Below are 72,089 nucleotides of genomic sequence, written 5' to 3'. Positions count from 1 at the left end.
GGTACAGAGACTTTGTTCAAGTAGGAGCACAGCTTGTTAAGCACATTGTCTTCAGGATAGATCAGGAATACACTTTTTTCCCCACATTTCCATGGGATTGCAATCACACACGTTAGTACCTGTCCACCTGCAGCACAGAGAAGCATTGGCAGATGGTGATGGCTATAGTCAGACTCACTTGCCCCCAGTTCCAAACCTTGCAGAAGGAAGCTCCAGGTCTGGCCCAGCAGACCTGAGGTACCCTGATACAGCTGCTCCTGATGCACCCATGTGCTTTTTGTGGCACCTGAAAAAAGAAGCAAGAAGAGGTTTGCAGGAAAGTGGCCAAAGCAGAACTTCTCCTCCTGGAGCTCCCACTCCAGTTCCTGTGCCTGGCAAAAGGTGTACAGCATGTTCTGCACTCCCCTGTGAGATGGTGTGACCATGGAGCAGCCTGCCTTTGCTGAAGTATTCCTTTCAGCAGTGCCCCAAACATGTTGAGTTCACTGTCAAGCTAAGGAGTGATTGCTTTGTCTATTCCAACTGGTTTTATTTTGAACTTTTTACTTTTGGGAATTTCAAGGAAAATTAAAACCAACTGGGAGCCTACCTTGGCTATGACAGTAGTATTTCCAGAATCTGGAAACTCCCTACAGACTAAGCTGACCACCCACGAGGTCAGGGCTGAGGCAGAGAGGTTTCGCATTGTGGGAAAGCTGAATGAAGCTGCTTTTTCTTGTGGCTTCATTCTGCAGCTGGGAAGAAGGCTTCTGGTCTTCAAGAGTTGTCAGCTGAGAATTATTCACTACGAGTAGAATTTCCTCCAAAGAAAAATAAACAGCAGACATTTCAAGTGGCTTCAGCAATGCAAGACATTAAAAAGTGAGAAAAATCTACAGGCATTTCTCACCACCCTTGCGTTTAAAGCATTCCAATTCCTTCTTAACTTTTTATTTGTTGAAAGAAAAACATTGTTTCAAGATAATGAAATTTATGAACTATAGAAGAAAAGGAGCCAGCCATGTGACCTCCTGACATTTCCTAACCAAAATCCTTGCAAGTTATATGGAGACATACCATATCACAAGCCCCAAGCTTTCACCAGTAACACTGTCTGGCTGGAGTCAACTTTGACACTACCAGAAAAAATGATACTCTTTTTAGAACCCTTTTTGCCTGGAGCTTTTCAAATCTGAGGAATTTGCTGAGACCGGGCAAAGGTTTTCAAACTGAAAGATGCTAAATTTAGGCACGACTTCATAGTCATGGATGACCTGGAGAGCTGAAGAGGCACTTTCTGTGTTTCCTCCTGTGAACAGCAGCTGAGTAGCACGAAACCACAGAGCAGTGAGGAACTCTCTCCCTCTGGTGAAACATCTCAGATAAGTGGAAGAGGTCAATTCAATAACCTAGATTGCCCTCAACTGTTAAGTCAGATTAAAATGTCAAGCCCCTCCAATGCTAGAATTTAGGGCACTTGGTATTCCTGGCCAGGCCTTTTCCAAAGGCGGGGGCCATCTGCACATCCTGGGCCCCGTCCAGGTTCGCGCTCCCAGCGCCTCAGTGCAGAGATGTTCAGTTTTGGTGGCTTGTCCCCCCATTTAATTTCAAAAGAAGTAAAAATGAAATGATCTTTTTTTTTTTTTTCTTTCCATTTGGCCTAATAAGATCTCCACATTTTTAAATTACCATCTCTTTGCATGTGTTCTCTGTAGAGCTGCCAGTCAACGTCAAATGAGGTGTATAAATCAAAACTCTGGTTATGTTCTGATAGCATTATATAGACTGGCAGAAAAACACAGGTGAACAAGTGTCACATCTACATGAGATTTTTTTTCTCCCTTTTTAAATTGAGACATCTGTCTAATCTCAGTACTTCCCAGTAAATGAATATAGGCACCTCAGAAGCTTATCTAAGCTTGATGTTAAAGAAAAACATTTCTATGGGCACATTTGTACCTGTCAGCACTTACTGTAGAGATCTCTCTCTATATATTAACGTGAGTGACATCAGAATAATTAAAATTATTGTTAATGTTAACACTGCTTTAGCACCCATTTTACCCTATTTTGAAAGAGAGACTTTCCATGAACCCAAATGCAAGTGGGTATTGGATCATTTTTCTAAAACTTTGTGGAAACCAGGGAAGGACAAAGTCAGGGAGAAGGAAAGTCAGCAATGCACGTCGCAGGGGATTATGGATGTATACATCTGTCTATATGCTGGACTGATAAGCCTTGTCTGAGCTGTTTTTGCAAGGCAGTCATTTAATGCTGAACAAAAGTACAGCTGAGACTTTCTTTTCCCCACATCTAGCCACATCTGCACTCGAGTGAAATGCCTTATGTGTAAACCAAGCCCACTCAAAGACACCTCAACCTTGACATTGTGTTTTCTTTTGCCAAACTCTGTTTCTTTACAGCACCGCTTGCCTGACACGCTCCCATGTGAAGCAGAGTTATCAGAATAATAATTAACAGGCTCTCATTAATTTAGGATCAAACAATACCCCCTAATGAAGCAGGGACCGGCCAATGTGATCCCTTAAAGTGAGGCGTATGCTTTTCTTACACCTCGTGGCATCTAATCTGCCGTAACCATTAGGCACCGAGCTGACCGTAAAGGCCCGTGTAACATTGAGTCAAGGACAGTTAATGGATGCCGGAGCACAAACAAGAGTGCTCCAAGCATGTCAGTCAAGACTAACCTGAGGCAAAAACATCAAAATGCAGGTTGGAGTTTTGACATTCCTGCAGGCTCTGTACGCCTCGCCAGTGAATTTTTAAAGTCAATATCCCCCTCCTGCTCGCAAACACTTTCTATCTGATGAGTAGCAGTAATGTGGATCTGATTGAACTTTGACTAAAGTATTACTTAAAAGGCAGCTTTGAATGCGTATGCGTGTGTGTGTGTGTTGTTTTTTTTTTTAATAAATGTCTGTGATAACAATAAAGACAGTTTACACAGATTATCACAGGCTGTGTCTTTAGACTTCAAGGTTATATGATTAGGAAATTAGAAAAGAGATGAGATTAGAAAAACCACAGAACATTTTGAAAAAGAAAGCTTTTTACAAATTATCTGTGTACTGAATTTGCACAGAATCTGATAGATAAATCTTCTCATATTTGGAAATGGATAAATGCTACCATGTAAATAGAAGGAGCCGGCTTGGGAGCACACGTCTGGCAAAAGTTCAAAAAGCATATTAAGTATTCTAATTTGTTTAAAGCTTACTTATAAAAAAATGCATATTGTGATATAAAATGTAATGATTTCTGCATGGAAATGTAATGAGCAATAATAATTGCTCTGGATGAGCATAGCACACAGTGTTAGAAAGTGCAGTCCCTTTGCTTTCAGATTTCACATTAAACCTTTATTTTCTCTTTCCCCTTTGCGTAGTGGAGTGAAATCATTAAGGCAAATGGACACAGAATTTAAGCCAAGACCATTCCTAGTATTGGGCACTACACAGGAGCACATAGGGTGCCATAAATTTGGGGTGGTGGCAGCAACAAGCACACTTCCTATTACTGGAAAAGGAGGTGTGCTTTTAAGGGGAAATTGTATTAGTTGAGGTGGTACATTATTATTTAGAAATCCTGACCAAAATTTCCAAGCAAGCTATAAAACTTGATTAATTTAGGAAGCCAACATTTTCATGCATTCTTTGAAGAGCTTCTGATACTGCACTTATGGTGAACATTTTGATGGGGGTCATTTTGCTATTAGAGCACATCAGTGGGTGAGCCATTTGATGTGTTTTTCATTTGTCTTGTGACCTTTCACTTGGCACTGTCCTGTTGTTTCTTTGGTTGTAACTTTTTGAACCTTTTAATTTTTTCCTGTGCTTGAGATCATGAGAATTCCAGGGACACAGCAGTACAAATATTTTGCATTAACTGCACACACCTTGGGCATTTTTTTTTTCCCTTTGGCTCTCAGCTTCATGTAGCATTGCTATGTCCTATTAAACTGTTGTATTTCAGCCTGGGGATGGCTGCATTAATCAGTGCAGAAACTCTTACCTCCAAAGCAGGGCTTGTTAAGAGCTCAGATTTATCAGGGTCTTTTAGAAATGCACTGTGTTGTGCAAGTAAGTGGGTAGTAAATCTCCAAATATTTTTTTATATTACAAATAAATAAATAAATAAATAAATAAAAGATAGAAAGTTTTTAGCTAAAGCCTTATGTACTGTGATTTCTTCTCTGTGTGCGGATTCTTTTTTTTGTTTTAATGTTTTATTTCAGCGGGTTTACACCCAACTTTTATCAGATCCCTGTCCCAGAGCAAAACGCACATTTTTTACTTTCTTTTTTTTGTAAAAAGGACTCTGATAACAATAAAGACATTTTTTGTCTTAACAAAAATGTTCTAACATTTTGTGATAACAATAAAGAGTATTTTCACAGATTATCACAGCCCACTAGGTTTCCACTGAAGTTTTTTTCCTGACCAAAGACCTCTAGCGCAATGAAGAAATAGAAATCAAATTTTCAATTCCCAACAGCAGTTTTCTATAACATAATGTTTTTCTCTCTTGTATGTGACTTAGCATAGTCTAATGATCTCATGATAATGTCATGGCAACTCTGTGGAGCAGAGACCATATTAAGATGTCATTCTGATGGCAAAATGATGGCAATTCAAGCCTGCAGAGACTTTATGACAAGCAATGGCAAAACAAACTCAATACAAGTCTATACAGAGCACATTATCGTGTCAAGAGAACAGTATAATCTAATAGATCTTTTCTGCCTCTAACTTCTGTGAAAGCAGTGTTGATACCTGCCTAAGAGAAGAGCAGCACTGAGCCAGCAGCAAAATGAAATCAGTATCTGCTCTTTACCTCCTCTCCCAAGTATTGCTTATGAGCTGCAACACTGCCTGAGCATATTAAACTGCACTAAGCCTTTTTATCTAAGATTTGTTCACAATGAATATCTTTGTCTTTTATCAATTAATTAAAAGGGAAAAGAGAGTACCAGAAAAGTGTAATGACTGCGAAGCATGCAGTAGGGAAATACAATCCTAGCCTTGAGCCTGTTTTGCCATTGCTCTGGGGCAATGCCAGCCTCCAAGGTGCCAGCTGGTCCAGCAAGCAGCCTCCAAGCCCCAGGGGTGGGTGGGAGGTCGGGGCATCCCTCTTGGCTCCATTCATGGTGCCAGGGAAGGGCAGCACCCTCCCATGCCCCTGTTTCACAGACACCAGGATGATGCAAGGGGACTGGGATGGCAGCAGTCCCAGCATGAGCAGGTCCCCAGACCGTGACTGTGACAAGGGGACAGTGGCACCTGGGAGCATTGGTGACCTGACTACACAGCTCTGCTCTGGCCAGAGGAGATGCCAGCTTGAATCCCTGCCGTGCGATCCAGTGCAGCACAAGACTCAGCCATATGGGTCACCATGATCTGATTAAATTAAGGATGCCAGAGAAGCCTTAAACCTGAATTTCCTATTTTAATTTGAATGTTACTTTTTTATGCTCAGTTAATAGTCATAATCATGTAGAGTGTGCTAGTCCATTACCACTATGTTAATGGCCAGCTAATACTCAGAAGCCCTTGGCATTGCCTTGGGGCTTGAATTCCCAGATGGTCATTAACTACCTAATAAAAGACCACCACATCATCCATAATTACTTAACATCTTGTACTTGAAAACATATTAAACAAAGTGAGCTTTTAAATATTTAGAACTAAATTACATTAAATAAATGTTATACTTGGTAAATAAATTCAGAGGTGGGGATGTACTATATGGAATTAAAATCTTGCTGCTGCTTCCTCATGACTCAATTGGTTCAGCATGCAAAATGAAAACATTCAGCCCATTTGCAGAGGGTCACTGTGATTCATTTCTAGCTAATGCTGCTCTTTGATACTGAGGGATGCCTGACAGCAAGGAGTTGCTTTTGCTTTTCATATTGGGTACATTAATTAAAGTTATAAGGAAAATTTCTTTGTGTGTGCTGGTATCTGTTCAGCTTGAGCATTCAAATGGTGAAGTTTGTGCTGAGGTTCCGAGGATGTTTCTTGTTCTTTGGGGCAACAGTGAGCTGTCGATACCATCCTTTACACCTTCTTTGCCTACAATCAGCAGCTCTAATCATAGGGGGTTTTTTGTGTTAATTCCTACTTCTGGTTTAAACGGTTAAATTATAATTATTTTTTGATCAGACAAGAGCTGTATATACTAAAGAGTCAGATCTACAGACACATAACAAGTGTGAGTCTTCAATCAGTGAAACCAAGAGGCTCAGACATATGCCTCAACACTGCTTGTTTTCCCAAGTGTTAGCAAGAAGCACATCTGCATGCCTGAAGCTGGGCTGAGGTGAAAGACTCATTTGGTGCTGGCCTGGAGACAGACTGTGAGCTCAAGGGGATTTGGATCCAGGACCTTGAGGTGAAAGGCTCTGTGTTGCCTCACCTCTCCCTGAGCCATGGGGTTCCCCTTTGAGCACGCACATTTGCTCATTTTCTTTTGAAGTTAATGGCAGGGTGTGCCTCCCTGTCTGTATTTTTATTGGCTTCATAATTGCTCATTGAATATTTTGAGGCCTCAGAGAGAGAAACACAGGTAGAAGCTATTGCAGAAGCTTCTTTTCCAGCTTTGTGTGACATTTTGCACAGATCCTAGGCCTTGGATCTGTTAGGGGGAAAAAAATCAGAGTTTGGGGAATATCAGGTTTTTGTGTGTGTGTTATAGATATAGCTCTCCCAGGAGTGTAATCAGCTATCCCATGTTTTCTGACACAAGCTAAGAAGAGTTCAGCAGGCACAGAAAGTGAGACTTTTACAGCTCTTGAAGAAGATGGGCACTCCATGTCCCTTTGCTCTGGCAGCGCAGGGTAGAGCTTTCCTCTCAGTGTGCCAGCCCCTTACAGAATGCCAGAGAGAGCACATCAGGGATCAGTGACCTGCATGATCCAGACCTCAGAGAGTCTTTCTTTCTGCTTAAATGTGCTCAAACTCAGTGGTCAATCCACAAAACCATGCTCTGATTTCCGGGGTAACTCACTCAGCCAGTCCCAGAAGGGCCTGGGAAAACTGCTGGACTCCTGGCACCTCCCAGACCATGTTTCTTCCTCCAGTTGTCCAGATAAACACTTATATTCCAACTTCAGCCACCAGCTGACAGATTTCTGGAAACACTGACATCTCAAAGACAGTTATGTGTTGAAGCTGCTGGGGAGTTTTTTGAGAAACACATTAATTTCTCCCCTCTAGCAGCAGTGTTGAAGTAACTCCAGAAATCTGCTAATTCATTTTAAAGCTGTAGGCCTGTGCTTTTCCACAGGGAGGAGAATAACTTTATCAATCACAAGAGAAATAGAAATCTTTATAGTTGCTGCATCCATAGGATTTACCACTGAAGGGAAGCATGCTTTTGTCATCCAGGATACCTCCAACCCAGAGTATTCTGTTAATCTGCTCTCTATTGAAAGAATACTTCTACAGAAATCAAGGAGAAAAACTTTTTACCATTTATTTCCACCAAACATACTTTTTCATGCACTCCAAGAATTACACTGGACTGAAACATGCTGTTCATTTCCTGAAGTAAAGAAAATATTTAGGAGAGAAGACACAAGGACTTTGGCGTGTTATGTACACTAATTGTCTGTGCTTTCTCCTATTTTTTCAATGAGTCTTTCTTATGTGAATGCATAACCAAAAGTTCTTCTAGGAAGAAAGAAGGGAAGACAGAGGGCATTTAAGAACAAAGGGTACACAACAAGCAATTCCAAAGTAATTTCCAAGCTATGTCAAGAACCTTATGCAGAGGTATTATTGAAATCAAGGACATTTCTATGTAAAATTTGATGCAGTAGGAATCTCTGCTTTCTTCACATGTGGATTCATCAGCAGGAGGCAAAACAGTGCTGCAGAACACAGAAAGCCAAATTCCCCTACAGAAAAGAGGGTTTGTTAGTATTTTTTTAAAGGTGACTCAGATTTGCAGGTCAGGAAACTGAGGCATAGAGCTTGTCACAGGTAACCTCTGCAGTCTTGGATAACTTTGCTGTGCTTTCTCTGGCCTGAGAACACAGCACTGACTTATTCTCGACGATCTTAACAACTGCATTTCATGTTTCAGGGTGTGCTATGTCCTGGCCACTGTTATTTTTTTATAAAGCAGTGGGTGTTCATCTGGCTGTCCATCTTCCTTGATGAAATACCACCAGAAGAGCTCTTTCTACACTGGGATGATTATGAAGCCATGTGCTAATCCCTGCCAGTGGAGGGCACGACCCACACTGCTGATGGATGGCTTGGTGACTGCTTTAGACAATGACACCAGAGTCACCCAAAACTGTGAGCTGCGTGGGACAAGCCATGTGCCCCGACAGCCCTGACATCAGGGCTCTTTATGCTGGTGTTTCTCATCTTGGTGGGATTGCCCCACCAAGAAACTTTTCCTTTTCCCAGTAGAGTTTGGGGCATGAATTCAGGATTCCCCAAACTTTTCCTTGTTTCTGTCCATGTGCACACTGTATTTGCCTCTTATTTGTTGCCTTGGAGCATGTCTCTGATGCTGCTAATCTGCTGTTTGGAAAGGATGGATCCTGTTACTCGCAGGATACAGACTGTGGGTAGGACCAGTGGTGTGGTGTGGATTAGCACCAAAGCAGAGATGATTTTATTTATTTAGGTAGGTAAAATTTAATTTTTTAGATATGGAGTACAGATATCCAATTTCAGAAGACTGTCTCTATTTGCAATTGTTCCTCAAGCCATTGCTGCAGATTTTGCAGCCTTGTTCTTAGCTGTGGAGATCCCTGAACGAGTTAATTGCCCACCATCAGCACTCATCTTTCTCCTTTAGCAGACTGTAAGTATCAGAAAATCTCACTTATTGTGCTAGACTTTAACTTCACAAATTGAGATGGCTTGTCACTTGATTCCCCAAATGGCACTTCTGGGTATGAATAATACTATGCTGTATTTATTACAGCTATTCTAAAAGGGTTCTTCGTTGCCCCCAGTGAAGTGCAGGAAGCAGAGAACATCCACGGCATTTTTTTCATTTCTCAAAAAAGTCTTGGCTATTTCCAGGTTTTGATCACTATCATTTTAACTTTGGACTTTTATTAAAAGTGTTTTGAGTTTGACACAATTGTAGTGGCAGATAGAGTGGGTAGATAAATGTACCTTCTGAATAGGCTTAATACCAAAAGTGGCTAAAAGGAATGGCAAGGTATTTCACCTATGAAAATTTCCCATCCAGAAGATTTGCCACTTACCGCTGATAATCCTTTTAGCCTCAAAGGGTCAAAAGGTGAAAATGATTGAGGTACCTTTTGCTATGAATATTTCACGAGCTGCATATCCCTTTTTCACTGAGATCTATGTGCTGACTGAGGGCTTCTTCAGGATGAGTCCTTAGTTGACTGATGAATACAAAACACCTCTTGAACAAAAGGCATTCAAGATTAGCGGAAGACAAGACAGCCTACTTTGGTTTCTGTGAGCAGTACCTGGAGTATCAATGGAGATAAAACACTGAGTGACAGGTAACTGAAATACAGAATAACACCATATATTGTTCTCCTATTGATTGGGGAAATAATGAGAAAGTTAGCAAGTCACAGTAATGTCACAGACAGTGGTGAACTTTGGAGAACTCAAGGACCGAAAAGTAACATGAAACAAGGAGCAAAATGAAGATAATATTTGGTTACAGTACAGTTCTCAAATTGTAGTGAAACACATCCCTTTGCCTTTGAGTATGCTCGGTTTTTAAAGCGAAGACAAAGGGAAGAAATTGCTGGCTGAAACAATATAGCTATTTTATTTTACTCCAGCCAGTAATGTGAACTTCTTGGAAGACATCTTCTTTCACCACACTATTGCGGCTGGGAACATTTAGAGGCTATGAACCAAAATTATCCTCTCTATGCATAACCTTTCTAGTGTCATATCCTGCAAGGTATTGTGGTAATTGAAGACATTCAGTACCAAGAATTGAGTATTGTTTCGCTGTGGCATTGATATGAAAAAGCCAATCCCTTTGAAGAGGCTTCTCGTTCAAAAGAGAAGCAGCACCTTAGCAAAACATATCTGGAGAAAGTTATTCTTTCTTTCACACACAGACAATGTTTGGAAAGCTTTTAGCTCATTTATCTCTGCAAGGCAGAAGATTCTGCCCCTGCCAGGGGGTCCCCAGCTCAGCCCCAGATGTGGGAGCTCCCAACTTCTCCCATGGCACAGGGCAAGGATCCTGTGTGCCAGCACCCATTGCCTTTCCTGTATGCTGAGGCAAAGCTAGGCCAATGAAAATAACCACATTGGCAACAAAGAAAGCCTCTGCACCCACTGGGACTTCTTTACTTAGGTAATATTTTAAGTATATAAATAGGACTGTCTTTTCATCGTTTGAACAGAACAGAGCCTGTGTCAGTCACAAATCCTTTTCCATTTAAAACAAGGAAAAAATGCACATGAATGAAATTCCTTTACTTAAAATGAGGCAACCTAATTTTAAATAAAGATAAAATTGAATTGTGCTTCTCATCTACTTTTCAAACTGTTTCTTCTTATTGTTCTCAGGAGCTTGTCTTTTTCCTAGCTGAGAGTTCCTCTAAAAATATCCTTAAGGGTTATATTTTTAGGTGTAATCTTTAAGAGTCAGGAAGGACCATGTCACCCTAATGCAGGACACATTTCAACAGCTTCACCATCACAACCCCAAACATTTCAGATGGGCTTAAGACCTACAGGGATGCAGCATCTACTTTCAATGGGATTTCAGCACCCACTTTTTCAGTCTTCCACAAAAGCTCTAGGGCTCAAGCTGTGAAGCATTGTGAGCCAGAGCTTAGGTAAGGAAAGATCAGGGGAAGGTGCAGGCTGCATTTGCCAGGTCCTCCCCAGCTGTCCCCAGTGAGAGTCTGCCTGATCCCTGCAGCTTGCAGGTGCTTTCAGGTCCCTTAGTTTAGAGAAAACCTCATCTCTGAAGAGGATCAGGTCAAGACTATGACATCCATTTCTTGGTTTGCTTTTCTGATAAAAATAAATCAAATTATTTGTTATGTTTGCATTATGCTGGAACATAGAAATGTCATGGTAGCTGGCCTGGTAACACAGGATTAATTTAGACATTCAGACTGCAGTGCTCTTCACTCTGAAAATGTAATAAACATGTGGCAATTAAGCTTCATTAGGTCTACTCACCTATCTGGTTTCATTTGTGAAGCTGTTTCCATAAATTCCAGGCTGAAGCATGGGGTGGGTGGAATAGCAGAAGGTGTGAAATGGGGCACTTGTTCCTTTTCCAGGATCAGGATGCATTTGCTATTCCAAGCAAAGAGCTGGAAGAGCAGCCCTCAGACCTTTTCTGCAAATGGGCGCTGGAGGTGTATGAGCCATATAATCAAGGAAATAAATAAATGCTCCCAAGATTGCCCTTTACAGGCAGTTTTAGGCAGCTGTGATTGCCTCCAGACTCCTGGTCACCCTAAGGTTCCACAAAAGCTGGAATTTCTCTCCTAAACATATTGAGAAACACCAACTCATGCCCTATCTTCAGCATGCTTCACCTTCCATGCTATGACCAGCGATGCTCTTAAAGCATAATTCCTGGTCATGAAGGCAAGATCCCCAGTTCCTGCAAGATACACAATTCCTACAAGATACTATTTCCTGCAGGCAGTCATGAGAGAGCTCAGGAGGCAATTTGCAGCTTATCAGTTCTCCCTTGAGTAAGACCCAGCCAGAGTCTGCAGTTGTAGCAGAGAAGAAAAATCTGAGGATGGCCACAAGACAGAGCCCTTTGCTGCTTATGAGGAGCACAGAGCACAGAAGCAAAGGTCATTTTGCTTGGGTTTTACCACAGGCCGCACACAGTAAGCTGCCTTTTAAAAGGAAGAATTGTCTTGCCTTTAATGGGAAGTCTATTCAGCCATCAATTTGTTAATAAAAAGGTGAAATTAATGACAAATAATCCCCTGTAAAATAATGTCCTTGCATTCAGGTTCAGGTTTGCTGGCTACAAAACATTTGCTACTCATTTTCTGCCCCACTATTAACGGATAAGAGAAAAGAAGGGGAATTTGTTACTTAATGTAGGATATGCATCTCATGCCATCAGATTATATCAGGTTCATCAAGTCATGCTTATATAACTTGATTTTAATTTATGGGTTTTATTGTTGGCAGGTTTCTGAGATTATGATTTGATTGAACGTCTGTTGAATGTCTGTAAAATATCTGTTAGTTTGTAAATGGACTCTAATGGATTACGCTGCTTGAATCTTTTCTTACAGAGCTGTTCACCTTTGCATGGTATAGTAGACAAGTCACATTTTGCTTTAACTGCACGCAGCATCATCAGTAATAACTATATGTCAGACAGAGGCTGTAGCATTGAAGATACAATCTGCTTAAAATCACTGTACACATATCCAAGGAGAAATACTTTGTGTCCAGGAGAGCTCCAGCAGGACAACTCATTCCTATTTGTAGTTTCATAAATGCCTCAATTTTTCTACTTTATGACTTACATTATTTATCACAGGAGGTTTCTTTGACACCAAAACTTTTAAAAGATCTTTTAAGATTGTGGGGCCATATCTGTTGGTTTTATCAAGCTGGACTGCCTAGGAAAAAAGGTGGCATTAGGAAACCACTTTGGCTTCCTCTTACCTGGAGTGGCTACTGGAAGCCAGCCCCTGTAGTAAAACAGGTAAAAGATCTCCAAGGGTCCCTGGAAGCTCAAGGTGCCCTGCTTGCTCTGGTACAACCCTGGAAGAGCTGCTCCAAGGCAACCCAAGTTTCATGATGGTGTGAAGCCTTTGCTGTTTGGTTCTGCTGCTGCCAGTCCTTCAGGTTGTTCACTCAACTGCCCTGAACCTCCTTTTTTTTTCTTTTTCAGCAGAAATAGAAAGATGAGTGTGATAAAACAGCAGTAGAGAGCTCTTCTCACCACAAGAAAATCATTGGGCTAGCACAAGAGAAATTATTTAACACAGGAAAACAGTCACACAAATAAGGAAATTTAAACTATGCAGCATCACAGTTATTAAAGTAGACACTTTTTAAGGCTTTGACAGAGAGAAAAACACAGTAGGAGGTCAAACACTCAAATTATTTTTAATCTGTTGGGCTTTTTCTGATACACACAGAATAACTACAAAATAGCAATGGGTCTGAAATTTCTTGAACACAACTATAACATTTCTTAAGCCAAACTACATAGGCTATGATCTCCAGTTCAACAGAAACATTGCACAGCTTGTTTTTACACCCTATGGATTGTTCTTGGGTCCTGCTGGACATTGATGAATCTGTGAATCTTGAGCTGTGGTCCTGGGACTTGGCATGCCACTGGGACCATCAGCTTCTTGCTGGAGCAGAAGAGACTCTGACCCCGCAGAAAAATATTTCTAAGGGCATCAGTTCCCTCAGCTCTCCTTGCTGTAGAAAGTTAGCACAAGGCTGCAGAAAAAGGCTCTGTTTGGCCCTGAGGTGGAAAAGTTACCCATCCTGGAGGAAAGTACCAGATGTCAGGGAGATTCAGTAGAGGCAGCTTCTCAGAAAGCAACCCAAGATGGTTCATGGTTATGTTCCTAACTTGCTCCACATAAATTCCTACTGAAAAGGAGCTTAGCTCCTGCCCTCCATTTCCCTTCAAGCCCGTGTGACCTGGGTGTGTTTCATATCACACCTTGCAGCAGATGCTGCACACGAGATCGATCTGCATCCTCATCTCGTCCTCAGTGTGACATCATTCAGCATCATCTGGCCCAACAGGACTCATTTTTCCTGGGTGTGTTGATGCTGTGAGAGGCTACCTAGAACAGAGGCTAGACAGTGTTAAAGGAATAAAGTAGGTATTTATTAAAAGGCCTTCAAAGGACACACCTTGGGCAGTACAAGAGCCTGACCATGGCTACACCCAAGATGCACCATGGGTCACATATTTTCACACTTTTAGAATTTTTGGTCCATTTACATATGGGGGTTAATTGTCCAATTACAGCTTCAGGTTATGAAGTCCCATCCTCCCAGATTGCTCTCCTCAATTCTCCTCCGTTGTTTACACTTTTTGGGCCCAAAGCTGCAAAGATGTCCTTGGTTCTTGGGCTGGAAAATCATTGCTTTAACAAAACTGTGAAGAGAACTTGCTAACACTTTTTATGAAGTTCAGAGCTATATACTAATGCAGTACAGAATCTGGAAAATATGAAAGCTAAAATGTAAGGCATCATTGTGATATGGAGATCCAACAATATGGACTGAATTGGCATGACAGGTCCCAAATTCTGGCTATGGGCAAGCTGTGGTGCAGAACAAGTAGTTGGCAAGGAATTGACAATTTGCATGGAAGGCAGTTTTTGAATAAGAAGATGAGCAGGACACTGCAGTATCACTGGCTGAGAGAAGACACCTCAGTTCAAATGTGGGCTTTGGGAGAAGCCAACACCTCTCTCCAGCTGCAGAGACCTTTTCCCGTCTCATCTTGAGCACTGTTTGCTCTTCAGTGAAGAGTGGACCCTCCTAGGACGATATGCCATGACTCAGGGCAGAGCAGTGGCACCGTCAGAGCAGTGACACAAAGGCTCCCCATATGTTCTTGTGCTTGCCCTGACTTCTCAGTGCCACACCAGATGCCAGTGGGCCAGAGATGGCACCTGGGGCTCAGCACAGTGTGGGGTCATCATCTGCATGGCCCTTCTCCTTCTGCCACCCTTCTACACTAGCATCAGGAAGCTGGAAAGCAGCAGAGAAATCCCTGTGCTGGCTGGCAGGAGGTGGCTGTTTTATGACTCTGGGCAGGCAGTGAGAAGAGGGCATCACCTTGGACTGCCTAGAGGAGAAGGTAAAGGGGAGAGCGACACATTGCAGAATTTAAGCTAAACTGAGATCCTATCTGCAAAACTTTCCCTGTCCCCAGAGCCTCCTCAGCACACAACAGCCTGCAAAGGCCACAGCAACATCCAGTTATTTTCACACAGGCTGAACTGTCTCTTTTGCAAAGCATCAGTCTGTGTCCAGTCCCTCAAGTTTTATGCATTATAAGTGGTACAAACCAAACCACTTTTTCACTTACAATTTTACAAGCAATTTGCCTCCATTATTTTTGACCAAGTGTTTCTATTGCTGTTTGTAACATTATCCACTTACGTATGGACAAAAATAAAAATTTAGAAAAAATAGCTGGCACCTCTTTTTGTTGTCTATGACTGGCCTGTAGCAGGGACCTCCTGTCTTTCTCCCGGAGAAGTTGTGCTGGGTGGGGGGGCTTTGCAATGGAGCAGCAGAGCCCCAGAGCCCCAGGCAAACACTGAAACCCCTGTCCGAGAGGAATTATTATTTATACTGCTGGACAATTCTCTTCTGTGAAACAACTGGAAATGATTTACCCCACAAATGTCTGGCTGTTGGCTGGGTAAGTAGCCAGCAAACACAAGAGGAATCAGACCATGCCAGACTCAGCTAGCTGTACATGATCCATGGCTGATCCATCTGCAGCATATGATATTCGCTGGTTTCTCTGCTCCAGACTGGTTGGGAGAGAGGTACTTGAAGGAACGGGAAGCTGTGTCTCCACAGCTGAGCGGTTTCCTAGCTTTGTGTCAACATGGAGTGCCTTCTGGCTGCTCAAATGCTCCTAAAACAGAGCCCCACCACATTTATACCACTGTCATTTAATACACTTATTCACTGGGCTAGAAGCTTTGTAGAAAAATCAGCTTTTGCCCACTGCTATATACAATTATCTAAAATTACATGTCTTGGACAGCCTACTGAGCAGTGCCGTGGTGTAAGCAGAGATGTGTCCTGCTTCCTGACCATCCTCCCTCCCTCATGGGGGTTTGTGGGTATACACATCAAACTGTGGGCACAGAGGGCTATCCTGAGAGCTTGTTCTGCCTTAATGTATGTTTTGTTTTGAGGAAAATAAATGTCTGTCTCTGCCTAGAGGCCTGGATAGGGTGCATGTTGTCAGCTGAAACTCAGCCTAGGAGGTACCACCCCATTTAGCGATGCTCTAGGAGCAAAGTAGATCATTCAGATAAGACAGATCTCAGTGGAAATGAACTGTCCTGGGATAAAGCTGCCGTAACTCAGGGGGCTATCTATAGTTTAGGCTTAAGCATACTCCACGCTGGTTATGTGCTGCTCAAACTTGAAAGGTGTTGGGATTAGAGCTCTGCTGTACATCCACATCAGAAGGTGAGGATCATTAGAGTAACGCTCTCCTATACAACAGTGATGCAGGTCAAGGTGATCAAGGCTTTTACCCATTCTCTGAAAACCATATAGGTCAAAGTTGCTCTATAAAATTCATCAGCTTTGATTCTCTTCCCTTCTTATATGTTCTATAGGCAGGGGTTTCTAGGTTTTCCAATTTTTAACTTTTTTTTTTTTCCCACCACAGATACAAGTACTTTTTCATTCTGTTCCTGAGCTTCCCTTGATCTAAAATGAGACTAATGATCCTTATTTGCTTGGAGACCTACTGAAGAAAACACTTTTGCAGAGTGAGGGAGTATAGCAGGGCCATTTAACCCCAGGTTCCAGCAGGGACCATCTTGGCAGAGTTTGTTACTGTCTGCAGCCATCAGGGAAGTCCTGTTGTCTGTCACAGGGTCTGGCCACATAGCTCCCACTCAGGAGAACTCTCCTTGGACTTCATCAGGACTGCTGACATGTCAAAAATACACAAGATTGGAGTTTCTGTCTGGAAGGTGTGCCCTGGGCCTCATCTCTGATAATCTGCTCTCAGGTGCTATAGCCTGAAATGCACCCTGGAGGAATCAGAGCAGCAGAAAGCTGCTCTGTGACTGTCTTCATGCTGCTATTGTACCATTTGGGAATCTTTGGATGTTCTTGGAGTCAGTCGTGACTCAGGCTGGTGAATGCAGAGCCAGGCCCACAGTTCAATCGCACCATCTTCCCTCTCCGTATTTGTGCTGTGCTCATTACACAGAGCGAAATCAATTAATTCCAGCAGAGGAGTAGGTTCCTGGGCTGTCTATAAGTCACTGGGTACATAATTGTTCTGTTGCTTGCATTAACATCTTAGCACATGATTAGCACTCTGCGGTTCCGGAGCTCCGCCGGCTGCTCCGCTCCCGGCGCGGGCGGCTCTGCCGTGGGATCTCCCCTCGCAGCCCGCCGTGGCAGGCCTCCACATGGACTCAGAGACCTAAAAACATGCCTCTCCCTTGATTAGGCAGCTTTACACCAAATAGGATTAAGGAGAGGGATCCCACCACAGAGGGGAATATAATATGGGAACCTCACTGAAGTAGTGGGGAAGGAGGGGAGGACGACAACAACTGGATGAGAAATTCACCCACTATTTTTTAAAAGGGCTTAAAAATGTAGAAAAAAAAATCTCCTAAGATTATATTCGAACTATTGAAAACATACATCTTTAAATTTCAAGTTTGAAAAACCTATAATCCCCAAAACCAAAATCTTTGAGGCACTGGAAATCAAAGAAAAGTTAGTTATGGCTTGCGAGCTTTTGGTCTGCAGAAACAAAGAATTCATGGTCAACAAACAAGCAGCTCAGAATCCCCCCCTTTTTAACAAAGAAAAGTCTTTTCTTATGTCTATTCTTGCTGGATTAGGAAACTGAAAAAAAAAATCAAACAGGCAACAAATAATTTTACCATTACCAGGTAATATGTGTTAATTGCTCAGTTTATATACTCTGAATGACATACCATTAGAGACTGTGTATGCATTGTAACTAGAGCATTAATAAATTTAAAATGTGCCTATTAGGATGACAGCTTTGGAGGTGCAAAGGAATAACAGTTATCACTTGGCAGAAGCAGATCTCACCCCATCTGCCGAGACTTTGCATACATTTTCAGCTTCCTGAGCAATGATTAGGGCTGTCAGAACCTCTTTAACCTTCTAACTGCTGGTCCCAACTGGCCTTAATTAGAGACTAATGAATTCAGAAGATGCAGGCCGTGAGGAAAACTGCCTTGACAGTTTGTGTACAAATTAAGCACCAATTACTTCATGCATCTTTTGCATTGCTGATACAAGTCTCTGTTATTATTTTTGAATATGGTCATTTTAGCATAAACCGAGAACTTTGCTAATGTATTTTGTCATTTTTATGGCTCATCATAAAAAAAAAAAAAAAAAGAAGAAAAAAAAAAGAATACCAGGAGGGTCATGAATATGTGAAATAAAGTACTGTAGATGATAAAAAGAAATTCATTTTCCTGTAGGGAATATCTTCCAACATTTTCCCCCCTAATATATTATTATTATTATGATTAGTCACATAATGATTGCAATTTAAGAAACAGGCGTAACATGGTCCTCTGAATATTTTTATTAGGAATATAGCTGCTGTTATTAGCACAAGAAGGAAAACAAAGATACAGGTAAGAGCCTTTCAGTTCTGGGATCTCAGGAAAACTTCTACACCCACACATGCTATCAGAAGGTTGCTGACACTGTTGCGAGAAGAAACGGGAGCACAGGGAGCCACAACTGTATAGTGAAGTAGTTCTGGGAGTTTAAATCACCACAGCTTCTCCCTCTTATCCACATCTAGAAGATGTGAGAAGTTCAACACATTATTGTTTTGAAAATGACCCCTCAGCCTAGTGAAGTTGCACACCTGTCATTATGATCTGACAAGGCAGGGGAATGTTTACCACATTGTCCCATAAACGTTTAGGGAAAGTCTGAAAAACTCCCAACCCTGCTGCTCCTGAGTCAATGTGAATTTACTGAAAAGACTACAGGGCAGTGCAGAATGTGTGTGAGATAGGCAACCCTCCAAGCAGACATACAGTCATTCCTTCACTGGCTGGTTTCCTCTTTCAATTTGGACTGCTACGTCTTTTAATTTCTCCTAATTCCCATCATGTTCCCCACTGCATTTAGTGATATTCATCACTGCTGTGCAAACCAAGGGTACTTCTAACCCTTCCATAAAACTCTCTTGGCTGTGCTGCTGCAGAAATTGAGGTCAGATCAGCCTCCTCCCTGAGCATCTCCTGTCCCTGCTTTCCCTGTTGCTGGAAGGAGGGATCCTCCCCAGAGGCTCTGCGGGAGGAAAGCCAAAGAGAAGCAGAGGGATGGAAGAATTAACAGCATATAGTGAAATTTTGCCACTCACATACCAGGTTAGACTGTGGGATGTTTGCTTTGTAATCTGTGGCTGTACAGAACTGAGGAAGAGCACCAGCAGGACAAGCTTCTTCAAATGCAGAGATGCTCCATGTGAAGGAAAGAGGTACAGTTCTGTCCCCTTGATAAAACCTCTTCTCAGAGGAGATGGAGACCATTAGAGGAAACTTGAAAACACAAGGCCATGCTCTCAGTGGCAAGCCACAGAGCCAGCACCTGTGGGTCTTGAACTTCAGTTAAATAAAGCCCCAATTAATATTGCTCATGAAGTTTTGCCTTTGACCACACAAACCCACGGACACCATCTTGGTCCAATCTCTATACCGTGAAAGAGCTTCCTCCACACAACTTTCCCTTACATGTCATCAGCAATAATTTTCGATTTCTCTAATGAAGATGGCCTGATGATCTCATGTGACCTTCCCCTCACTGCCCCTATCATTAAGGGTTATTTTCTGTTGATAACCCAATGATTTCCTGATTGCATTTATACCAGTATAGCATGATTATGACATGTAAACCCAACATGCTTTGACATGTATGAGAGTCCTTCATTTTCCTTTTGTAAAATTTTTTAATCTGGTTTCTACCCTAGAGACCCAGGTCTATGCTCCAGCTTTGGAGCTTGTGAGGTTGTGATTCCCTACACCAAGACACACCATGACAGTAAGGTTTTTCATTGAAAACCATGCTCAGAGATGATAAACTGACCCCTACAAGTTTCTGAGATATGTCTAAGGTTTTGGCTTGGATTTGCCCTTAACCTGATACAGGTTTTTCATAAACTGTTTTTGTTACATTAGTGGTTTTTCTGTTTCCGCTGTGGTTTCCCTTGTTTTTTGCCATTTTTGGTCACTCTTTCCCAGTGTTTAATAACAACATCTTCTCCTTTAGTAACACCCATGGAATGAATGCAGATCTGACAGTGTCATCTGGGTTACCACTGTGCTGTGTATGGCTCCTTCTGTTTATCTTGGGATAGAGAGGGAACTCAGAAGTAAAAAGAGGAAAGGGGACATGGCCCTTTTGTCTGAGCCAGAGCCCTGGCAGGTGATGACGATGTGGTGGTTTTGACATAAATCCTGCAGAGGGGAGTTTCACTTTGGTGCAGAAGGTCAAAGTGTGCTGAGTAAGAAGGTGAAAAACACACATGGGCACACGTGCACTCATGCGTACACCACACCCACCTGTTGTGTTTGTGCCTACATGTGTTGGTGCAGGCATCCTACCCTCCAGTAGCTGGTCCATGATAACACCACAGGACTTTGCCACTCTCTGGGCTAGAGCTGCTTGCAGTGGAGCTCTTCAGCCAGCCTGTACCTGGAAAGCATAAAACCCCTGAGGCAGAATCACCTCTTCCCAAGGAGGTGTAGGATTTCTGTGGAGCAGTAATTCAGGTTGTGGGGTCTGGTGCATAGTCTTGTCACACTGTGATTTTTTGGTCACCTGTAACTCTGCCTTTGGAAATTGTTTTGTGATCACACCTGAGGTTCTCCATCCTTGGGTCTTCTCCTCCTCACTGTCACCATGCTGCTGCACCTCTCTGTGGCAATGGCACTGAGCACACACTGGCCTCTGAGGGACTCATCCAAACCAGGACACCTCTCCTTGAAATTTAGGAAAGCTGTCAAAAGTCCTGACTTTTCATTTATTTTTACTGAGTAAAGCTGTTGGCCTTTTCAGGTGAATATATGGGTCTCAGTTCTGCTTTCAAGCTTTATTCTTTCACCTGGGTAGTTGATTCAGTTAATCTACCCCACCAGAGAAGCTGGAAAGAAAAAAAAAGGAGGGGGGACGTGGAGACAGGGAGGGGAGAAGAATTAAATTAACAGCAAATTCAAAATCATGGAATAGTTAGCAGTCGCCTCATAGAAGACATTTATATTTAACTACTGTACATGGAACCAAAGCATCCCCTGCAAAAACAAGCACTCTACGTATAAAAATTTAAAACCACATTGATAACCCATCTGGCATCCTCCTAATTATGAATCTCTTAGTGGAGTAATATTCCCTTTAGAAGCAAAACAGTAAATACAACAAGGGAAACATGATTATGAATTTCTTTTTGCTCTGTCTTTCAAGACAAGCGTTCATTCACATGTGCACCCAAAATCTTTCTCAACTGGAATTTATTGAAGTAAAGGCATAACACAATGCCTGCTAATTAAACATTTAAGAAGAAAAAAATACCCTGTTCTCCATCAGGAGACGATATTAATAGGTGCTTCATAATACGGAGTGTGTTTGAACCCCAGCTGTTTTGCCCAATAAATGCAGAAGAACAGAAAGGCTCAGCTTCTCCCTTCATCTTTATGTGCCAGTCTAACCAGTCCAGCTTCATAAAACCCAGTCATCTTGTAGAAACAAAGCAAAAGGCTTGATTGTCTGGAGACAATTTATTTTCCTTTTGTGAGAGTGCTGTCTCTGAGGAGGTGCTACCCATACATGACATCTCTCAACACACACTAGCTCCCTTCCCTGTCTAAAAAGGCATCAGGAAAGGCAGGCAGTGAGTTTTGGGGCCATCTGGCTGAGGGTAGACTTGTTTTTATCATGGGCTATGGACAACAATGGCTTCAATAGCTGCTTCCTGTAAAGTCATTATGTCTTTGTAAAGAGTCAGACCATTTTATTTGTTTAAAAACAGATTTGCTCAAACAGAAGCTCAGGAAAGAACTCTCAGAATGGGGACATCTCCTTTAGGAAGTCCTTCAGGTTTGGCACTGCTTTTGAAACACAGGTTTCTCAGAAAATTTTAAGTAGTGGAACATCACAGACACTGAAGAGAGAAACCACTATGGAAACTCTCAGTGTCAGTTGTTGAGCAGAGATGCAGTTGTTGAGCCTGTGGCTCTGGAGGGGACAATATGCAGCACCCTTGAAAGTCTGACCTGTAGCAAAACTTCAAAGGCCTCAGATTAGTGGTACTCAGGTTCCTTACTCATCATCCCTTTGATTCTGGTTCCTCCTCCACAATAATCAAACCCTTCCCATGGCTTTTGTAGAGCCCCACGTCAGCTGAAGTCGCTGCCTGCAGCAGGTACCAGTAACCTACAGCACTGTGCCGGGCTGCAGCTCAGCTCAGCATCTCCCCATTCCACAAACACAGAGCTCCCCCCGACCCTGCACGCAGGGAGATCTCCAAACTCGATAGCTCAACAGACTGAGCTGCTCAATATCGATTACCAGCTTTAAGAAATCTTTTCAGTTCAGCCATAGGCTTATCTGCTTTGGTTGTCACATGGTCAGGGATGATGCCATCAATACAGATTACGAATCTGTCTCAGCACCCTATAAATCTGCAGGTTTCCCAGTTTCAGCCACCCCAAAGCACCTCAGTGAGTCCTGCCAGGCAGTGAGAGAGGCTGTGTGTTCTCCATGCCGAGCTGTGCTGGCTGTGCAAAGGGTGGGAAATGAAAAATCCAAGAGAGGCTAAACAACACTCTTACTCCGACATCTGCTCCCAGCAAGGGCATCTAGGGACCTGCCGCACAGGTTTTTTTTTTCCTTAAAGATGATCACCGTGAATGTTGCAACAAATAATAATGTAAAACATTTTGACAGCCAAGTAAGCCATGAAACATTAAATCTCCAAGGCCCATATGCTCCCCTCTGCTAACGCAAGCGGAGAGGAGCAAAAACCCTGTGGAGGCTGCCAGGGAGAAGCAGTTGAGCCACATCACAAGTGTCCCACTCACCTCCACACTCCCTGCAGCCTTCCTGCCCCAGGGATGGGGACAGAGAGGAATGGAAGGGGCAGAGGAGGGCCTTGCTGCTCTCTCAGCACTGTCATCCTTCACTTGGAGGGGTTTTCCTGTGCTTGCAGCTTTGATATCCAGCAGCCCTGCTGAAGCTGCTGGGAGCCCAGGGAAGCCTGACTGCATGGCCAGGGGTGAAGTGAATGCAAATCTTGTACTGCAAGGTGCAATATTTTTATGAGTGCTCACAAGCCTGTGGGATTCTCCTGTTGCTCTTAGCTGGTTTCATTGTGGAAGCTTTGTCACACAGAATTGTACCTTCAGAGAAATTCCACAGACAAGACTGGGAAAACCACCAGGGTTGTCCCTTAGCCTAAAGAGTGTCTCTCTATCACAGCAGCTTCTAAAGCTGCATCCCAGTGAATAACATGGCACTGGTACTAATGGGGCTCCTGGACAGACAGTGTTTCAGAATTAGGTATTTGTGACTCAGAGGGCAGCACTGAAGTCCTGGTAAAGACTGGCAAAGTTTGTAAGGCTGCATGTCTGTAAGGTTGTTAGGCAGTGTTAAGTTGGTGCCCTTTGGATTTGGTAGCTCTTTTTGGGCTAGAAGCAGCAATGTCTGACATGCACACAGATGCAGAAAGCTTTTCTGGGGCTTCCAAAGGGTAGTCAGAGGCACCTGGGGCTTCACGTGCCTGATATCTGGCAATAGGTGAACGTGCTCTCACATCAGATGCTACATATTCAGTGCCTCCCAGTTTCAATGAATGGTTATGACTGAAGAAATTGCAGGTCCCACGGGGAAGAGATGCACTGGAACATCAGACAAGGAAAACTTGGTGTGGGTGTTTTTTAAAGATAAAATGAATAGAATTATCTTCATTAATTCAATAACCACAGAAATATTTACAGTGTAATTACATCCATTCTTTTTCTGTTCAAATATTATTTTAAGGGCTTTTTGGCATCGAAGAGCCTCTTCCTTTGAAAATCCTGACCCAGTGTCAGGACAAGAACAGACCTAAGTCTCTTAATCTAATGGCTGTTAGCGGGGGTGACTACTTTAGCAATGCTCGGCTGAAAAATGAACTTTGCAATAAATGACCTTCAGAGAAGAAGACTATTCATGTTAATTAGTAGCTCTTTTCAAACAGGACTTATATATGCATTAGTCTATGTCATTTCAAACAATGCCATCATTGTAGTAAACATCAAGAAAAGGCTCAAGTACAGTTATGAAAATTTTAGAAAACTCTAGTTAGTTTTTTTCCCCTAAGATTATGAGTTACAATTACTGATGTGTTGCACAATAGGATCTCTCCTAATGGCTTTTAGCTTTTGCCACTGCCAACTTTTAGATTTAAAATCCATACAATTATGGACAATTTATAGGCATTATGAGGCTCTCTCACCCCGTTTTTTTGCACTGATTCTTACTGATTCAAAGCAGCTTTGAACCCAGCAAATCAAATGCATTTTGCTTAAAACATAACATTCATTCTTACAGAGCCCACTTTATTCTTATTAGTACTTATTACTTATTATGCATATTTAATTTAAGAATGCATGTTCTCCATTAAAAAATCAGAATATTTTGAAGTACTGGAAAGTGATTATTTTGGTTAGTTCCCCTTGATTAACCACTCAAATGTGGATGCATTCTTTCTAAAGCACATACATAACAAGAATAGAAAAATGGCAAAGGAGGCTACCAAGAGGAAAAACATGAACAGAATAAATGGATGCACAAAATAAGAGGCATGATTTTTTACACAGCTAATGTCAAAATTCATCTTAAAAGATAGTTACAGAATATAAAAAACTAGCTCTTTGTGGAGAAGATAAACTTAGTACAACAAATCTGATTCAAAAATGTTATTTGGAGTTACAATAGGTAGAAGGAAATGTGCAAGTAAATTGCATAATTCTGACTCTACATTAATTTTGGGTTACATTTATTAATTAATTTTTTAAAGTGCATTTTAGGAGTCTCTTCCTCACTGATGATCATTCAAATTCAAACACAAAGTTAATTTTAAAAGCTAACCTGTCAGACACTGTGCACAGTGGCTTCACAATCCAAAAAACATAAATTCCTAAGTAATTAGGGAATTAACAATAAATGTATTGTGGAATAGCATTTTAGCAAGATGTTTAATAAATAAAGTAATCTGTGTTGCAAAACAATTAGCTAACAAAGGGGAAATTAATAAATATTTATAAGACCAATGGATATGGTTTGTTTAGAGCCTTGCAAGATTCAGAAAAGGCAAACAATTAGTTGAGCAAACTGCAAGATTGGGCTCATTCTAAATATCTGGCAGATGGGAAAGTTCAGTATTCACACTTGGAGGGGCTGCCATTCACTGTACCTGCTCTCTGGCCTGAGCTGGGCATGTGAGCAGTTCTCAGAGGTGGGATGGTGGGCACATCTCTTGCTCCTGCAGGCTCCTACTCAGCACTCTGGTTTTTGGGAGTCATCTTCAGCAAGCAGGGACCAAACTTCCTCCACACCTTGTGTGGGGAGCCCAGCTGCTTACCTTCATTTCATGAATTCCATGAACCAAACAGCTTCCTGAGCCCTCCTCCCTCTGAGGACAACCCTTTCTGGCCACTGCACCCATCTTTTCCCCTCTCAGATCTGGATTTTGTAACACTGAGCACAGGCACTGCAATGGTTTAGATGTAGATGCTTTGTTTAAGCAAGGGGGAGGCATACAGATGTTTTTTGGATTTAATCTTTTACCATTTCAGAAAGAGACAAAAAGTAAAACCTGAGGCATCCTTGACTTGGTCTTCCCTGCGTGGTTTCTGTGTGTACTTATGGAGTTATTGTATCTGTTCTTTAAAGAAATGAAAACGAAGAATGGACCAGATATGGGATTCATTTTATTCATATTCAATTTGTGCAGAATTCAAAGAAGTGGTTCCTTTATTTGCCACTTCTGGGAAAACATCTTGAGTTCATTTTGTTCTGCTCATAGACTTGTAGAAATAGGTCTGTAAAGGTACTTCACAAGCTCATCTTGTCCATCTTCCTGCCTCAAGGCTGACTCATGCCCAGCGCTATCCAGCAGCATCATAAATTCAAGTATAACAATAGCCTTTTGTTTTTTACCAAAAAATACTGCCACAGAAAGTAAAAGGTTAAGAAATAAGACAGCAACATCATGAATCTACCATAGTATTTAACACTGCTGTTGTTTGGGCACCCATGTAAGCTGTTCCTGTGTCCCTGAGCACATCTAGGAGCAAGTTGTGGCCATACCTACCCTGAGTCCTGCAGATTTACTTGCCTCCAAATAGGGCAGCTCAGGTACCACAGCAGCAGCCCTGCATCTGCTGACTGGCTGCTCCAAGGGCACTCAGGCCTCCTCCAAAACCTGCCCCACTACAGTGGGACCGAGGGGTGATGGTATCATGTGCTCCTGGTGACACATCTTGAAAGTTGTCCAGCACAAGGCATTTTCAAAGGGCTGTCCTCCAGAGCAGAAATTCAGACCTACATAAGCTATTCCAAGTTGTATCCCAGAAAAATAAAATACAAATCACTTATGGCCATCTGACTCCACAGGTGCAGGGGGCCCTGAAGGAGAACATAGCATTTTACAAGGGGGGCAGGTGTACCAGAGAAGGTAAAGTTGTTTCTGGTTCCAAGTAAAATGGGTGTATCAGAGGATGCTGCAGGTTCTGTACCTGGTCATGGACCCACGTTTTACATCTATATATCTGTTATTTGCTAGCTCAGAGATCACATGGAGAATTAACTCCTAACTCTTTGGTTGAACAGCTCAACCAAATCTATCTTTTCCAACCATATTGTGATGTAATTTTCAATCCTGCTTCTGCCATCCCATCTCCTTTCCCTCCTCCTGCCCCTTCTGCATCCCCGCACACACTCAGCCTGACCTACTGCTTGGTCTGCACACAGTGGGCACTCAGAGCTTGTTTTCATGGAATTGGGAAGCACGGGGTGAGAACAGACATGTGAACCATGACCCAGATACTAAACCAATGTCTCCCAGTCCCAACCTACCAAGATCCACAGGACAATCCTGCAGTGCTGCTGCACTTTTGCTGCTTCTTGCCTTGACCCAGTGGGAGGTGTGGGGAGCAGAGGCACTGTCCTGACTTGGAAAAGAGCCATCTGTGACCAGGAGTACTGGGAGGAAAACATGCAGACAGCTTAATCCTTCTCATATCCCTGTTCCTCCTACCCCCAGCTCGTGATTTTGCAGCGTTGCTGTTTACAGGGAAGGCACCGCAAGGGGCTGCAGCCCAGCCACGCCTCCCCTTCCCCCAGTCAGCCCTTTTCAGCACAGGTCACTCACAAACCTCTCCCTGCTCCTCAGGGGCATTTACACTATGTCAGTGTCCCAAATAAAGTAGCACTTCATTTCAGGCTCAGGCACTGGCAAGCAATGCTGGGCAGCATTTGGCTGTTAGTGCTTTGCCTGGCATGGCAGTGCTCCGGGCCAGCTAGCGTAACTCCCAAAATAACCTGCTGGGCAGCAGCCAGGCAAGGAATGAGGAAGAAATGCTGACTCTGTAGTAAAGAATGTGGTACTTGTATTCAGCCTAATCCAGCACTGGCACCACCACACACAGCCCAGGGCAAGGCAGCCTGGAAATGGAAATGGAAGCTGGAGAAGGAGCAGTGCAGGGATACCTAGGGACCCAGGGAGCAAGGGCTTAGGGATGGAGCCATGGTGGGAGTGATAACAGCACTGACTGCGAGAAGGAAGTTGGTTCCTCATGGCAATTAGGAGGCTAAGAAGAGAGAACAAGAAAAGCCTAGAGGATAGCAGAAGGAAGATTGTGGTCCAGCAGCACAGAATAACAGGACGCAGGCTCCCCGTGGTGATGCATCAGACCTACTCACTCACTTAGCCATGGCTTTGTTCTCCTGCACTAAGGGTTAGATGAGCTTAGAGAATGCAATCATTTCTACAATGAACCCCCACGCTGGGTGACTGCTGCTTTGCCCTCTTCACGCTTCCAAGTCTCAGGCTAAGCTGTAATAGTTGCTCACCATAATTTTGGATGTTCCCTCTCTCTTCCCTGTATGACACAGTTGGAAAGAGACCCAAAAGCTGTCCCTGGCTCTGCTGGCCTGCCCGGGGAGCGGCGGTGTCTCACAGTTAGGACAGGCTGCTAGCTCACTTTCAGAAACTGCTTAGAGAGAGAAAGCAGCAAAAGAGCCTCACTCCAGGCATTGCTCAATGGCAGGTCAAGGCAACCACCCTGTGTGAAAAAAATGTAATCATGTACACAAGTCATGTTACTTCACCTCAGTGTGCGAGGATGGGCCCCTGTCTGGATTATTTCCCAATTAGAGACAATCATTTTTGCTGGCTTTGGAGCTATAGTGGTGGACATGAACCTTGCAGACTGAATTTCAAAGGGACTTCTCTATCCCTCTTCTGAGAGCACCAAAGACAGACAGAAGTGAGGTTTTCTTGGTGATGGTGAGGATGGAGGAGGCTACAGATGACAGCCAATGTCTGGTATTTATCCAATAAGTAAAGGGGTCTAGTACATTTTTGGATTAGAATATAGATGTCTATCAACTCAAGCAAATGTACTGACTCAGTTGGAAATCTGGATTGTGTATTTTGACTTCCTATGGCCAGGATTTAACTCATAGGGAAATGTCTGTGAGCAGTAGTGTTGGAGACAACCTCTGAAGCCAGAAGGAGGCAGGTGGGGCTTGATGGGCCACGAAGATGGTGCCAAAGTAACTCCTGCCTGTCATTGTCACAAAGTACATGAAGAGTGGGGACTTGCTCCCCTTATCTTGACCCAAGTGACAGGATCCTTGTGTACCACTGGGTCAGGTGTAGGTCTGGCAACTCAGTCCAGGAACATCCTAAATGGGAGTCTTCCTCCTCTTACTCTAAAATAGCTAAATCAGCGCTTGGTTCAAACGTGCACATCTGTGTAAATCCCTTCTCTCTCACACCTCACTTCTCACGTTGGGTGCACTATCCACTGGAGGCAAAGATGACTTAGTTTTTATTTTTAATGTTTCTTTGCAGTATTTCAAAGTCTTGTCATCCTGCCCAGTGCCTAAGAGACTACAATTTCTGATGCTCCATTGGATACAATGTGTTTTTTAGTTCCCATTTTTGAACAAAACATATTTGCCTTCTATTTCTAGAAGGCAGCAAGACAATAAAAATATCCTTCAATAATCTCTGACTTCTTTTTAGAAAACTGATTATGTTTGTGATGAACTGAAGCATCACATTAGGTATGAAACAAAGTAAAAGCAGATGGCCAGATACTCAGAGTGCAAACTGTTCTTTCAATAACATTGAGTAAGAATACAAGAATTTCTCAACTACACTTCTCTGCTTCATAGAAGATCTGAGTGAGATATTTGCTATTAAAATGCCTCTTCAGAAAAAAATAATATTTTCTAGTATTTATAAAATATATTTAGCTTCTGCAGTTGACAGGAAACAAAACTATCTTACCAACTGCTGGCTGTTTAGCGTGTAAATTAGCTGGTTTACTAGAATTGAATTTATATGCGAAACTTTATACAAAAATCCTCTTGTTTCTCTAACCCACTAATAAGATCAGGAGAACAACACAAAACATAGATTAAGTCTGTCTTTCAGATATAGAAACGATCTTGTTGGCATAGGGGACAATAATATTCCTTATAACAGAATCAAAAGTCATGCAAAAAAATTGAGAGCGCTTTTTATGGAGTGCCAGGGCTCTTCATGATTTCTCAGGGCATAATTTACCTTCAGACTTTTAAACAATTCTGTGCAAATCTGTGTTTTTATTGCGTCAATAATTTACATGGAAAGGTGAGCCCTTGCCTAACATAAATTCCTCTGGAAGCTGTATATAATTTCTATTACAAGCATGCTTGTGCACTGTACTTTGCTCATACTTAGCAGTAGAGGTATTTGTGAATCAAGGATTTCTTTAATGTTTTTATATTCAGTAAAAGAATGCACAGGGGTCAAAGCAGGATTGATTTGAAGGAGTTAGATTTTAAAATCCCTTTAAAAATCAGGACAAAGGATACCACACTATTAAAATAAAATGCTTAAAAATGAAAAGTATTATGCATGCTACACAGTAGAAGATCAGATTTTTATTAATGCAAGTTTTAAATGCTGATTAATCCTCTTGAGAATCAGTTTCCCAAAGCTTTGGCCTGCATTCAAGTCTTTTTCAAAGGGGCACATCACTTCCATTATTCTGAATATTAATTGAACAACATTATAACTAAGGATACAAAGCAAGATTTAAAACATGATTACAGCTGTCATTGCTTACATCTAAATAAGTCGTTGGGAATTGAAGCTCAGGGGGAGAAAATATAGTAATAAATTAAAAAAAAAAAAAAAAAAAGGCAGCAAGCCCCAGCCACATAAACCTCTCGCTTGTGAGGATGGTGAAGCTGCTGCCTCCCTCCCAGGGCCCCCCCGAGTCTGGGCAGGATGGATGTTCCGCAAGCTGCGCGGTGACGGCTCGGCTGGCGGCTCGCGCTTCATGTGCTCCCACCGCCTCCCCCACCTTGCACACCCTGGGTGTGTTTTGTCCTGCAAAATAACAAGCATCCCAGAAAAACACCCTCGTTTTCGGGTGCTAGCGGGAAGAGGGATGATAGTTGTTCAAAAGCCTGAGCTGCCCGTATCCTTGTTAACTTCCAGAAAGGGTTTGTTTTATTCGCTCAGCATAAAGCGTTTTGTGATCCAGCTTCAGGCCTCTACACAAGCATTCATGTGCTTAACGCTAAGCACGTGCTTAAGTGCATTCCTGAACTGGGCCAAAAGGTACCTCCTCTGACATTTTTGTCCATAGCTGCTGTTCTTGGAAAGGTGCCTTACTTGGTGAAAACTGATGTGGGGTAACAGTAGCCATCTAATTCTGATTAGACAAATGGCATTATGGAAGAAGTATTAAAAATTGATAGTCCTATTTACTAAGTTTATTTGTTGGCCATAAAAAGCTGCATCTTACATAACATCGAAAGCATCCAGTCCTAATGATGAAAAAGATATAAAAAGATAATGGTGCAATCATAACATGTCTCTGAGAGTTTGTACATCTCAGTTGCAGTTTGGCACATCGCATAATTGTGTTGTGCCAAACTGGCACCAAACCACAATATGTTAGTGAAAAGGGCCCGCGGTTTAAGAGGAAAATCTAGAAGTGTTAACTATACACTGTCTAATTATACAACCTTACTGTCCCAGAATGTGATTTCTGAAACCATTTCTGACATATGGGAAGAGGGTAGAACAGCTGGTCATTAAGGTTTTCTCAAGACTATTTAGTAACACACTTGAATGTAATTAAAGTGCTACATTAAATACTGCACTTGTGTACAATGTATTTTTAATCTTTATGGCATGCTGTAAAAGTAAATAAATGCAAAGTGTTAACATTTCTCCCCTTCATCTCCTAAATTGTTAAGATATAATGACAGTCCCAATCCATGCTGTGTGCAGTACCTGAAGAACACTCTGGTGCTCTGTGAGCATCCTGTGCTGCAGGTAGGAAACAAAACCAAGCTGGATTGTGCAAGACAGATATAAGTTTATTTGGTTTCATCAGCCTTAGTGGAGCCATGCTGACTTACCTGGATGTATTTCAACAGGCAATGTTGCAATGAACCTTTTATTGGAAGGTTTCCTTTGGAACCAGCCAAGGTGATGTAAAGTAACGTTGACCCATGCTGGATCTAACGCAAGAAGCAAAAGTCTGGATAAAAAATGTGCAAACATCTTTGCAGCAAACTTTACTCTCAGGTGCCCCAGTGGGGCTTCTGCCCTGAAATAGTCAGAATTGAACTCCATACGTTTGTAGATTAGAGTTAGGTTAAATTGCAGAACTGTGTTTATGCTCCTTAATCCTTATGGTGATAGAAGCATCTAGAAAATCAGGACAGTTAAACACCATGTGGGATCAGGGCCCAGTTATTTATGTTTTCCCTTCCTTTATTGTCTGTGCCTGCATATGACCTGTATTTCCATTTTTACAGACAACAATGGGGCTTATAGAAACCTTAGACCACCAAAAAGGAACTTTTTGAGTCAGTCAAAATCTGTGGCACAGTTCATATTCTGAAAAATTGCCTCGAGATTGGTGCCAGTACTCCATTAATGATAAACTGGGGATTCTGTGGTCCTAAAACCACAGGGATGCTGTAGCATTGTGAATAAGGATATTTACTGACCATATTTTTGATGTACTTTTTTGTTTTGATGCACAAATGGGTAAGAAAGAAAAAGTTCTAACATACTTGGTTTAGCACGAACTGTTTCTCTGCACTAGACTTGTGTTTTCGGATATCAGTGTTGGTTTTATATTCTCTGATAACTGTTCTGCTTTGAAAAGAGAGGCCAGAAGTTTATTGAAAAGTTGAAACTTTTCTTGACTTCTCATAAGATCCAGTAAATACATGGCTTAATTGGCTGTTTAAATATTATTAGAACTGTTGTCAGTTTCTTCAGCTCCTAGGAAAATTTTTTTCCAGTGAATTCAGCATTTTTTAAGAAATACTTTGTTCTGCATTATGATGCTTTCCTTTGAGCATGAAAGATAGCTTTGCACAACATTTTCCAACACCAAATCCAAAAGGGAGGACAGAGAAGAAGCTGGTAAGAAGACAGGTTTAACAAAGCACTCAGGCTGTAGCTTCCAAGGCAATGAAAACCATGGAACTGGAAACAAGTATGTACCATGGTCACATGAGCTATTGGGTGACAGTGATGAGTTCTGGCTGTGTATGCACATGTGGTGAATTCAAGCTTTGTGTCACTTTTCAGAGGTAGGCATAAGTTTTTATTTTCTCTGAAATGTAATATTGGGGTTTGATTTGTGAATGGTTTCTCTTTGCAAATGAGCAAAGGACGATGACATGCTGTGTTATATGTTTTGCTGGGCATTTTCAATATCAACCAGAATCCTTCTGTTCAAATAAATGACACTTTTTCTCTCTGTTAATGGGGCATCTGCAGTATTTTTTTCTAAAAAGGAGCAGTGGCACAAGCAGCTGATCATCCAGCCTTCCAGACACTCTGTTCATGGATGGATTTTGCATCACGTTACGCCCTGCAGCTGGTATGTGCTATCAAAACCAAGAAAGGCCAACCAATATAGAGAAACCCATGAAGGCAGGAGACACAATTTTCCTATGGCAAGTTGATTCATTTTCACAAGAGATGAGAATAACTATAGATCTCACCACATTCAGTGTTAATTGCAAAACTCATCTCTCTGACTTAACTTTGCCTCATTAATTTCTTCACACACAGTTGCCAGGTACGACCACATCTAAGCGCAAACACATGCACAAACAAAAACATGCTAATCAGGCTACTTTTCTTACAGGCTAAAAAGAAAAAAATAGGGAAAATAAAAGTAAAAAAAGATAAATTAAAGAAACATTAAAGACACTGGCATATTTTGGAGGTGGTACTGTGCTGGTAGAAGTTGAGTAAATGCTACAAGAAGTAAATATAACTTCTTCAGAAAAAACATCTGCCAGGCATTCTCACATCACTTCTCCAGGAGAGTAAATTCCATCAGGGTTAACCCCAGACTGGTCACTTTTTGTTTTCTACAATTAGAGGCCAATATTAAGAAATAAGACATCACTTCTTTCAAACCATACCAGACAACCTTAAATTCTTTCCTAAAGCACTCAAAGAGACCCATAGATACCATTGATCTGGAAAGCGCACAGATATTGCCAGAAAGAGTTCATTTCCCCTCAACTCAAATAATTTTTGTCCCAAAGAGGGTTGCAGGTCATGAACTGGTTATGCAAGGAAGCTGTGGGGAGAAATTTTGTTCCTGGTACTTGTATGTTGCTGAGCGTAAAGGGAACTGAAAGTCTGTGCAGAGGAGAACATTTCCTGGGTGATTCACTTGAGTCAATCCCCCCCTGAACCACAGGAAATATTGTGTGAAGCCACATGAGAAGATGCAAATTGGTGGTGACCAGAGTGCATGCACACAACCTGCTCATTTAAGCAAATGACACTGTTCTTTTTGTTGATTTAACCCTGTGTAGTCATATCACAAGCACTGAAATGTCCAAATGTTATCAATAATATCATTACAGAGCAGTTTGTGTGCATAACTGAGGCCTCTTCACTAATTTGTCTGAAAAACGTCTTCATCTGCTGTGCACAGACTTGAGCACTCGACAGTCAAACCTCCGGCTTGATTCCACTCAGATGAACTCAAAATTAGATCTGAGGAAAAAACCATCTCTAAGGCAATTAACCTCAATCCAGGCATTTCTGGTGAATGGGCATTAATTGTCCTTCCCCAGGATGAGTGGAACCCACCAGTGCAGTGATTTACTGTCTGGGCCTGACCAAGAGAACTGTGTGGAAGGCAAAGACCTGGTACCAGCCCACATCTGCCTCTCACTGCCTGGCTGGCCCAGCCTGCCCTTCCCCTCAGGCCCCAGGCTGGTGCTGATGTCAGCCACTTTCTTTTTTTGTGGGGTTTTAGTCCTAAAATTAGCCATAGCAGTGATTAGCATAAGATTCTTGCTCTAGGTTTAATGTTTCTTTTCTTGACCTGAACCACTTGTTGAATGACAAGCACCAACTTGAATAACCCTTCCACACCTGAATTAACTTGCTTATTTTTATTTTGTCTTACAGAAAGAACTCCATATCAAAGAATTTCTCTTCCACCACTGTGTCTTCTCCTGCCACCAAAGAAATAACAGGTTTTGTTTCTTTGATTTAATTTATCACACTCCATTTCCCTTTCTAGTCATAATTTCTAATTATTTCAGTCTACTGACTCAGATATTAAATTGAGTCAAGACAAATACTCATAATCTATTGATTTAAATAATATCCACTCATCAACTCTGCAGTTTCCACGTGAGAAGTTCTCCCCTTAGGAAAAAAATGCAGTGCTCCTACTAGTGAGAGTGGCAAACAGAATATGCAGCTCAGTCTGTGAATCTTCTCACAAGTATTTCCTTGGGCAGCAGTCTGGCACAGCCTGGTTTTTGTATCCACCATGCTGTGGTAAATGTAGCTAAATAAACTGAATACCCAGAATTTACCTACAGCTTCTGCATTTACTGCCCAGGGTTAGAAAGGAATGTATACCTGACACTGTGAAAATTAAATCACAAAGATGAATTTTACCCAGATGAAAAAGGTCTTTGACACCAATGGATGCATATGAAAACCACTCACCTAGATGGAGAGGATTTTTGTGATTCAGTGGGAAGGCTCCTTTTGAATTAATTTTTCTAAATTTATTTTTGCAGTAGTGCAACATTGAAGGAAGAACTGTCAACATGTGGTAAAGTAGGCAAAATAAATTTCATGAGGATTAAGAAGAAAAGAAGCCTTCAGCAATTTTCACTTCAAATGATGAGACCACTACTACCACAACTCAGGAGTGAGACACCAACACCTCCAGACCCTGCCCTGCTAATGTTGCCTGACACTTGGTGTCTGGCAGAGGGCTGGGACAACAGCTCAAACTCAAAAATGCTCAATGAGAATTTAAAAAAAAATTCAAAACTAAAAGAAACTGTGATGCACAAATTCTGAGAAACAACAGCCCTAATAATTATCCCTTCAGGAACCTAGAAGTTTTAAAAATTGAAATCTCTTTAACTTTGATTATCAGCCAAGTAATTTTTGAGGAAGTTTTTTTTTTTTTAACAAAAAAAGAGAGCTTTTGTGGGAAATGTGGACTTTTAACCAAGGATTTCCTGAATTACTTGAAAAACCCCAAGTGTAAGCCTCTGAGAAATTAAAGATTTTTTTTTTTTCTCCTCTTCAGATAAAAAAAAAATTCCTGACCACTTCCAACCGCTGCTGTAGGAGAAGAATGCAAAATTGGAAGCAGTGTGCAGGTGACAGTTCACAGCCAGCAGCTGTGTCTCCAGAAGAACATCCATGGCCCGTTGGGTGAAGTGCTGCCTGGGACTATTTACACCTGATCAGTCACAAGATAAGATAACACAGCCTGTGCTGGACAAAGTCTTGAGGTTATATGTTCCTGCCCTGCTTTCCACAGTTTGTCATTAACCAGCTATTGCAAGATGTTTAAGTACCTTCATCCTGTCTCCAGCTCAGCACTGTCTCTGTCCCTTAATAACCAGGCTAAATCAGCAGGAATAATTAGGGAATCAGACACTACTTAGTGTCAGTACAGGCAGCCAAATAACTTCTCTATCTCTTCCTATTCCATGAGGTCACCCCCCTTCTTGTGCAGCTCAGACTCTTCCTTAGAGGAAGGCACAATATGCTAACTCATACTGATAAGATTTTTAGATCGGGCGATTTCTTGTATTTTGCAATTGCTTTCAGGCAACACAAAGCACAAAATGTATTTTCTTTCTCCTCTTTCTAGCAAATTGTCACTCCTCCAGCACATACTGGCTCATTTTTCCTGAAAACCCAGGGGAATGGAACACCCATGCCAATTCTACATGATGTAAGTAGCAAGCCCCCCAAGGATCTCTTGAAAAGGCAAGCACTAGTATTGTTTTCTGAATACTTCCTTAGCTAAAATTACCACAGTTCAGGCTCGGGAATTCTCTAGAGACAGATGTACTGTCATGCTTGAATAGCAAAATAGAGATATCACACTTCACAGGAAATTTAAAAAAAAAAAAAAAGGAGTATTCAAAGTTTATCCCTGCCAAATAATTTTAAAAGCTGATTTTTTGCATCAAAGTGCTTCCTAGAAAGATGCAGTAAAGTGGCAAGAAGAACCCTGCGATGTGTGTGTACCCACAGAACGAGATTCTCACTCAAAGTCTTAGGTCCTTATAACAACACACACACTAGACTTGAAGTACACATCTCTTAATATACTCTATTACCTCATTGTCATTTACTTGTTGGTAATGAATGCGTGTGTTAACAGAACAGCATGCTGATGCATTTTTTCTGCCATTGTATGTAACATATTTTCTAATTCTTCTGCTCTATTCAGCATTTGACCCTAACGATAGGGGATTATGGTATTAACTCTCTACACAGCACACATTCTTTACAGACTTTCACTAAATACTGTAAGCCTGCTGCAGAGCGGAATAAAAGTGAAAGCATACCGTCTGGTCTTAAGCTGTGCACACAGAGGGTCGTGATCCAATTGGAAGGGAAGTAGAATTTTAAAAAGAAAGAGGTTTGACAAAATTTTAATCCTTGTCATTTTCATTTCTCTTACCCTGTGGATTTGGGTGATTTTATTTACACTGTCAGCTTGAGCCTAGGGATTGAAAATCAGGCTTTTATGGAGATTATTAAAAGTACATACAGTACACTAAAGGCTGGACCACTGCTATATGCTACTAAAAATATGAATGTGGATGCTCTATATTATACATTTAAGGAAATAAGTGCCATCCTCCCTGCAAGGCTGGACTTAGCAGTTAGGCTCATTGTCATTATGCCGAAATGCATGTTTTAACAAGGGTATTTATGGGTAGTTTCAGAGTGCTGAAGGTCCACTAGAATTGAGAGGTGCCTTCAGGAGCCTTTTAAAGGAACGAGGAGAGAGCATTTTAGGAGCAGCTGTGGAAGGTGTCCCTGTTGAAGCTGTACCTGGACATTGGAGAGCTGCTGCTCTCCCCACTCTGCAGCCAGGGAAGGGCTGACATCTAGTCCAGTCTAAGAGAAACAAATGTCTCACCAGAGTTGACTTTCTCCTGGAAGTCTTCTGCTGAGGCTGGCCTCAGTCCCACCCTGTTGGAGAGCTCCTAAGCCAATGTCCAGGCAGGTAGGAAATGGTCTGGGTCAGAGATGCAGTGTGCATCTCTGTGCTTCAAGGCAAGCTGAAGCCACATGACTGCCCACTGTGGGGATGCATCACCTTCCAGATTTGCCAAGGAGCACCCATGGTTAGACCTCTGTGCACAGCTGCCCATGCTGGGGCCAGGAAAGTATATAGGAGGAGGGAATGAGCCTTGCCACCTTCCCAGCAGCCCAGACTATTTTCTCATGCTGTGTAGGCACAGATAATGTGTTGTAGGAGCTGCTTCCATGCCCTTGGAGATTTTTGGCCCCTTGAGCAGGGCACATTTTACTCCCCTCATTCCAAATGTGTGATTTTGATGTAGCAGCTAACACAGAGCTCCAAACAGGCATGGAAATGCAAGTGAATACAATGAGGTTTTGAGGCCAGGCTACAGTAATCCATGAACCCCCAAAATGGCTAAATTTCTTGGTTTCCACCTGCCCTGTGGAAGTGCACACTGGGTCTGTCACTGGGGAAATGCAACAACACTTGGTAACCATGTGAGGATTTCACTGGGACAGGGACACAGCCCCAAGTCCTGCAAAAATGTCACACACACACACCCCCCTTTGCTCCTCAGTCATGGACAGTCGTGTTAAAATTGCAGGATTGAAGCCATAGTCACTCGTATTTCACAGAGACCTTGTTAATAAGGTTAAAACAATCCTGCTTGGACTCTGGGAAATGGGAAGATAGCTTTTCCAGGATTTTTCTGCCCAGGGAATCAAATATGTTGTTTTTCCATCCAAGGAAACTGTTTGCTTGAAATCAAGATACGTGACTCTCCCTGTCCTTACAGCTCTGTAACCTTGGCTATCTGAGGCATGTAAAATAGGGGTTTATTGTGCTAAGGAATGAAATGGGCAGAGGCGCTTGCACAACTTGGCCATCTCACAATTGAAAATGGAGTTAAGCTGGCTCCACCTAACCAGAGTGCCAGCACCACGGCATTTGTGAGATGTGCTGCTTCCATACCTCCCTCAGCCAATTTTCAGCACTCTTAGGGTGCCTCCTGATAACAGGGCCAGAATCAAAGCCCACAGAGGACAATGGGGATCTGTCCTTCAATGTAAGTGGCAGGTGGATCAGGCCCATTTGGAAAATTTTGGCTGTTGCTCTGAGTGGTTCTCAGTGTGCCAGGGTCCCACTAAGACATCCAAATTGGCATCTCATAAAAATCAAATTGGCATCTCATCAAAATCCAGGCTCAAAATGACAGCCTTAGTTTGGGAGTCTGACTGGGGCCTCATTCTGCAGAGGTGTTCAATGCCCTCAGCTCCCACTGAATTCACCGTGAGCTGAGCAGGCTCAGCACTTCTCAGGATTGCTTGTGCTCTGCAGGATTGGACTTATTGTCCTTAATACTATCTCATTCTGGTTATTCCCTATTGCCCAAGGATAATCCCAGGGCATTATTCCCATTATGCCACTTGCCATTCCCATTATAGTCTTTAACAATGTTTTAAACCTATCTTTCATTTTTAATTTCCTTAGCAAAATATCTGTATTTTAGTAGTATGCATTTATGTGGTCTTCGAAAAAATGCGGTTTTATTATACATATGGCATTATCATGTAGCTTCACTATTTTATGAGTCTGGTGGATGAAAACAACTCTGAATACAAGGGAAATCCATATGTCTAAATATTTTTAGCATGAGCACTGTTACCTGTTGCCAGCCATAACAGTATAATTAAACAGCATGAATTAAAACAGAGCACTGCAGGAATTCTTATTGCTTACCTGTCTGTTTCACACAAGGGGGGATTTTTTTACTACCTTTAGTCTGGGAAGGAAGGAAGAAGGCATCACAACCATTTTATGTCTTTAGCATGTGCAAGTTAGAAAGCAGAGTAACGGGATCTTGCAGGTCACTGTAATTTTGATTCATCTTTCTCCTTGATTAATTGCTAAGCTGCTGCCCAATGGTGGCTTCAAAATAATTCATCAGCAAGACATCTCCAGCAGCTCTGTGGTGCTTTCTTGTGTCAGAGCCACCTGGTGCAGCACGAGGCTCTGCATGTGAGAGTTGTGTCAGAAAAAGAAGCGCTGTCCCCACTCCTGCCTGCCCATCTCCCAAACCCCCATTTTGTCCCCTTTCAAAGCTCTGCCTCCTCAGGTGGTCAGGAGATCCACCAAGCATTGTTTTAGGGCCAATGGTGATTTACATCTGAGCCCTAAGCCAGCAGCAGTGTCACCCTCAGAAATGTTCCCCTGAAATGCAGCTGCTTCCCTTCCTCCCTGGCCCAGTTTAGGTCAGTACATTTCCAGTCTACAGCAGCCAAATTTTGGAAAGCCCAGGTTCCTGGCCCAGAGGAGGGCTAAGCCCAGTGTGAGGCAGTATAGAGGCAGTGCTCCAGCCTGTTTTCCAAGCTGTTTTCTGACTTCTGGCTCCAGAGGGATTGATTTGTGCGTGCTGCCCACAGGTCCTTACATCCAGCTTGAGGTCATGGAGGAACCCAGGGCGTGAGGAGCTCCTGTGCGACCAGGCTGCTTTTTTTCAGTGATGTCTTAGTCATTGGCCAATTTGACACATCATGCAAGACAAAACTTTTCAAATTGAACTAAAATTGACATTTGTAAGCTCTTAAAAAAAAAAAAAAAGAAAGAGTAAGGAATGTAGGAAATAAGGAAGGAAGGGGTCAGTTGGGCTAGCAAGTGCAGACTTTCACAGATTATTAGCCTGGAGAGTCCACAGGCATCCTGCCCAATGTGTCCCCACACACACTGGACCAGGGAGTCTGCAACAAACTTTACACTTCATCATAAGGCAGCTGCAAATTTAATGAGCCCCAGGAAGCAAAAAGGCAAGATGCAATGTGCTGTCAATAGCCCAAATCCTGCTAATAGAAGGGAAATGCTGGGTGAAATCTCCTGCAAATGCTAAGAAATTAAGGCAGGTGAAGACAACCCCCTCTTCTGCAGCAGTTCCTGACAATCTGATCAACAGGAAAATTCCTTCCTTACCTCAAATCTGCTGATCACTTTAAACTTGAGCTTATGGGTGAGATACGTGCAGAGCTTAGGGGCTCTAGCCTGCCTCCTGCCCTTTCATGGTGCAGAGGTGAAAGAGAGACCAGCCTAGAAGTCTAGCAATGCACAAACGAAAAGTAAAAATGACCCTTCCTGACCTCCGCAGGCTGCAAACAAAAGTCCTGAAGCATGTGATTAATAGAATAAAGCAATGGTGCAAATAAACAACCAAGTCTCTTTTCAAACTCAGCTGCTGACACCTAAACATCAGATAGCGACTGATCCACATCACAAGCCTCGTTTTCTGTCCCTAAGAATTCTGTGATACAATCGTTTTCATTAATGTACCCAACTGCAGCCTAAAACAATGAACTTCTCTGTCCCCAGTACCAGAATATCATTTCTTTGATGGATGGATGGAACGACCTCTCTAAAATTCCAGTTTGAATGTATTAAATAATCAGCTTGCATCCACTTGATCCCATGCCAGAATTATTCTTTTTGTCTCTAAAGTTTACCTCCCAAATTTCTTTGTGAAAACTCCTTTCCATCTCAGTTTTGCTACATTAAGCAATTAAATTTCAACATTTCCTCATAAAATAAAGTAAAGGTTTAGTACAGACTACCTTGAAAAGTTTCAACCATTTAACATTGTCTTATAATTATTTTTTGGTCTATTATGAAATAAACATATTAGTTGGAAGCATATACTGTTTTCTAATGGTTTTAAAATGCATTTTCCTCTCATAGCCACAAAGAAGACAGACTAGAAGCTTAAGAACTGATATTACTTTGCCCAGTTCCAAATAGGACCTATATCTTACTGAACAGGAATGGAATTAATGAGAAAAAGAAAACAAAACCTTGGTAAATAAGTAAAAAAATCTGAACCTGGATGCACTGGTAATTTTGAGTTTCAGAGTTCTGAATGAAGTATGTAGAAGATTACAGGAAAATTGAAGGAGGAATTTTTTTTTAAACAATTTGGAGTATTTCTAAACCTCACATAAATGTCATCCATTTCAATCTTCTTAGCCCTATTTTTAAGTTCATGTTCTTTGAGTGTTTTTCCATTTTCATTTCAGAATTCAGAGGCTCCAGCTGCTGTCAACAAATGGAGTTGATTCAGTTTTTAAGGGATGCAACTGCTCATATTTTCTTGGGTTTTAAGCTCATATTCTCTGACCCTTCCCTGTTCTTTCCATCTCAGCTCAGTTCAGGGTCAACATTCCCATAACCTACACTTCTTTCTATGGTCATTTCTGTGGATTAAACCATTTACAAAGTTTCCCAGTGCTTTTGCTTTTATTCAGGATCATCTTACTAGTAACAGGGAAACCGTCCTACTGCTCTTCCCTGTTCCCTGCTCCTTCCATCTGGTCACCACACGCCTCTTACGTCTCCAAGTACTGCAACTTGAGGAATGGACTAGAATGAAATAATGACTCCATTACATGACATATCTCCTGCTCATAAATTTCAAAGCCAGATGAGGCCATTATCACCTGCTCTGATCTCCAGCACAACACAGGACTTCCTGAGAGAGATTCCTCACTTTAGGATAGGAAACAGCAGCCCTGACTCATAGCTCTGGCCCAATGTAATGATGGCTGTCTCCCAAGAAATAAAAAGAGCAATCCTGTTTCATGTACTGTTGCATGAGACTTTTGATTGCTTTGCTGCAGAAAACAAATGGACAAAAATTCTAGGGTAAGAAAATTCCAAACATATTCTCATTATTCTCATTGCAGTTAAAAGTTTGTCTAATACCAACATTAAAAAAAACCCCAAAAAACCAAAAGGCATTATGGAGAAAATTATTATTGCTATTATTATTACCCAAATTGCATGCTTAAAATAGCCCAATTTGTCTTTAACTCTCAGATTTGATAACAACAGCATATATATTTTATATATATACCATATATATTTTATCTCAACCTCATAAAATCATAGCCACTGACATTTTTCCTCTCACAACAGCACAGCACTGGATGTTTCCTTGGAGGGGAGAAGTGACTGGTCTGTTGTTGAAAGGGTCACATTCAGGGTGCACTACAGCATTCAGTAGAAGGTTAAACCTAGCTCCTACTTCATCACTTCTCCCAGCGACTGCCTTTGGGAATTCTTCCACCAGCCTCAAATGGACAATATCAGAGGTAGCAATTACCACCTACTGTACACAGAAAACTGCACCCTGGTGTAAGCTCCTTGTCAGCAACTTCTCATTCACGTGCCAGCCTGCTGTGTCTCAGCCTTACCTACAGTGCTTTTTACCACTGTGCAGGCAGAGAACATGCTTTTCCCAGAGCAGGTGCTTTTCTCTTGCCTGCTCTGTGGTTCCCAAGGAGCTGCTGTGCCCCTGTGTGCCTGGGCAGGAGCATCCCTGCGTGTGTGTGCGGTGCAGCCGGGGGAAGGAGCAGCTGGATCCACCAGCAGCCGTGCAGGCGTGCAAATCGAGCGGGTGTTTGGTCCGGAGGCCATTCCCAGCCCCGTCCTCCCAGCAGCAGTTGGCTTGCTCCTGGTGGAGAGAGAGCATCTGCTCTGCTCCACACACCCTGTCCTGTGATTTCACTGCCCCAGTTCACTCTGCCTATCGTGGCAAGTGCAGGTCTTCAAATTTGCATTCCTTACCTCTTCGTTGTTGTCTAGGGTCCACAAAAATGTTCAGAAAAAGTGAGTATCTGTACTGCTTTAAATCTCTACCTAAGAGCATGAGATGTATTAGCCAGAAGGGAGAAGAGGTCTGAGTTAGCCAATGGATAAAATAGTGCAGGGACCATCCTAGAGAAATACTAGGTGCTCTCCAGGTGTTCATGGAGAAAGAGAGTATGCAAAATAGGGGAGAGCCTTGTACCAAAGGGACAGGGAACATGTAAATGAACAGCACTGTGGGGTTTCAGACAATATCCACGCGTCCATCCAGTACCTGCACGCACTGAGATTATTAATCTTGCCACAGTACAACGCACATCAGTGCTGATGGGATTAACTTTTGCCTTGCTTTGCCACCCAGAAAATCATTGGCCAAAGGCCTTTCTGCTTCAGACAGACTGACAGTCCCATGAGGTACAGGAGAAGAGCACCTGTCTATCCCTGGGCAGCAGTACTATTCTTCAGGAACCTGGTTTCAGAACTAGTGAATTATTTCTGATCACCAGGGTGGTTCCCATCCAACTGGACTAGAGCCCCTGCAGCTGCCCTGTCATGCTGAAGAGCTGTGCTCCTCCCAGTGCATGGCTGGATGAGGCTGGGATTTCGGGTCCATATTCCTATTTCCTCTCCTAGCAAGCCCAGCAGAAACAGCCCCAGTAGACTTTAGTGCCCTCCCTCTCTGGAGAGGGGCATTCTAACCTGGAAACGTGTGCTCACCATCAGTGGCAATTTATCTTTCTTTCTACCCAAGCTGAGTTTTCAGGATGAGTGTCCTGACTCAGCCCCACTCAACCACAGCCCCTATCTCCCTTCCATGCATGTATGTGCATAACCTGAGATTCTTTTGCAGATCTCCTTGTTCAGGTCCAATCTCTGCTCTGCAAGTTGGCATGGTGGCAGAATACCAAGTAGGAGGTTTTGGCTTGTGTGTAGAATTTGGAGAGCGATTTTGTAGTAAGTTGCTATACTTTTTGGCTTGCAAGCCCTGGGAGCATATGGCCCATTGCTTGCAAAATGCTGATATTTTAAAATTGGGGGAGGAATAGAGCATGGCACATTTATTTTACTTCTTCAGTGCCACTATTTTTGCCAAAACATTCCCTGCCACACCATCCTGGATCATGCTGTTCTATCCATCTTTAAAGCAAAACCTCCACTGGTTGAAAAGTTGATGCTGTAAGACAGACCCTAATGGGCCTGAGAAAAACAGTCTTCTTTGGTCAATGTCCAATATGAAATGCTGTCCAGCCATTGCTAGAGTGAGTGAGCAGACCATGCAGCACTAGTTCTACTCATGCTTGAGCTCTTTGCAGCTGGCCTTGCTCATACTTTCAGCAAACATCTTTTCCAAGCAATCAAAACTTTATGGACTGTTATTTCCTTCCTCTTGACTTCCCAAGAGCTAACACCAGCACACTCGAGATGCTGCAGCTTATCTTTTCCACCTTGAACTAGTCGTTGACCTGAAGAGAGGGATGCCAGAAAAGAAATAGAGTTCCTAAGTACAGACAGAAGAACAGTGCTAATCCAAGTAGAGCTCACTAAACTACTGCAGTAGCTGTCAAAATACATCTGAATTTTTTTGTTTGAATTTTTTTTTATGTCTTCCCCAGGCTAATTAATAATGTGTAAAAAGTTTTGGGAAAAGTTAGTAGATCATTAGATAAAGGTGATCTGCAAAATATTAATTTACTTTAATTTTAAAGATGTTTTTGGTAAGGTCCCTCATAAAATACTGTTAAGGGAAATACATAATCACAGGGCTATGTATGAAGTCTTTTTTAAGGGCCATAATAAAGAGCTTCCTCTGAGAACAGAGAGAGGTTAATTGTAGGGTACCATTATTGTCTCTGTTGGGTCCAATTTTATTGACTATCCATCCGAATGGCTCAAAGAAGATAATGTGGAGGGCTTGGGGATACTTGGGTGATGCCATCATAATTTTCTGGACCTGACTCCGCAATTTGGCTGTGTGTAAAAGTTATGTCAGTGCTTGCAGGGATTGACTTTGATTAATAATAATTATGAGGGGTTGTGAAGAACTCCAGGTGTATTTCTTGTTAATTGGGAAATGTGATGGCAAGTTAGCTGAGTTGAGAATTACTTGAACTGTGCCTGCTATCCAAACTCTCTAAATCTTTTCATAAACACACACAGTTGCTCACCTGTGGGGTCTTTTAGGAAGAGAAAATGAGGATTCACAGAAGGTAAATGGTGATGGGCCTAGTTCCACCTACCTTAATTACTTCAAACAATTGTTTAGCAGTGCAAAGATCTGTTTGTTTCAGTGGATTATGTGCAAGAATGAAAGAGTCATCACTTAATGTGTGTCACCTCCCAGAGCAGAAATTAAAAGCCAAGAAATAAGGTGAGTATACTGAAAAATCAAACATGGAAAACCAGAGCATGCTGTGATGACATTGTATATACATTTTAAAAATATTTCTTCCTCTATTTTCATTCCCTGAAATACAGTTAAGATACGTTTTATGCTGGAAATGCCCAGAAAAAACGGTTCAATGATCAGAGATAATAACGGCACATGATCTCACATCTTTGTGGAATAATCTGCCTGTCATAGTGGCAGAAGACTTATCCTTAGAGAAGAGCCAGCAAGGACTTGACTGAGGAATTCAACATGATGGACAGGGAAAACCATTCAATGAACAGTTAGCATATGCCATATCCTGCAGGAATGCAGCCCTTCTATTATCTGATGGCTCTTGCTGATGCAGAAATCAAAGATGTCTTGGACTATCAGGAGAAAAAATAGAAAGAGAAAAATGCTTTGTCATTAAGAAAATGAGGATGGGTATATTTCCAAAACCTGATTTGTAGTTGATCTACACCTGACACATTCAGGGATGAGCTCAGGGAGTCAGGACAGATGGGTGTTCCTGCCCATGCCCAGCTCCTGGGGTGGCCTGCAGTGGGTCACTGCAGCACTCCCCAGCCTCCCCTGTGTCCTCCAAACACACTCACCAAGCTCCCATGACACCCAATTAATTATTTTATAATAGTGGCTTCCTTACCATACCTGGGGATTCCTGACTGAAAAGCACCAGGAAAGTTCAAACAATTGTGTTATTTTCAAGCGTAAAATCCTAATGACTTCAGCAGCTTTTCACTGCTCACTGGGCAGCCAGTGAGTGGCTGGAATTGACAGTTCTGGCTGCCTTATACCACTCATGTATCCATGGAAATGAACGACAGATCTGCAGAAACAACAAGAAAGTTTTTAAAATATGACTTTTCTCCATAGCAGAGAAAAATAATCACACTAGAAGACGTGAATTTCAACAGAAGGAATTCAAAGCACTTCCCACAATTTGCTTCTTTTCCACGTAACTCCTGTGAGCAGAGCAAAGGGCTGGGAGGTGGCAGCCCCACCGAAAATCAGCAGCTGCTCGGTAGCAGGGAGCTGCAGAAGGAGACAGGAAATGTAGATAACGATGCCCAGTTGAAATCAGCTCCTCAATGGAATTATCTGATGTGGAATTTGGCCTGGGCTGTTTGCTTCACACCCCCACTCTTTGCAAAATCCTTGCTGTTGAGGTTTTTTACCCATCCATTCTCTAATGTCAGGAAAGAAAAAAGGTTTCAAGCCTGCAGAAACTGCAGTGGCACAACGGAGTAGTTCTGGCCACACAGTCAAGTGTTGACTTTCAAACTCCAGGGCTGAAAGTCAGTCCTTAATTTATTTTTATCTACATATATATAGTGTTTGTGGAGCAGATGAGAATGATGAACCTTCAAAACACAACCCATTCAACATACCCATGGTATTAGGTTCTACAAACCCTTCAGCCACCACCCCTTCATGTACTACAACGCACCAACTGTGGAAATGAGAGAATAATTGAGTTTCCATGCTCTCCACCCCCTTCTCCAGTGCCACACTTCCTATAAGCCCTTCACGGTGCAGGAGTGTACAAAAGATACCATCTTGTGTGCATCTTGTAGCATAATTGAATCAAGGTTGTTTAGCACTAATAAGGTCTCTCTGGAGCCCAGATGTTTGATTTATGCAGTGATACACAGGAGAAGGGCAGCAGATTCTCTCAGCCACTGCCTTGGCCAGCACACAGGGAGCCCAGGGGTGCTGCAGGTGCAGCTGCTACTGACCCAGGAGCTACAAGTGATCAAACAGCTTCCCCTCATTATTGTATCTCATCCACCAACACCCTTCCCTCAGCCCTGTCTCTCTGTGTACACCACCAGACACTTCCATGACTTCCTTTGTAGTTTTCCTTTACTAGAGCTGCCTCATGTTCGGTTTCTGTCATCCTCCCGGTATTCTTCTCCTGTCTGAAAAATGTTAACTCTTCATTTTCATTCATTTACTTCTCTGTGTGGTCACAGGCAATAAAGAAGAGACCCCAAAGGTCATCATACCTTCAATCCAATCCATTAATTTAACCTTCTGTAGGAGGATTAAATTAATTTTTTCCTGTACATGTACCACTCACCACTTTTTTACTCACGCAATGCAAACAAGACACTTCATTCATAGAAGAGATTGTAAGGCTGTATCTAAGCTAAAGGACCCAGAATATTCCTTCAGGTCTTGGTGCAATCCCAGGCTACAGAAAAGGAGAAATCTGAGGGCTCAGTTGGACTGGACTCCTTGTGACCTTGCATCCTGCCATGGCCTGGACCCATGAACTTAGACACAATTCTCCCTGAGCACAAGAAAGAGCAGGGGTATAAGAGGAGGCTCTAAGCATGCATTGCAGTAACAATTAAAGGTGGTAGGCACCAGATTTTAATAAGCAAATCCTCTAGAGTTCCAAACTTCCCTTCTTTGCAGCCTTTGATCCTGTTCCTGTGATGCTGGTAGATCACATTGGTACCTCAGTGGAGCTACTCACACGGAGGAAAATGTGTCTCAGGCTGTACTTGCCAAATGAGAGCCTGCTTAGTGAAAGATTGGGAGCCCTTGGGTTGAAAAGCTGTCACTCTTTATGTAAGCAGGAGTGAGAAGCTCTCAGTGGTCACCTTCAGTTTCTTAACAGAATACCTCAGTTGCAACAGTGCTTGGCTCCTTTTCTCGTTTATCTTTGCATCTTGGAGACAATTGTCATAACACATTTTGCCTGCTGGACGACCAATGTGACAAAAGAAAAAACAAAACCGCTTTGCTACATCAGCTCTAACTAGCACTACACGTGTGACTGCTCACTACTGGAAAATCTGAAACTCAGATAAAAATCACTAGGCTTTTTTTAACGCCTGAAATGAGCCATGTTGTAAAGGAAACCTGCAATAATGAGATAATACGAATTAAAAATAAATAGTTCCCATGTTTTCAAGCAAGCAAACAGCATGAAAACACTGCTGAAACAGGTATTTAAGCCCTATTATTTGAAGGTTTGTATTTTCTTGTGCCTGACCTGTGGTTTATTTGAAGGAATATGAGATTGTTTGTAATATTAAATGTTAATATACTATATTTACATCCAGAGATCTTTAATATTCTAAAATTACAGGATACCAATTTTTACATAAAATGTAATTCAGTGTTGACAGCTATTTCCCAACACATTTACTGAGCAACCACAAAAGAAATACATCCATTTCTACTGTATATCAAGAGAAACAAGGCTTAAAGAAGGAATTTTTAAATGCTGATGTCCAATACTAGTTAATAATATCAAGAATAAGGGCATCAGAGAGATAGCTGTTCCTAAGGTTAAAAATCACCCCAGATATACCAGACAATGAGAGGAAAAGTGGCTTACTAACATTTGTTCTTGATGGTGTCTTCCTTTTCCTCCTCCAGCTGAAGCTTGGGACAGCTGTTTGTCTTCAAATGCTGGAGTACAAGGACGCAAAAAAGGTCACAGGAAAACATCTCCTGTGCAAACTAGAAATAGGACTGTCCTTTTCCAGTTAAAAAATGTTTATGTGAATGTCAGTCTTATGGAGGAGACAGGGCTAACTGAAGTGGAAACAGGAGTCTTCTCCTCAGGCATACATTAGGTGGTAGCTTCTTGCCAAGGTGACACTGGTGCTGCCTGGGATGAAGCATCCACCTGTTCTGTGCCAGTGCCCTTGCCCATTCCACCTCTTCCCTCTCCTCTCCCACACACTAAGGAGATGTCCCCTGTGGTAACTATTTCCCATCAGCTACCACTTGCCTGATCTGCTTGTTCCTATATGGCACATTCAGAGGATTGCTAGGGCTGGAAGGGGCCCCTTGAGATCACCTGGACACATCTCCTGCTCCAAGCATGCCCAGCTGCAGAAGGTTGCCCAGGAATATGTCCAGTTGGGTTTTGAATAAGTCCACAGCCAGATACTCCAAAACTTTCTTGGGCAACCTGTGCCAGCATTTCACAACCCTCACAATAAACAAGAGGTGGTTTTTTTATGCTGGGATGGTATTTCCTGCATTTCAGTGTGTGCCTGTTGCTTTTTCTACTGTCATTGGACAACACTGAGAGGTGTCTGTCTCCATTTCTCTATTCCTCAACATCAGGGATTTATACGCATTGATATGATCCCCCCCAAAACTTCTCCAGGCTGAACAGTTCCAGCTCTCTCAGCCTCTCCTCTATATGAGAGATACTTCAGATCTTTCATCATCTTCTTGTTCCAGTATGTTTATTTCTCCTTTTTACTGGAGACCCCAGAACTGGAGCCTTTCTTTTTGCTTTCCACCTCTCTCACTAAATGCAGCTCTGGCTTTGGTTTACCTAAGCCCGACTCCATTCTTGGACAGCGTCTCTCTACTCCTCACAGGTCACCTCTCCTGCTTCTACCTCTTTCATCCTGCTTTCCCATGTTTGAGTTTTACCAGGAGTTCATACTTACAGACCTTGCACCACCTTTGATTTCCTGCACGTCAGGATAGATAATTTTTAACAGATTTTTAAATCGGGTCTTCTGGACCCTTTTTTCTCCAGAGCTGTAGCCCAGAGAATTTATTGAAGCAAGTTTCTGAACAGGCCAAATTGTGCCTTCTTGAAGCCCAGGGTTTTAAACCTGCTTTTTGCTGTTGTTCTTTTCCCTCTGGATCCTGAGCTCTACCATCTTACAGTCACTGCAGACAAGAATGCTCCAGCTATGGAACCTACCTGATGAGTTCTTCCTTGGTTTTAGGTCTGGGGTCCAGCAGAGAGCCTCCCTTCATCAGCTCCTCAACTAAATGTGCCAGGAAGTTGCCACCAGTGCTTTAGGAACCTCCCGGCTTGGTTGTACCCTGCTGAGCTGCCCTCCAGCAGACACCAGGGTGGTCAAGTCTCCCATGTGGACTAGAGCTGCAATCATAAAGTTTCTCACGGTTTTCTGAAAAAGGCCTCATCTACTTCTTGGTCACACAATCTATAGCATCACCATGTTGACATACTGGTTTGCCTGCTAATCCTGTCACATAAAGCTGTCCCTTTAGTCCTGTGTCACTGAGGTCCATTCTGTCCATCCCGTGCCCTTCCTTTTCCTGTGCTTCCCTTCCCACTCCTACCCTATTTTTGCTATTGTTATGACTTCAGTTTTCCCCACAAAGAGATGGAAGGAACTTTTGACCAAAAGCATCGTTTCCCCACCACTGACCATGCCACTCTTTTCTCATGTTCCTTCATAATTTCCCCTCACGTTACACATCAAGACTGACCTATGGGTGCTTATGTTTACAGCTCTCCTTTCCTTGTGTCTCCATCTCCTTGTAGCATTCCTCCTTTCTGTCTTGGCCACACACTAGACTTCTTGCCCAGTTCCTGCCCTTATGTCCACAAGCACCTGTTTCTGGTTTCTTTCCCAGTGTTCTTTAGATTCCAGCACAACCTTCCAAGTTGGCTGTTGGCTGCAGATTCAGATGGTTCCCTAAAACACACCCCTGCAAGTCTTCTCTGAAATGAGCCCTCCCATCCTTACACTAACCTGCTGCCATCAGTCCTTATCACAGACCAATTCCAGCAAACACCACTTTCTGAAGTATTAAAGATATACCATTTCCTTAGCAGGTAATGCAGTCTTCATGTAAAGCTCTCCTTTACCCCTGACCTCACTCACATTTGTTTTATAACAGCTTAAACTGCTTTAACAACACTGAAGTTATTTCTGGTTTGCACATTGTGACTTGTGATCAAAACCAGGCCTATTGCCTATCTCTAGATACAAAAAGAAATGGCCCACTGAAACATTGCACAGTACCTTAAACATTTACCTTCAAAGCATGCAATTCACTCACAAATTATTAAAACCAGGCTATGGCAGCATCCGAAAGGACCAAGAAGGACAATTAGGTTGGTCCTTAGAACTCCAAGAGTGATTAGCAGCAGCCATCAGCACACTGTAACTGCTTGTTGAGCGAGTGAGTCAGACAGCAATAAGGACTTTTAAGCAGCCAGCAAAAGCACTCAGATTCTTCTACAGGAGAAGTTTATTACAGAGCTCAGCATCTGTGTCTTGCAGCTGCCAAGTGTCCTCCATGTGTTGTTACAGCTGCTGATTCTGCTGTTAAGGAAGGGGGAGCAGAAGGATGAAAAGAGGCAGCGTCAGGAATGTTCAGTTGCTGTAAAACACTGCCAAGCAGATATTCACGTTATCTGCATGCAGAAACTAAGCCATCCAAACATGTGAGCTCACGGCTCTCTGCCGGCTGGTCTCACACTACAGAGAAATCATGTGACAAAGCCACTAGACACTTTTCAAACTACTCCAAATACAGGATCTGCTGAAACCCTGAAGTAGCATGCCCAGCTATATCAGTTTTGTGACGTGACATGCTGTGACTTGTGAGGACAGACAAGAAAAGAAGCAAGAGGCTCTGGGGAGAACCAAACCAAGGGGAAGAAAACTCCCTGCCTCACTGGTGAGACAGTGCTCCTCAGTGTCAGGCCACTGCCATATTTTTAGTTCCTATCACACTACAATTCGACATACTTCCACACAAATAATTCTGAAGTATACTATGATACAGGAGCTCAGGTTCTACCTGGTGCTGTAAGCACGTGGCTGAATTCCTAGAGGCCAAAACTAGATCCTTTATATCTCAGTGACTGTGGGCACGAGTTCCTCTCAGAAAAAGCACACTGTCCTCCAGCAGTGAATGGTCAGCTAATCACTGGTAATCTTGGAAGGCAAAAGACCACCAACATGGCCTTGGAGCAGGATATTGTGCTAGCCCTGGAGCAGACACACGTTCACTGCCAGGCTTTGGACAGTTTTCTTCAGTCTGTGCCAAACTTGTATTGATCCACGGTGCCATCCACCACAGGTAGGACCACAGGATGATTCAAGTTGGGGAGGACGTCAGGAGGACATTTATTCCAAACCTTTTGTTCACATTTAAGTGTTCTCAAATGAACTTTTTCCTGTGTTCCCAGGTATAAGCAAATGGCATTGATTTCACCCAGCCCACAGCAAGGAGCTCACCAGGCATTTCTTGTCCCACTGGGAGGTAAGATAATTTGTTTATGTATGGGCCAGGTCTTCTTGCTGGGATTAGCAGACACTGAGCACAGCTTTGTTAGAGAGCACTAAGAAGATACTGAGAGATGGGTCTTCTGAGAGAAACTGAGAGACGTGTTAGCAGCCCTGGTGTGCCCTGGGGATCTTGTGGAGCCTTAGGCATCCACCAACTCCAGCTTAAAACAGCACCTCTGGGAGGAGGACAAATATTTTTTAACAGGAGATATGAAACTGAGATCAGTATTAAGTCCATGACACTTTTCATGGGAGTAAACAAATTGGTGTATTTGAGTAACTAGCTGTTGTTTGTCCAAGGGTTATTTAAAATAAAAGAGGAGGCATAAAGGTATTTTAATGGCTGTGGTAAACCTGAGCTATTTGGTTGTGTATGTGTGCACGGCCTCAAGAAAAGGTGAAGGACACTGTGACAATACCTTTTTTTTTTTTTTTTAAGGTATTTGTGCAAGAAGAAGCTTCCAATTTGTCTCTGTAGCTGGTCTCTGAAGCAAAGGAATTTGGATATTGCATCAGGCAGTATCGTATTAGGAAATGTTTTTAACAGTGTTTAGTGATTGAAAGTAAGATACAATAGCTTTATGACAAAGAAGCTTATGATGAAGGTCCTTTGTAATAGCTTTTATATTACTGTAAATCATGATGCTTATGGTTTACTTTTTATTAATTCAAATGAAGTGCAAATCAAATGACAGCTGACAGCCTATCAACAGGTTAGTTTAAACAGCTGAATATTATTTTACTTCATATATATTTCAGCTTTTAACAGGATTTTTAATTTTAAATAGTTTTGAGGTTTTTATCCATGTAATGTGGCTGGAAGGCTGCAAGATGAGAGCAATATTTAATTCACGCTTGTAAGATATGGGTATTTGGAACCCATTAGAAATTGACTTTTTTGTTCTCCCTTTTAATTTTTATTCTTTCATCAGAGATGCCAAGACTAATGCTGTCATGACAGATGGAGAGAGCTCACACAGACATTGTACAAAAATTACTGGAGCAATGTGTCATTACCATGTAGTACCTTCAAAATGTCACAACAAAAGTAAAATTCATTGTGGAACAGGGCTCTTTCTTCAGGGACAAGGCTTCCTTTAGGGATAATTCCACTCCTAGGTGCTGGACAGAATCATACCAGTCTCATTTGTACGTAGGAAATAGCAATACACATATGCTACACGCTTGCTCAAAATCACACAGTCACTCACTGAGAGAACCTGCTCCCATTTGTCACCTGTGTAATTCTGGATGTCATTGACCCACTTCAATTATTCTGGAGTGTTCCAACTCTTTTGTATTTAATTCGGTAATACAGTTGATCAAATAATGCTAGTTATGTCAGCCTCATAACAGTTATTTACTACAAATACTTAGCTATTTACCTCAAAAATTGCGTGGCCAGCAGGTTGAGGAAGGTGATTCTCCTCCTCTGCTCTGCTCTCATGGCCCCTCATCTGGAGTGCTGCATCCAGCTCTGGGGTCCCCAGCATAGGAAGGACATGGACCTGCTGGAGTGAGCCCACAGGAGGAGCACAACAATGACCAGAGGGCTGGAGCACCTCCGCTATGCAGACAGAACTGGGGCCGCTCAGCCTGGAGAAGCAAAGGCTTTGGGGAGACCTTATCACACCTTCCAGTACCTAAAGGGGGCTACAAGAGATCTGGAGAGGGACTTTTCACGTGTAGTGATAGGAAAGGGGGAATGACCCTTTAAAGTGAAGAAGGGGAGGTTTGGATTAGACATTAGGAAGAAATTTTTTACTATGAGGGTGGTGAGGCAGTGGAAGAGCTGGGGACTCTCCTTCCCTGGACATGTTCAAGGCCAGGCTGGGTGGAGCTCTGAGCAACCTGGTCTACTGGAAGGTGTCCCTGCCCACGGCAGGAGAGTTGGAACTAAATGATCTTTAAGGTGCCTTCAAACCCAAACCATTCCATGATTCTACATTAAATTGTACACTGTCAGTGGCAGTGACCAATTCTAATTTCTGCAAAAACCATAGAGATGTAGCAAAACTTTTGAGTGGGTTGGAAAGCTCCTGATTAATCTGAGTAGAAGAAATGAGGTACTCTTTAAAAAGCGTGTAGGTCAACAATTTTGGCTAGAGCAGTTGGCCATCACATCAGAGTCCTGTAATGGCTCAGCATAAAAACACAGGGAAAAATGATGCAAACTGCGTCAAAACGCTACCTTCGGTTTCAAAGTAAAGCCTCAGAAGTGACACCATTTAAAGGATGATATAGTTCCACTCACAAGTCAGAAGGTTTCATTTCTTATTCAACCTTCGTGGGTTTTTGTCCATGGAATTCTGTAATGGTTTTGCTGTCAGTGGGATTAAAAGGTGTCTCTGTGAGAAAGGGCTGTTTTGTTATGTGCGGCTCTCCAGCTATACAGGACTTTGTTAGCTGTAAGTAACCCACTAGAAAATGAATTTCCAGTAGCTATTGAAATGCTTGAAAATGAACTCCAGAGCCAGATTCAAAACCACTGAGATTCATACCCAGAATGCAGATAGAAGCAGCGCAATGTTTTGTGGCACACATTGTCCCTGACCCTAGAGGTTTCTCCCTGGCTCTTGGGAAGGTCAAGCTCCTCGTCTACTTAGGCTTGATCCAGAGCCACTGAAACTGATGGAAGAACTCTCACTAACTCCCAAAAGCTGGGTCAGAAAAAGACCATCTGCCTTTTTGCTGAAATTGTGTGAGGGAATGCAAACAGTGATACTCTATGCAGTGGTAGTGGTGCTTTCCATAAGAAGCTGGATGGAAACCACAAGCTTATTTCACACTGCCCTTCCTTCAGATGCAAATAGCTATCAGTTGCTGCTGCTGCTAATTTAGAGCTAAACACCTCTGGACTCCAATACTAGTCAAGTGCCTTCTGCCTTCCTCTCCTTTGGTGAATAATAGAATTTGCTTCCTTTAAAAAGATCAAGGTATTCAAGAAATTCAGGCATTTCTGAAGTTTCAAAGCCTCCACATCCAAACATCAACATATCACTGTTGGTTAAGTGATGTGCAACATGCAAAATCCTTATCTGTCAAAAATGACACGTGGAAGAAGGGAAAGCAAACCAGGCAAAAAAGTCGATCACCATGAGAGACATACAGCCCAAAAATCCTTCTTCCTTATTTGCAGCTACTGAAGAACAAAAAAAAAAAAAGTGAGATAATTACAACTTTGCCAAAAAAATTGCAGAAGTAAATAAAGACTAGAGTCATCAGGTCCTTCAAAAACAATTTGGAAGGACCAGAGGCTTTTCTCCATGTGAGCTGGTGCAAAGAGCCAAAATTCATACCAAAGAGATTTACTGTCCATTTCTTCCCCCCATAGACTTTCACCAAGGCAATGACAAGCCCAGAGGAACAATAGTGCATCAGAATGTGGAATAAATTCAGAGTGACGTAACCAGCAGAAGACTGTGAGGAGGCACTACAAAGATTACACTGTTAAACTTAAAGGCTCGGTGTTTCATGGTGCTGAACATTTTCTGAGAGCTGCAGCGTTTTGGTTCCTAATGAAAACACGCAGCGCTGATGAGAGTGAGGCCGTAAGTTCTCCTGGTGTGGTTGGTCACTCAAGGTGAAACAGAAAACACCTCTGCTCCCTGTTTGTTCAGAAACTCTGCATTCTTTACTTCAGACACCAGGGAAGCTGTTCAGAGATAAGGAAGCTCTCGGACTCTGCCTGCTGTTGAAAGGCACACACATACCCTTGCATATCTCTATGGTATTATTTGGGCATGGGAGAAAATGACCCCTCTTTGGAAATCTATTCAGCTGTCAGATCGACCCCTTTATCTGGTTTCATACCGTTAGCTGAGAAGACAAGGATCCCCCTATCAACCCAATTTGGTGTTAACTGATTCAGCTTTCATCAGACTTTTTTTGTGAGCTCAGAAGAAACTCAAAAGCCAGATCTTTGGGGTTTTTCCAAATTAGGTCCAAAAAACCTCACTTGGCAAAACACTTTGTGTAGGGATGTACTCAAATGTGCAGAAATGTCCCCATAAGTGAAATGATACCATGAAGTGAAATGGTGGGTGCAAAATGAGTGGCCTGGGCTGTGCTCATAAGGCAGCACAATTACAACTCTGTTCTGGATTTAAAAACCTGCCTTCCAGTCCTAACAGGATTCTTTGGTGAGGGCAATAAAAAGAGCTGTAAGTGTATTCATTTGTATTTTTTCTGAGCCCTCAAAGTACTAATAGCCAGAGGAAGAGCTAGTTAGGTAAACAGCATAATTTTCTTTTGCCGAATTTGGTTTATAAAATAATGAGTGCTGCCTGGAACACAGCTAAGGAATTGTTGCAGCTTTGATACTTAGATTCCAGTTGCGGGTTTAAAGATATTCTTCTTCCAGCAGGGGCCCTGGAGATTTGTGCAGTAACACATTACTAACCATGAGTAAGGATGCAAGGATCTGGACTTAAGCTAACAGAAGTGATGATGTGTGAAAGGCTTCTGCTTCATTTTGACATGGTGATACAAGGGATAGGCAGATTTTGGGACAGACCATCTTTATCTGTCTGGCAGTCTAGGGATTTAAGCTGTGTCTGTCACTCTGGCATTTCTGCGTGCTCAGACAACATCTGCAGGATTCCCAATTATTCTCCAAGTAAAGTGGTCAGGGATGGTTATCCCAAGAGGGACCCCCAGAAGAGCTTCATTTCATTTACAGAGGAGGTACTTGTGGGGAAGCAGAGAAAAGGGTGTTAGGGAAAAGTGCAATCTTGATGCAGAAGTTAGTTCAGACTCTCCACTTGGACAGCCTTAAAAGGAATTGCACTCATTACCCTCTGGACCCTCAAACAGAGCCACCCTGCCTGAGCAGCTAAAAATGGTGCCCTGCAAGGAATCCAATCTAAAGAGATTTTCCTGAATGCAGAGGAGACCTTACATCACCTCATGCATGCAAAGAAGGTCTGTACCCCTCTCTTCCAGGATTTACTCTGTCTCTCAGGCTGCCCCACATGCTTGGAGCCCGGGAGATTTGGCCCTCACTGCCAAAACCCCAACCAATCCACAAGGAAAATATTCCCATATGTCCTTCCCAGAACAAATGCATCCCAGGCATGCTGGAGTCACCTGGTCAGTCAGCACACACTTCAACCATGCTGCTAGTGTGAAATCTTGATTTTTCACCAGAAGAAAGAAATTTTACCATGCAACTTTTTAACATCAGGTTCAGGTTTGAACCTCCCTACCTCGACAGAATCTCTGTAACATCCAATTTTTATGGGTACCCGAAGAGTCCTTCTGGAATACTAATGTTCTCTGGTTCTTTAAGTGTACATTGCAAGCACCACAAACATATTTTTATTGCTATTTGATGGCTGCTTCATTTGCCAAGTACTCATATCAAATTTATGGAGGGCTATTTCTGAGTGATATAAACATGGGAAATCCCTTTTGTTGAGACATGGCATTAATCATGTTAGTGCCTAGATCTCCGTGCCCTTAGACCAATAAGATATACTGCTTCAGTGTCTACAGCCAGCTCCTAAAAATACACCATCTTCTGACTGATTTTATACTTCAGAATAGATGGGTTAACCTGGTTCTTTAATGATCTACTGTCACTTCAGCATTCTCCCTTCCTTTCTGCCCCCATAGTGTCTATACCCTTGCATGTTTAAGACAAAATGTGGGAAGAGTGACATGGGAACTCCCTTGTCCTGAGTGTCAATACAACTCACAGCAGTGGCAGCAGGGATGCCAGCACAGGTCAGGATCAAATGAAGGCATTGCTTAGCATTTATGTGAGTGTATTCCCAGATTAGGAGCAACCAGCACTCTCAGTAATCCCCATTAGTGACAGCCAGGTCTGTCTCCTGCTATTCACAATCATACACCAAAAAAGAAGGGTGGCACGCGGCCTCCACATGAAAATCCTGCTTCTTTATGTAGACATGACCTGGATTTCATGGAAAAAAGGGGCTTAGCCCATCCACATCAGTCATGCATTCTCCTACCTTACAGGTTGGGATTTAATCAGCAGGGAGGATACAGGTACACCAGAATATCCTAGTGCTGGATTTTAGCCTTTCCTTATGGCAAAGAGTACTTCAACAAGCCCCATGTCTTGGACATGCACTCAACATCTGCTGCAAAGGAGGCACATCATATCACATCATATCATATCATATCATATCATATATCATATATCATATCATATCTATCATATATCATATGTCATATCATAAATCATATATCAATCATCATATCATATTTTATAGGACTAAATCAAATAACCCTCAAGTGTATTTTTATTTTGTCTCATATTTGCACACTGATTAGTAGCCCATTCTGCTTTTCCCATGTCTGTTAATCTGCATGGACACTCAGTTCATGAGAGGTTTTATTACTGAGTCACTGACTCTTTACTTACGCCTATGAAAGTAGGTCTGTTGGGATCCAGCTGCACCTCCCTCAGTCTCTCTGGTCTCTCTCACTCATCCTCCCTTTATCTCTTGTTCTGCTACAGATCTAGAGCCACAAATTTGGCTACCAAACACCTGGTGGGGGTCATCCCAGGCCCACTTTTAGTTGGAGTAAGTGACAAGAGTTGCCTAATTAAGTGCCACTAGATCACCCAGAAATCTGAGCCCGTACTGATGCACCTATAATTGTTCACAAATATTTTCCAAAGATTGTTCCATTTACTCTTCACTGACTTGAATCTGGTGCTTGGGAAAAATCTGTCTGGATAAGGCTGCCAACATGATGACTGGGAAGTGACAGGGCTGCCACATCCTGCACCCGAACTCTGCAGTGCACCATGTCCAGCAAGTCTGACACATTCCAGAGACATGGACTCTTGGAACAAGTCATCTCTGTAACACTTGTGCACAGGTTTTGATGTCTACAGAAATGTTCTTTCCTGTGGGATTTCCAGGTCAATCACACAAAACTGCTAGGCAATGCATTACACTTACAAGCAGTGCACTGTCACTAAAAGTTTTAGGCCAGGAAGGTCATGTCTGATCATCTTTCCAAGGAAGAATTCCCTATTTAATTACTCCACTGGTAAAAAACATCAGAAATAGACAAGCAAGTGTAATTAAATCTCTTGTGTCTCACACTGTCGGGTACCTGGCTCCCTGCAGCACAGTGGGAACTGGACTGGTTTCTGCAAGAGATCTGACCACTGAGCACAGAGGTCTGGAGAGCACTGAGGGAGTAGCTCTCTCCAGACCAGTCCAACTTTAATCCCACCAGTAAGTAGGCCAATTTGTGCCAAATATGGTTTTTCCTCTCCTGTGTCAAGACCACCCACTAGCACAGGGCAGTGAATAGCAGCTATGACAGGAAGATTTTAACCTCAGCTAATGGCAACCAGAAGGTGACAGACTCATTTTCTTATTACCAGTCTTCTTAGGACTGAACAGGCAATTATTTTCTTGAGACTGCTTCTGTGTACAGAATTATATGGACTATCTCCAAAGAGCAGTGACAACTCAGTAAGCTGGGTGTAAGCTGGGTTACCTCTCTCACCAGCCCACAAACTGCTCTCAGTAACCCTGCAGTGGTGTTGACAGACTCCAGAAATAGCCATGAACAGTGTTTTCTTACTAGAAGTCAGTCTGGGTCCTATCAGTGGGGGAGGTGGATTAAAAATGATGGGGGAGCTGTTCCAAGGGGTCTCATCCCTCTCTGCACACAGTCCCCAGAGGTGGTACTGAACTATACAACCCCTTGTAAACATGAGGGATCCCTTTGGAAGGTGGAACTGGGGGTGCCTGGCACCTCTTGCGCTTCCTGCTTCTCTAATATTTCTCCTCACATTGCTTCACTGCTAAATGAATGGCACGACTTTCTCAATGTTTTCTTTTTCCTAACACTTCCTTACAGTTTTCATTTAATTTTAATGCAAGGGCACCAATCCTAGTTTATGTCATAATAGACGGACAACAATAGTGCAGTTTAACTAAAATAACATGCTAAACAGTGCTACATGTTGACGGAGTCATGATGGATAAAATGTGGAGTGTTTTGGTGGTTTATATCTTCAAAGAAGAGCTGGCAAGTGTACAACGTGACAAATGTATTTAAGAATCTATGCCATTCAAATGATACTACCACATGTCTGTTTGGGATTTTTCCCATCTAAATGTGGGAATATGGGCACAGATTCACTTGCATACTGTGTTCTTCTAACATAAAGTGTCGGCATCTCGGAGGGTGTGTCGGTGGCACCCGATGTCACCAGACACACGCTGCAAAGGAGACAGCCGAAATAAGTGTACATTATGTGTGCCAGGCAGTCTTCATTTGTTTATTTCATGCAAAAAGCGGGGGGAGCACGCTCAAAATATTCTCACTGGAAATTTGTATCAGCATGAGAAAGAGAAAAAACGTATCATTTGCATTTCAAGGCATTGCAAGTCCCTATCCTAGCTGAAGTCGTCGGCATCTATGGTACAAAGAGACCAGCTCCTGATGTGAACGACAACGGTGTAAAAAACCCCACTAATTCACGTCATCTTGACTGAATTATTCTGCATTTACACCAGTTTCACTAAGATGGAAGCTGGCTCATGGTCTTTACACATATACATTTTGTGTCTTTTCCCCCTATTGTTTGTCGCTATAAGCCAACTCCTTTGTTTATTATTTTTTATTTGTGCAATGTGTTCATATTCTCAGAGTCCATCTGCTAAAAGTATCCTATTTAAAAGAAGATGGCATCATTAGCTACCCTCTCTCACTATAAAGAAAGGAGCAGTTCCCATATTTTTACCCAGTTCAGTGGCTCAGTGGATGCACTAATCTTGCTGAACACTTCAGTTTAGATGGTATATCAATGAGGCATTCAAACAGAGCAGTTTATACACAAAAATTCTGTCTGCTTTGTAAAAGATTATCCTTTTATAAACACTCTGCGGAAAACATAAAAGCAAATAGGGGACAGCACATAGGACAGGAAAGATGTTAGAAGGGAGATTAATACTGAATGGGTCGAAATGAATGGTGCTTACCAAAACGAGGTCCAGATACTTTGGCTGCAGTGAAACATAAATAATGGGAATGACACATCGTTTATTCGGGATAATGAGTTGATCCGAAGTAGGGGCCTAGAACAAGAGATTAAAGATTAAATATCCATCTCCTGATGAATATCAGTAGCAAACTTTAACCTTTTCCTTCCAAAAGCACAATTTCTTTGAACAATCATGTCAGCGCAACACAGTGAAGAAATGGGCTAAAGCAAACTTAAATCACATTCTTATCCTTATTCTGAAAGAAAACACTGCTTCATATTTTAAGACACAGCATTGTATTTTTATTTCCAGGCTTGTAACTCTTTTGGAATAATTATATGAGAACACAAAGATTTTGCTTGATGCTTTGTATTAGAAAAATCTGGCTTTAGCATTTATTGCTTACATTTAGTTCTCTGCAATAGTTGAAGAAAGAACATGCCCATCCTGAACATTCACTTGGGTGGAGAGATAATGACAAAAAGCAGCCTGCTGGAAAAGCACAGTATACCACATGCCGAATTAGAGTCTTGAATGCAAGGAGGACTTGGAAGATGTCACAAGCTTTGGATCAGGAAGGGCTGGAAGTGTAGTGAAGGGGGGAAAGGCACAGACAACTGGGGACAGCAGGCTGACTGTACTGCAGTGCTGGCAACCTGTCCAAGCTGGTCAATTAGTGGTACTTCTAGCTCAAGATGCTGTACTGCAACTGAGGCAGAAGACATAGGACAAGCGGGAATCTGGATAGCTGTGGCTTGCCCAGAACTTGGAACAGAGCAGCTGCTGGATGCATGCAGCCAGCCAAGCCCCGCATTGTGGTTTTGTTGCTGATGGCTGCCTCCTGCAAGAGGGATAAAACTGGGGACAGAGGGAGGAGGGAGGAGGGGGCGAGACTTTCAAATGACATTTAGAAAACAGCCAAGCTAGAAGGCAGGAGCGAGTTCAGCATGCTCTCACCTGCTTCATGCAAAGGGGTTTGCTCCACGAGCAAAAGGAGTCTGTGGTTTCATTCCCCTCTCTAGGGAATGTGCTGTCCCAATGCCAAACCAGCATGCATGTACAGCTGGCAGTTTCTCTGCAGAAGAAGCCTCATACTGGAAGCTGTGGAAAAGTATCCATTTTTTCTTGGTAAATATTTGCATGCAAAACCAGATATTCCCATAGGTTTTTTTGAGGCTCTGCAAACTAGTTAGAGGGAAGGATTTTTGGATTTGTGCTGGGGAGTATGAATGCACAGACACGCAGTTCCAATGAGGACTTGGTCCTGGGGGGTGAGCTCACTGAAATGGTGTCTTGAAGGACACTGAATACCTTTCAGACAGCAAGACTCACATTTGCAGAACTCACATTTTGGCAACAGCACAAAAATATTGCCATTTCACATTGTCCCTTTACACCATGAATTCAGATAGGATTTGATGTGTTTCCCTCTCCTCTTGGGTAAGAGATGTGAGTCCTGTCAGACACCTTTCCTCATAGGCTGTCCTGTAACAGCATCACTCCACTCCTTCATCCCAAAACCTCCTGAAGACCTCGTGAAAAACCTCCTGAAACCTCAATACACAGAGAATAGGACCACAAGGTCAAATAAATGCGAGTGAAGGAAGAGCACTTGGGATGCTGGGCTAGTAGAGGGGGCAGAGCTGACAAGTCAATAGTAAGGGTGTGAACAGAAGACATATGGCTGGTTATCATCACGGTCAGCCAGGACCAGGCTCTGCAGAGCTTGGCTTGCCTAGGCAGTCCATGCTGGAGTCTGGGTTGGGTTTTCCATCGCTGCTTGCCATGGCAAAAGGAAGGGGAGGTCCGTCTCAGTGCCAAGCAGCAGCCTCTCCTTTGGGGAACCAAAGCACTGCTCTCCAGGGACAGGGACCACTGTGCTTGGCTCAGCTGCTCTGCCTGTTTTCAGCACCCTGCACTGATTCCCAGCCAGCCAGGCTTTTATCCTTGAGATACGAGCAGCGACTTTCCTTTTATTCAGAAAGAAGCATCCATTTTCGAGCATTATCACAGCACAGATAATAAATATTACAAACAGCAGACTGTGAGGGGATGCCAGAGCCCTGCTGCTGACTGATTCCTGACCTGTGCAAAGCCCACGCCAGCGTGTCACATCACAGTGCTGGGCTGTGCAAAGGGGACCACCCTGCCCAGGGGCACACAGTGCTGCAGGAGGGGCAGGACCCCTGCTGCCACATGTGCTCCTCCTCTCAGGGGGCCAAGGGGCTCCTCACATGGCAAAGACACTCCCTGTCAGGTCTGAAGGGCACATTTGAAGGATCCTGCAGTGAAGGTTGTTGTAGGCACACACACAACAATCCATGTGTTTTGTAGGGCAGAGAGTACGGTCCCACTGTGGCACAAAGTGGTGGTCCCAAGGTTCCTGGTGGTCCCAAGGCTCCTGACAGCTTGCACTGACCTTTCTATGGAGGGAACTGATGATGCTGGGCCCTCCTGCCTCACTTCACCTCACTTCACCCCACATCACCTCTCTACTAAGGAAGAGGAGGAGCAGCTCCAGATGATTCCAGCCCATGGCAGTGGGCTCTTGTACTTAGGAAGCATTTGTAACTTGATTTAAAATTAGCTCTTAGTAACTGGAAGATGGTGATGAGAGAAGCATGAGACAGAGAACAGATTATTTCAGGAGTATTTATCCAAACTCAGTGGGCAGAAGTGAGTTTTCCAGGGTTGTTTTCAGTATGTAACTGGAAGCTGTCACGATCAACTTGTGAGTTGAAATCCCAAGAGTTTTCATTGGAGAGCTCTCCACCTGGACATCTGATTATGCACAGGAGTGAAGCTTTTGGGTTGTAAAATTAGATGGAAAATGTCCACTCTGGGAGATAAAGCACAAGTTTCTTGTGAAACTGCTCTGGGAGGAACCAAAACTCAGGTGTTCACAGCTTGACTTTCACAAGGGAACTATATTTTAAAGCATCTGTGAGTAAATCTGTGCAAACAGACGTGAGTTTTCTTAGCAAACTGCCCCAGCACCCATATCCACTGTGACAGGTCATGGTGCCACCCAAGTGCTCCCCTACAGCCACCCCTATATCGTACCCTACGTACAGCACCCTTGCTCTGAGTTTGCTGCATAAAAGAAAACAGCTCATACTAACAGCTGAGGAGAGTCTCACAAATAACACTTGTCTCTCTTGTTTGGTTATTTGAATCTGCCCTGTGCAATATTTTATTGGGAGCATGTCATTAATGGTGCAGATATTGATATAGAACCTGTGTTTTTATGGGAGTGAATGGTTTACCAGGTCCTTACATATTCTCATTCAAATCATTAGCTCATTTTTGACAGTGCAAGGAAACAAAAGTGTTTTTACAGTGCTAGTGAGTTTGCTAGATCTGTGTTACCCATTTAGCATCCAGAACACTTGAATTGGGCATAACTACCAGAAATTTTATTCTCTTAAATCATAGAATGGGAAACTTAGAGTCTGTCAGACACCTTTGGACACTGAACATTTGGACATTGAATCCAAGTGTCACCCCAAGCAACCATGGGATATGGGGTCATTTTGACTTACAGATCTGGTTACAGATCTGAAATCTGGATTTAGGTCCAGTAACTAGCAGCAGTAGACAGAAATGCACCACCAAACCTTACCCACTCCACTCTAAGATGGAAATGGCCTGCCTGCACCTGGTCCAGTTCAGGAAGCAGGACTGAAGAGCACCTTGTGACAGCCTGATCCTGGAGCAGCTAGCAAGGTCCTGAGGGATGCTGGAGGGTTGGGCAGCCTTCACATTTCCCTTCACATCAAAGGAGCCTCCAGAGGTGCTGCTGATGGTCCTGAGGGGCTTCAATACCAGCGTAAAGCTGCTTGAGCTGGGTTAGCAGTGTGCTCACATATGGTCTTGGATTGTACCTTTCCACAAACCAGCTGTACCTCTCAAATAAATACATACTGGGCAAAGCTCAGAAATGCATCTTTCGAGAGATTATTTCCATCTGCGCATCACAAAGGATACATTGATTTAGCTGCACTCCTGAGATCAGAGTGGAAGCACTGTATAGTCGGGAAGCAGACACATATGCTGCTTATCAAAGCTATACATACGGTACAAAAAGATACCAGTGTGGAGAGCAACCAGCTATGTTTGCACCAGCACACAACCTGTCCTGTAATTCTTTAAAACAAAGGAAGTGCTGAATGCTACTGTTCCTGAGCCACACAAATGGCGTGTGAGGAGCACGGCAATCCCGGTTGAGCTCATGGACGTGAGGAATCTGAGGAGTTGACAATTGCTGTAGCTGTCAAGGATTGCTCTCAAAGCCTGTGTTATTTGTATTTCTTAGGGCTGCAGAGAAATGCAGTAATTGACAAAATGGGAAAGAATATCCCAGATGAGCTCCAAGTGGATCCCATCAGCACAGCAAGGCTGTATTCTCTCTGCAAAACCCTTTCACCTATCCACAAGGAGGACAAGTTACATATTCCTCAAAATTCCTGGCATCTGTATTTGCAGATACCGATACAAGTCCAAACCTTGCAGAGCAAGAGAGTTACCTAGATCATGCAGTGCCACTGTGTGCTGGCCATGTACATACCTCAAACTGGTGCAAGAAAGTGTCAGTAAGATGGTCATCTGTGGAGGCAGAGAGGACACTGTGGTCTCCTGCAGCACTGATCCTTCCTGGTGCCTCTGGGATAAGACAGAACAGAGGAAAATCATAGAATCATTTGGGTAGGAAGAGACCTTTAAGATCACCGAGACTGACTGTAAACCCAACATGACCAAGTCCACCACTAAACCATGACCCTGAGTGAGTTTCCTAGATGTGTGTTGCAGTGTACAACTATGTCTTTTAAATATCTCCAGAGCTGCTGACACAACCACTTCCCTGAGCAGCCTGTTCCAATGTTTGACAACTCTTTCCATGAAGAATTTTTTCCTAATATCCAATCTGAACCTCTCCTGGCTCAGCCTGAGGCTATTTCCTCTTGTCCTGGCCCTTGTTACTTGGGAAAAGAGACTGGCTCCTGCCTTGCTACAGTCTTCTTTCAGCTAGTTGCAAAGATTCAAATAACTATCTATAAGATGATCCTTGCACTTATTTCAGATATCTTCTGGCTTTTTGTAGTTTTTCAGTTTAGCATAAATCTGGCCACAGCTAGCAGAAATGTCTCTGGGTGTGGGAGTAAAGGATTATTAAGTTCCTCTCTTTCCTTAACACCAACCACTTTTGTACCTCTCAGCTCAGGCTCCTGCACCCACAGCACTGAGTCAGCAGGACACATCCCATCAGTGTTCCTCAGTCATTTCTGTGCAAAATCACTGGGCTGAGTTTAAATGTCTGCTGAACAGTTTAGTCCAAATTGTCTTTGCTGCAGAGCCCATGCACTAAAGTCACCAAACAACATGCTATGCTTTTTATGGATATCCACAGATTTTTTTCCCCTAGACAAAATGATCAGAGGAGTTAAACCCCTTCCTTATGAGGACAGGTTGAAAGAATTAGGATTGTTCAGCCTGGAAAAGAGAGCACTTCAGGGCGATCTTGTTGCAGTCTTTCAGCACTTACAAGGAGACAATAAGAAATAGGCAGAGTTTTCAGTAGAGCCAGTAGTGATAGAACAAGAGGCAGGTAACTATTTTAAACTGAAGGAAGTTAGATTCAAGCTGGAGATAAAGGAAGAACTTATTTACAATGAGGGTGGCAAAATACTGGCAAAGGTTGCACAGAGAGGTGGTGGATGCCCCATCCCTGGAAGGTCAGCTGTGTGGGACGCTGGGTAACCTGGTCTAGCTGAACATTCCCTGCTCAATGCAGAGGGGTTGGACTACACGACCTTTCAAGGGTCCTTCCAACACTATGGTTCTGTAACAAAGAAGCCTTATATTGTTATTATTTGGACACTCACAGGAAGATGAAGGCCAAGAATCATTGGTTCTGACAAAAAAATTGCTGAAGTGCCCTGAGTACCAAGACAGAACTATCATCCAACTCCTTTCATGTCTCCTCTACCAGTCTAATGTCCTGTGTAAGTAAGAGAAGCATAAAAAAGAAACCTTTGATGGCTTCAAAAGACAGCACCCTTGAAGAAAATGATTGATTACCTGACAATGTTCAGGTGAAGAAAGAAACAGTCGCTCTAAAACACATGGCCATCTTCAGCAGTCAGACTGAGACCACTGGAGAGTCCAGGATGGCTGGAATGAGGTGCAATGCCTGCTCAGTGGGAAGAGATGACTCTGGATGCTTGACCTCAAGGCTTCCATCTGACCCCGGTACAGGTGGAACTAACCTGGGAGAAAAGGGACAGTGAATCCTAAACCCACCAAAGTTTCCTCAGCACAGAGTTTGCTTTCTCTACAACTTTGCCATCCAGCAAAACACACCTCCTCCTGAGCAAGAGATGCAGAATCAGGAACCAAAAATGGCATAGCTGCTTCTCCCTGGAAAATTCCACCCAACATCTGCGCAACAGCTGGATTTCCCAAGTCTATTATCTCATTTCACTGATCTGAATGAATTTGCTCTCAGAACAGCTGCAGGTCTGTATGTATCACTCATGGCTTGACTCACTATGTTTTACCTGAATGAAATATTAATTAGCTACACTGTCTTTTCTCCTCCCACCACTAAATGCTAATTAATTGTAATTCATGATGGAAAAAAAAAGTGGCACGTGAGTAGTTACTTTGGCCCAAAACATGAATCAGTTCTGAAAATCCAACCCAACCTTTGTCAATTCAGAGTTTGAAACTGCTGGGGAATAAGTTCAACTTCAGTCTCATTCTTTTCATTACAGAAGTCTTAAATACAGTAATTTCACGAATACAAGCCGCACCAATTTGACCAAAATTTTGGTGGAAACCCGCAAGTGCGGCCAATATTCCGGGGCGGCTAATACATTAACAAAATTCTAAAATCTGCCAACACGGAAGTGAGAGCCCGCGGCAGCCCCAAGCCAAGCTGGAGCCCGGCCGGCCCCGGCAGAGGTGGGAAAGCCTGGCAGAGGCGGGGCCAGCAGTGCGGGGGGCGGGCGGCAGAGCCTGAGCCAGCAGGGCGGGGCAGGGGGGGCGGCAGAGCCTGAGCCAGCAGGGCGGGGGAGCCCGGGAGAACTGGGGCTAGCAGTGCAGGGGAGCATGGCAGAAGCAGGAAGGCCGGCGGGTGGGGCTGCCTGGCAGCGGGGGAAGCCCAGCAGAATCGGGGCCAGCAGTGTGGGGGAGCCCGGCGGTGCGGGGGCCTGCAGTGCCGGTCAGGGCGAGGAAACGCGGCGGCGGTGCAGACGGGAGGGGGCGGCCGGCGAGCCTGGCAGCGGCGGCGGCAGCCCTGCCGGCGGGGCGAGCGAACGCGGCGCGGGGCGAACGCGGCGCGGGGCGAGCGAGGCGCGGCGCGAGTGAAAGCGGCGCGGGGCGAAAGCGGCGCGGGGCAAAAGCGGCGCGGGGCGAGCGAAAGCGGCGCGGGGCGAGCGGCGAGCCCGGTGGCGGCAGCCCTGCCAGCCGGGCGAGCGAACGCGGCGCGGGGCGGCCGGTAAGCCCGGCGGCGGCGGCAGCCCTGCCGGCCGGGCGAGCGAACGCGGCAGCGGGGCGGTGCTGACGGGAGAGGGGGGCCAGCGAGCCCGGTGGCGGCGGCAGCACCACCCGGCCAGCCCCGCCGAGCCGTGGCGCTGAGCTGGGCCACCCGGCCCCGTCAGCAACCATGAGCGGGCCAAGCCTTCCTGGCCCCGCCCCGAGCCAGTAAAGCCCGCTATGCCGCGATCCTGTTACTAATTGGCCAATTTGTGAAAGCTGCGCACGGATTCTCACGACGAACGAAAGTGCGGCTAATATTCGGGGTGCGGCTTATCTATTGACAAAGACAGCAACATTGTCGAGGCACCGGGGGTGCGGCTTATAATCCGTGCGGCTTGTATTCGTGAAACTACTGTACATTTTTTTCCTACAGATTCATCCAGAGAGATGCATCACTAATATATTGGCCAAGCATGGGGTCTCTAACTCATCTTGGACAGTTTCTTAATACAAGAAACAAGAGAAAGTAAAGACACCAGGCAGACTCTTAAGCTTGCAGGTTTTGATCCAGAGTCACTTAAAACAGCCTTTCCATCACTCCATCACTGCAACTCAGTGGTCATAAATAGTTTTGCCACAAAACTTAAACTTCCCACTGAAATGGTCATATGTGCTGAAGATTTCTCAGCAAAAGGGATGTTTCATGTGAAGGCTTAGAAGTATGAAGAACAACACACTTAAAACACAGATTTCCAAAAGGCAATATATGGGGTAGAGGTACTCCTCAGGGTGTACTTACCTCACAGGCTTAATGGCCACAACTAGTTTTAGACTGAAATGTCACATACTTTTCTCTTATTCTTTTCTTTTTTAACTGGCTGCTGTTTACAACACACCCTGCAAACAAACTGGGCAGCTCAGCTCTGCATTTTCTAACGGCGGCAGCCTTTCTTCTTTCTCCCTACAACAAAAATGCTTTGAAGTCCTATGCTGTTAGTTACAAGTATCCTGATATTTCCCTAGCAAGGATGTAATAGCAGCCAAAACAAGCCTCCAGGTGCCAATATTGCACCTGACAAATTAGGCACACGACTGGAAAAGGATGGGCCCATCCTTCTGCTTAATGTTCATTTCCTCTCATTTCCACGTTAACAGGAAGTAGTTGGAATGGAAAAAAAGACTTTCCTTAAAGACCTGAACTATCAAAAGCCTGGGGCTGTTTCTCCTTGCAAACAAAAAACTTGGAAGCCAGCTACGTCCTATGATTTGGAGCTCATTTACAGTGACTTATTTAACCCCTACTGACGGCACGATGAACAGGATGTTATGATTTATTTAACACTTAAAGCGGGTGTGAGAACAAGGTGGATGGTGCCCTTAGATGTAGTCTTTTCATAATTTATTGCTCCAAGTGCTTAATTTTTCCTCAGGGAAGCCTTTGATAGCCGGCTGCTGCAGTGTGGTTAAGTGTGTGCATTAAGCTGTAAAGCAAAAATATTAATAATACTAAAAATAATAACCGTAACCAAAGTTACTATTTTGCATAACAAGAACCTTCACACGCTGCTCAGCTGAAACTCTGAAGTGATATCCCCACACCAACTGAATTGACTCGAGGATATTTAATGGAGCAGCACAAAGAGTGTTGAATTTACCTTCTGAGGACTTGAGCTGCACAAACACAAAGCAAGCTCACTCTTGCAAAACGCCGCACGGCTCCTGGAAGGCCACTGGAGAACCGTAACAAAGTCACCTAAAAAAAAATAAAACTACTAACATCTCCTACACTGGTGCCACAGGGGACTCTGACCAAGAACAGAGTCACAAAAAATGTTATGTTTGACTGGCTTTAAAGTTGAACTGCTGCTTAATAATGTTGTAGCATTCCTCAGAGGGTTTATCTTAAAGCACCTTTTTTTGAATGGCCCACAAGGTTTATCTGGGATACAGAATCATCCTTTAGAAACCATTTTCATGTCAAAGTTACTCAGTGAAATAATGTATAGATCTCCTGCTCTCTGGAGACCAGTGTTCAGCTCTGCTTCATGTCATTACATTGAAGGCCCTTGGTGACTTTAGCAAACATGATCTGTAGGAATGCTTGCACCTGTGGATAAAAGACTTCAACTTTGAATGTTAAATACCTATTTTGGTCTTTCTTTCCCTCTTGAGCATGCATGTGTGAGAGTAAGTTGTATTTTTATATAGACAGGCAGGTAATTCACTTTTAGGAGATGAAGTAACGATTTTAGCAAATTACATTTGTCTCTTTAATCTTATATTTCCATGCACACTGAGTTAAATGTTGTAAAACTATCAATTCTGTCAAAACCTAACAGAAAGAAAACAAGAAACCCTGCAATCTTAATGTCCAAACTGACTAGTGATTAACAGGAATTAAATGTGCAGGAATTCCAAATCTTTTCTGATCAGAGATGTCTAGATGACTTTTGTTTTTCCATAATTGTATGAGGTTCCTACATAGTATTTAAGAATCAATTATATTGCAATTGATGTAATTAACTCTAATAATCCAGTAAAAGTCAGTAGGAGGGCTATTCAAGTCAATAGAAAAGAGAGACTATATTATGAAGGTGTTATTAACCTATACAGATTTTACTAGACATTTCCTTTTCTTACATAATAAATATACAGTGATGAGGAAGGCTGTCATTATAATTTAATGGGAACAATGGTTCATCACTTCCTTTCCTGTACAAGCCTTAACTAATTCTACATACAGTGTATAAGTAAAATGAAGTTAAATGAATCTCATAAATTAGCTATTAATCATCCATCAATCATCTGTTGCTCCGTGATTAAAATCTGTGTTGCATTCAGAGCTGGGAAAGGTATTTGGGGAGTGGCAGGAGCTGCATGTACATCTTCCAATTAATTTATTCATGCACTTCCATTTTGCATTGCCAAGGCTACTTACTGAAACCAGTCCTGAAGTCAGAGAAAGTCTCCTGAGGAAAGTTTCAGCCCTT

The 72,089-nt window shown here is 43.0% G+C and overlaps 1 long non-coding RNA gene across 1 annotated transcript; it reads right to left on the bottom strand.

Moving 5' to 3' along the window:
* Positions 1 to 18,332: 18,332 nt before the first annotated feature.
* LOC116994203 lies at positions 18,333 to 67,883 on the bottom strand. The gene is made up of 4 exons (XR_004417434.1): positions 67,699 to 67,883; positions 66,188 to 66,282; positions 61,618 to 61,713; positions 18,333 to 20,874 (listed from the first exon to the last, which is right to left on the bottom strand). It is a non-coding gene; the product is annotated as an uncharacterized LOC116994203 (long non-coding RNA).
* Between the last annotated feature and the right edge of the window lie 4,206 nt (positions 67,884 to 72,089).

Source organism: Catharus ustulatus, chromosome 3, assembly GCF_009819885.2.
Source record: "Catharus ustulatus isolate bCatUst1 chromosome 3, bCatUst1.pri.v2, whole genome shotgun sequence".
Classification (NCBI taxonomy): domain Eukaryota; kingdom Metazoa; phylum Chordata; class Aves; order Passeriformes; family Turdidae; genus Catharus; species Catharus ustulatus.
This window is presented reverse-complemented; position numbering and strand designations above follow the sequence as displayed.